The sequence below is a fragment of the Uloborus diversus genome, chromosome 7 (assembly GCF_026930045.1).
Source record: "Uloborus diversus isolate 005 chromosome 7, Udiv.v.3.1, whole genome shotgun sequence".
Taxonomy (NCBI): Eukaryota; Metazoa; Arthropoda; class Arachnida; order Araneae; family Uloboridae; genus Uloborus; species Uloborus diversus.
The window spans coordinates 43,823,317-43,895,405 of record NC_072737.1 but is presented as its reverse complement, the minus strand read 5'-3'; the positions used below and the strand labels follow the sequence as shown (position 1 = coordinate 43,895,405).

Here is a 72,089-nt window from a genome sequence, read left to right as displayed (position 1 = left end):
TTGTAGATGCTTCAGGACAAAAAGACCTAGCCAAGAAGGAACAATTTGGAAGTTTTATTAGGCATCAATCTTCAAGGGAAAGTGTCAATGGATTTCTGTGACAAGTTGTTGTCGATTTGGGTAATTTGCGCTTTCATAAGAGCCGAAAGCACTTCCGTGGCAGGGGCAAGGTCCGTATTGTGGTCTGGTGATTAGTACAATCTGTTTAGTATTGTCCAGCTCGAGGACAGAGTGCGGGTGGCGCAGACAATCTATCTGACAGATAACTGGGCAGTAAAACTCAGGGCTTCCGAATACAAGGGCTAGCTCGTTCCTTTGATCTTTTCATCCGCCGCCAAGTGGAGAGCGAGAGGAGAAAACTCGTTTTTGACGTCAGAGGGTACACTCCGCGGGACAATATCCACAGCGTATGCCCAAAGAACTGTGGTGTGCCTTAGCTAAAATAGAATTTAAGAATTTTTACTCTGTACAAGGATTGTTGAAGAGGCAGTTGAAGGGGCTGAGACCGCTCCCAGACAAGACTAAAAATCACTCATTATGAATAAGGATATGAATATTGTTTTCAAGGTTTGATTTTAATTTGGAAATGTCTCATAACATTTGACTAGGGCTTCTTCAGATCCTGCGCTAAATCTGTTGGCAGGTTATTTTCCCTTAACGTTATGCTAAAGTAGACATAAAGGTCACATTTTTTAGAATCGAAAATATTTGTGGGTAATCATATTTGAAAGTATTGAAAATGCCTTCACGTGCTAATGGCCTAGTTACTGAAAAAGTTCTGGAAACTTAAGCTTTCCTTCAAGATTTTCAAAAAGCCCAAAACACACCCAAAAATTAAGGAATACAACCTTTTTTTCTGTTTTGAAATGCTTTTTTTTTTTTATTGAATACTAACTTTGAAGCTACTTCGATAAATAATTGGGGGAAGAATTTTAAAAAGTTAAGATAAAGAGCAAGACAAATTTTATAAAATGTGATGTACGAAGTTATTTTTTAATGCAGGATTTGGTTCAACCCTGTCACAATGCAACTTTATGATATTTAATTAGTTTAGTAACGGCACTGTGAGACCGTAATAAATTTCCTTCAACCGTAAAATTACATTGCATTTTAATGAATAAAATAATTATGCAAGATAGTCACTCAAGTCTTCTGCCAAACTCTGGAGCCGCAGCCGGACAAACTCAATGCACTTGTATCTCTTCAAGACTCCAACGCTAATAACTTTCTTTTTCCTTCTTCAGGCAGAAAGTTCACACAGCAGGGGCCGAACAGACCGTCCTAAGCACACAACAACAGTTGATCTAACTCTTCTCTAATTTTCCCTCGAGCTCCAAGTTCCAGATTCCAGAGAAAGGTTTTTAACAGAAAAGACCCCTGAAGGTCTGACGTTTCTAATGTCACTCCTACACGCGATTATGCCACGCCGTCTCCACGACGGCATTTCTGAGTGTTACAATTGGCGGACAAATGTCTTGCTTTAGTTACACAATAAACTTGTGTGGTCGACAAATAGGCATAATCCCTGCGAGTAGAATACTATTTTGGTTTTTGCCCGTCAGCCTAGAAAAAGGGGAAATGGTGCTGAATGTGTGTATTCAGAAGTTCGTTTCAAAATCACTTAAAATACATACCAATGGATCTTTGTGCTGTAATAAAATCTTTCTCTCTATTTTAATTTTTTTATCATTTCGGCACCCTATGTATTTCTCCACTTTGCTGTGAATTTTTTATTGATGATTCAATTTTATAAATGTGTCCACTGTGCACTGTCCAAAGCCATCATGTTTATTAATGTAGTTGTGTTTTTAAACTGAGACTTTCCGTGGGTTTCCATATATTTTATTGAATAACTATTTTGAAAAAAATATTTGAATCTTACATCTCAGCTGCTCACAGGTAATCTTCATGTGTGATACAGCTTCCCAGATATTTCTAAATAATATTTTAAGATTGAATTTTCTTTTTAAAATTTACAGTATAAACACTTATTAGAACTCATGCTTTGCATTTTAAGTTTGCTAAAATGAGAAAATGTAAAAATGTGCACACTTCCATTTAACTTTTATCATATGGTGAACTTAGAATTCACTCTAAAAGTAAAAATTGCTGATTGTAGCTGAAATTGCCGACTGTGTACAGGAAGGCGGCGCCCATTGGGAGGTCCCAGTGGCCTCCATAAAATTCCTTATTTGGCCAAATTTGTCTGATGATTCAGCAAATTTTAAGACATTATTGTGTGCATTGCACATCCGTATTTTATCATTCGGAAAATTGAAAATTTTCCCCAAGAATTTAAGTTCGTTGTGTCCCTGAATACAGTGTCGGCAAAATAATACTTTGTTCAAGTAAATGTCGGTAAATTGAGAATACTGTGCAATTAGCAGTCGGCGAATTGATTCTGTCTTTCAGGGGGGCTTTCAGATGAATAGTCGTCAGTACGCAAAATATACATGTTTTTTTGTTTTTCCTTTTTCAATAAAAGGTGAAAACGCGCACATGGTCAAGCTACATACTACTTTACTCAAAGATTTAGAATACGGAATCAACTGAAAAAGCAAAAATGCCGACTCTAGCTGAATTTTCTGAGTGGACGCTTATTGTCTCGGCAAAATGAGCAGTCGCAAAATTAAGCAATCGGCATAGTGTGAGCAATGTAAAACTGAATGTAAACGGATATCCCATTCATGATTTTCTCTTGCGCAAAGTATGAAAAGGTTAGATGTATAACTTTGTATGAATATGCTAACTTTTTTTTAATTTCTGTCAATTAAAGCTTTGAAATTCCGAAACACTGAAAATGCCGAATTATGAACTGATTTTGCCGACTGGATGAAATCATTGGGAGGGTGAGACACCCCCCTCACCCCCCCCCCTATGGCGACGGTCCTGCTTTTAATACTGGCCACTCTTCCCGTCTCTACGGCAGCAGTAGAAAGGACATTTTCAACCCTTAAAAGAGTAAAAACCTATTTAAGGAGCACTACTGGCGAAGAACGTCTAAATGGACTTGCTCTGATGTCAATACACAGAGAACTCAAAATTTCAGATGAAGAAATAGCGGAAGAATTTAAAATAAGAGACGACTAAATTTTTAATGCAATATAATTTTTATGTACTTTTAAATAGCTAATTAACATTATGGTAAATACATTTCATTATTTTTGATTACAAATTAAAAAACATTTACATTTTTTAGCATATTACTGGTGCATTAATCTTGATGTTATTTATCATCGAAAATATCCAGCACCACAAATATGGGTGCAATTAATTTTTATTGATTTTTAATGAATTATTAGTAATAATCTATAATGCGCATAATGCATGAAGTCTATTTTTAATAACGTAATTCGCGATTTAATGAAAAATAGTTAATTTGGTAGTACATTGATAAAATCGCCTGCCCCCCCCCTCCCCCGAATCAGAATCCTGGCTACGCCACTGCATAAAAGTACCCAAACCTCTCCTCCTCCGAACATCACCAGAGATCGTGTAAACTGCAATTTTAGAAATACAATTTCTAACAATTTCCAGGAGAGGACTATCGCGAATGTTACACTTACGACCCTGTAGATTCAAATTCTTATTTTTTTTTTCTGTTTATGTAACGCAATTCTCTTAATTTGACTGCTCATATGTTAGTAGTGACACCTCCTCCTCCCTCCCACCCCCAAACACAAATCAGAACTTTTTGTCTCTATCTTGCTATATATACGTTTGAAAAAAAAAAAAAAAGAGGATCTTCCAAACACCCTCCTCCCAATTTTTTGACCTCGTGACGGCCTTGTTAAAAGAAAATACCTTCATTAACTTCATTGAAAGTTATAGAAAACCAAATCCTGCATTCGCCACTGCTAGGACGCAAGAATTTTGAAAGTGCCGAAATGTATGTTTAACATTATCGAGACTATAGTTTTTTTTTTTTTGATTTCTGCATTTATTGCAGAAAAAAAATCTATGAAGTTTGAATAAAATATTTCAAGCACCTTGAGTTATTATGTAAAATATGCGCAATGTCTGCGTATACACACACACACATTATATATATACATATATATGTGTATATATATATATATATATATATATATATATATATATATATATATATATATATATATATACACTCAGAAAAAGAAGAAAAAAGCATGCAAGAACTTAATGCATCTTAAAAATAGAAAAACAAAAAAAAGTCAAAAATAAATAAAATAATAAAATGAATATTGAAAAATTAAAAATTGGAAAGTAGGGTATTGAGATGGGGAAAAATGTCTGTCGGTCTGTCTGTCTGTCGGTCTGTCTGTCTGTCGGTCTGTCTGTCGGTCTGTCTGTCGGTCTGTCTGTCTGTCCCCCCCTAATAACTTTTGAATGAATAGTCCGATTCGACGAAAGATCTCGGCGAGGACACCTCATTCCCATATTTCACTTTTTGATTTGAACTATTTTTTGTTCAATTTTGAACAGTTCAAAAAAACTTAACATTAGCGCCTACGGGGAAATTCAAAGCAATTCCGAACTGTGAGGCGAATTTGCTTCAAACAAACTTTGTAGGAAAAAGCTTTTGATAAAAAACTTGTATATAAGATATCTTTTTGATTTGAACAATTTTCCCAATTTTGAACAGTTCAAATCCCTTAACATTAGCGCCTACACCTTGAAAAAAGTGTACACGGAGGACAAAGACGAAAGAATAAATACTTAAGTTGTGAACTTAGGGACCGGTCCTCCCCTTGAAAAAGTGTCGGTCCTTGGTTCACCTTTTTTCACTTTTAGCCTACTTTCCCAGAAAAGTCAGAAAAAGAAGAAAAAAGCATGAAAGAAGGCTTAATGCATCTTAAAAATATCGCGAAAAACAAAAAAAAAATCAAAAATAAGTAAAATAATTAAATAAATATTGAAAAATTAAAAATTGGAAAGTAGGGTATTGAGATGGGGAAAAATGTCTGTCGGTCTGTCTGTCTGTCGGCCTGTCTGTCTGTCGGTCTGTCTGTCGGTCTGTCTGTCTGTCCCCCCCTAATAACTTTTGAATGAATAGTCCGATTCGAACAAACTTTTTTTTGTTCGAAAGATCTCGGCGAGTACACCTCATTCCCATATTTCACTTTTTGATTTGAACTATTTTTTGTTCAACTTTGAACAGTTCAAAAAAATTTAACATTAGCGCCTACGGGGAAATTCAAGGCAATTCCGAACTGTGAGGCGAATTTGCTTCAAACAAACTTTGTAGGAAAAAGCTTTTGATGAAAAACTTGTATATAAAATATCTTTTTGATTTGAACAATTTTCCGTTCAATTTTGAACAGTTCAAATCCCTTAACATTAGCGCCTACGGGGAAACTGTAAGTCAATGTAGATTCCGTACTTGAAGGCGGATTTACTTCAAACAAATTTTGTTGGAAATAGCTCTTGACGCCAAACTCCAGACTCCGACTCCGAGAATTTAGGGGCACCTGACTCCGACTCGACTCCTGTGCCCGATAATTAATCGGACTCCGACTCCCCGACTTCGACTCTGACTTCGTAGCTTTGGCAAAAATTTATACACGGAGGACAGATGACTGACTCCGATTTTTGGATATTCGACTCCGACTCCTTTATCCCAAAATGAGATTGACTCCTCAGCTATGGTTTTAACTGTGAACTAATTATTGTTGATGTGACTTGTTTTTATTTTCACGCTAAAGTTTTAATTTAGGCATTCAGTTTTCGGCGAATAAACTCGAAGTCATTCATGTTTCTACATAAAGATATACGCAGACGATTTTTTTTTTTGACAATGAAAATTATTTTTTTAAGTTGACATTTTATTGTTTTTATTTATTTTGGTAATTGCATTAATTGATTAAAAAAATTATTTTTGGCAACAGGGGAAAAAGAAACGATTTTTTAATATGATGTATTTATTTCAATAAGGAGTCATTCCATTTCAAATCAGGCAGGCAGGTATGAAAAGTGTCATATGACCATCACCGATTTTTTTGAAAAAAATACAGTAGTTACAACTAAAGTACATATGAACTATCCCAAAAGGATTTTGTAAGAAAATTTTTTTTTCTTCAGTTACAGCCTATTAAAATTCTGCACAAAATCCGCCATTTTGGAAAAAACCGGCAAAACACTCCATTTGAAATGGACACTATTTCAAAAGTATTTAACCTATTCGAATAATTCTTTTTTCTAAAAATAAATAAGGACACATATATCCTCTAGACATCGTTTTTGAAAGTTTAGTTAGGTTTTTTGATAAAGAAAAAAATTCATTTTTGCCGCCAAAAAACTGCATTTTTACCAATTTTATGATTTTTTTTCTCCATGAAAAAAAAGTTTTTTTTACTAAACGGAGATGGCATTCTAAAGCCCTTATATGATAGTTTCATAACATATTTTATTAGAATCATTGAGTGCATACAGCTTCGTGAATAAAATTTGAAATTTTGAAAATTTTCAAAAATTAGCGATTTTCGAAGTGATTTTACTCAAAAAACCCATTTTTTAAAAATCTAAAAATTGGCTCATTTGTACCCCATATAATGCTTAACTAGTGGATAGACACCGCATCCGGTATTTTTTCCTATAAAATGTTTTATGATTTTTTGAAAGTGACCTTATCGTCCATGGCATGCATGTAAAATAAAAATGTCTAATAATTTCAGTCACTGAAAATCTGATTATATTAATACCTAATAGCTACAAAAACGGTGCACTTTATCAGGAATAACTAAAATCTTACTGACTTTTAATAATATATCAGTAACAAACTGCTTTGGATGATCCAGTCAATTCGTCTTTTTGTAAGACTCTGTGCGTAGTTTATAGGTAGAAGAGCCTTTGGTGATTATATTAATGACTAGCTATGATAATGATGTACTTTATCAGTAACAGTTAAAATCTTTCCTTTTTTTTTAATAAATATTAGTTGATTTCGTCTCCAAAGCTATGCATTCACCGTTACTTTCATATGCAGCAACAAATCATATTTTTTCTCTTTCAATAGTCATTCTCTTCAACTCAATTACACGACAGGGGAAATCATCAAAGGGAAGAACAATACAATGCATTTAAAACGATTAATTTTAATTTCGTGCTTTGGTTGTCATTGGCGAATGTTGTCACATAATTTTTGGATCGTACCTCTTATGATTACTTTTATACGTAAGAATATTTATACTAAATTCAAACCGTAAAACTCACTTGTAGTTTAAGAATTTAAAAAGCCCACCTGTTTTATGAGAGAAGTAATCAATTGAACATGGTTGTAAGTTGAGGTAACCAAACAGATCTCACTAAAGGTGACTATTACAGCCAGGGATCCAATTTCTAACAAAAGAAGTGCAGGATCCCTATAGTCTTCAGAACTTGTTTTAATGCTTAAGTGGCCTGAATTCGGTCAAAAATACAAAAATTCGAGTAAAACAAATAAGGAAGTATGGGAGCTCAGCTCCCATAACAATTAGGCGCTGATCAGCAGAAAAATATATTTATATAACGAAATAAAAAAAGGCGAATTGACTGGGTCATCAGATATTTTGAAAAAAAACTGCTGGCTTTTATTCAGAATGGCATAGGAATGATGTGAAAAAAAATTGGACTTCATATTCGAATTCAGTTTTGCGTTATTTTGGTTTTACTACAAAATTTCAAGGTGTACGAACGCTTTTGGGAGCCACTGAATTAGTCATTAATATATTCACCAAAGGCTCTTCTATCTAAAGGCTACACACAGAGTCTTACAAAAAGACGAATTGACTGGGTCATCAAAAGCGGCTTGATATTGCTATATTATTAAAAGTCAGTAAAATTTTATTTGTTGCTGATAAAGTGCACCATCATTGTAGCTATTAGGCATCAATCCATTAACATGATCAGATTTTCAGTGACTGAAATTATTGGAAATTTTTATTTTACATGCATGCCATGGGCGATAAGGTCACTTTCAAAAAATCATAAAACATTTTATGGGAAAAAATACTGGATGCGGTGTCTATCCACTTGTTAAGCATTATATGGGGTTCAAATGAGCCAATTTTTAGATTTTTAAAAAATGGGTTTTTTGAGTAAAATCACTTTAAAAATCGCTAATTTTTGAAAATTTTCAAAATTTTAAATTTTATTTCCGAGGCTGTATGCATCCAAGGATTCTAATAAAATATATTATGAAACTATCATATAAGGGCATCAGACTGCCATCTCCGTTTAGTAAAAAAAACTTTTTTTTCATGGAGAAAAAAAATCATGAATTCGGTAAAAATGCAGTTTTTTCGCGGCAAAAATGAATTTTTTTCTTTATCAAAAAATCTAACTAAACTTTCAAAAATGATGTCTAGAGGATATATGGGTCCTTATTTATTTTTAGAAAAAAGAATTATTCGAATAGGTTAAATACTTTTGAAATAGTGTCAATATCAAATGGAGTGTTTTGCCGGTTTTTTCCAAAATGGCGGATTTTGTGCAGAATTTTAATAGGCTGTAACTGAAGAAAAAAAATTTTTCTTGCAAAATCCTTTTGGGATATTTCATATGTCCCTTAGTTGTAACTACTGTAATTTTTTCAAAAAAATCGGTGATGGTCATGTGACAGACCCTGCCTGATCTGAAATGGAATGGCTCTAAGCTTATTAATTTTAATTATTATTTTTTCGTTTTTAAAACTGTTAAAGAATTTTTTTAATGGAAAAAAGTGTATTAGCTGCTTTGTTTGAAAGGTGCTTTTTTTTTTTTTTTTTTTTTTTTTTTTTTAAAGATGAGTGAGGAATATTTTATTCCTAGAAATCAGCTTATGATATTAAAAAAATATGTTTGAAACAATTTGCGATTTTAGCTATTTTTGAGAATATTGATCAGGTAGTAGAAAGTAGTATGGGTATATGGGAAAGTAGGCTCGTTTAGTTCTGGACAGAACTTCTTGTTACGTTCTTGCTTATTGCATTTTCAATTTTATTTAGATTGCTTATTCATGAATATATATATATATATATATATATATATATATATATATATAATATATATATATATACGGGGGACACTCTCAGTTATTGATAAACATTTGAAATCTATGACAATTGACTAAAGAACCCGCGGTTCTTTAGTTGGTGAAAAGGGGGTCGCGACGTGAAAAAGGTTGGGAACCACTGCTTTAAGTAAACATGAAGTAGTAACATAACTAACAAGCTTTGCCTTTTTTTCTCTAAGCACTAAGCAGTTATGCTTATTTTCCATTTTCCAATTATATAATATCCCCATTTCAAGACTGTTTTTCCCCAACAGATAAAGAACCTTTCGCGTTTGAATATTTAATGAATACTACCGGGTTACAGAGTAGATAGTTAAATATAATCCTAGTTCAAATCGGTTCACTCACACAAATGAGGAATACATTTCAAAACTGATTTTCTGGGAGAGAATGTTGTGTCTATCAAACATTTACGATTGTTGTATAAACCATGTTTCCTTGTCTGGCCGAAAGTTGTGTTGCAATCAGACGCCAACTGCAATTACAACAATTTTAATTGTTGTTATTTGAGTATGCCGTGTGCTTAAATTTGAAGTTTTCAAAAACCGATCGCCAATCAAGAAATTAATAGCTCAATGACATGCATTCCGTTTTTTAAAATACTTTGGTTGGCACTTGGCAATAAAAGTTTGGGAAGGAATGTTAAGTAATTATTTATTTTAAAAAGAATAAATACAGTCGAAGTATGTTATAGTGACACTTTTTGTCCAAACAAATTCAGTCGGTGTAATGAGAGGTCGCTATAACACAAGGGTACATGGTGCAATTTATTTTTAGGTGTATTTAAAAATAGTGGAATAACTTGAGCAACTTAATAGCGATAATTAGCGAAAATTTAAAAGAGAGGGTGAAGAAACTAACAAAATGACAAATAATTGCGGATGAGAAATAAATAATAATAAAATTAATGTAACATAACTTGAAAAAAAGATATAAAATACATATACTTACAAAATAAACCATTTAACTACAAAATAAACTGAAAATAACTGTCAGAAATCAGCTATTTTTTAATATAAAGATAATTATTTACTTCTGCTTTGCTTGAGATTTCTTTAAAAAATGTTAATTTTTATTCTTAGTATATTTAAATTCTGTTGAAGCTTTTCTTTCCTTCTTGAATTTTTTTTTTTTTTAAATAATTATTAATGTCTGTCGTTTATGCAAGGTTCTTATCAAGGTTCTTTGACTCTTTTATCATCAAAAAAAAAAAAAAAAAAACTCTTTTCAATTTAAATATTTACCTTCAGAAAAATGAAATTGTTAAATAATAGGGACTAATACTCGCATTTTATCACTCGGCAAAATTTTGAGTTCCTTCCGGTGATTTGAGAAAGTTTTTCAGTTGTAAGATGAAATTCAAGTTTTAAAAGAATAGCAATTTTTAAATACTATCAACAGCCAATTTTTCAGCACGGTTATTACAATTTTTTTTTTTTTTTTTTTATCGTTTAGGGTTGGAGTGGCCAACCTATTTGGGGAGAGTGCTACTATATATGGGGGAAAAACAAGATAGGACCACTTTCAATTTTTCCGCTATAACTGAACCGCCATGCTCTTTTTCTGGTCATTTCAAATTTACATATCGTCGTCTCAGAGCAACAGTAAGACATCTAATCCCAGGAATAACAGTAAGATATCCTACTGTTGCTCTGAGGCGACGATGTTACGGCTTACATAACAATTAACGGGATCTACTTTCTTGGCGGTATTCCAGATTTTTGTTGAAATCCCAATAATAATAAGATTAACATTAAAAGTCTCCATTAAACTTCCAAATAAAATTGCCTAATCTACCGTCTGTCTGCAGAAAAAGAAATAATGAAAAGAAATAATAATAATAATAAGTGCGTATTTAGTGCCGAAAATTAAATCGATCGGGACAATAAATAATTTTTTGATGCTGTAAAAACCTCAGAATGTGGACCATAAACAATTAAGAATATTGCTTGCTCGCAGTTAGGCAAAATATCAACAGGTAAAATCAAAGTGATTGAGCCTTTTATGATCGTTTGAGGAGGGGAAACAGGGAAGTGAATTAGTTCGAAGCAATAGAATTTGTGCTCGTAACGCATTTTGGTCTCAGAAAAAAAAAAGAGTTTATAAATTTTTCTTCTCCTTCCCCCCCCCCCTCCCCGAATTTTTAAACATTTTCAGTAAATCTTCGCCTGCCACTACTTTAAAACGCGCCACGTTGTAGCACGCAGGCAGGAGTGTCCCGAAGTTAAATTTTTGGGGAGGGAAGAAACTCTCCATCAACAGAATGGAACTCCAAAGTTCGTTGAATGATGATAATTTTGTGGAATTATCCGACAAAATTTGCCGAATGATGACAACTTTACCGAATGATGATAATTTTGCCGCATGGAACTCGAAATTTTGCCGAATGATGATAATTTTGTCGAATCGGCAGACAAAATTTTCCGAATGATGACAAATTTGCCGAACAAGGACATTTTTGGAAGGTCTCAGTGACCTCCCATGACCTCCCATGCGTGCCGCGGGCTCATCCTTCACACCATCCCTGGTTTCGTGTATTAGAGGAATGATATTCTAGCTTTCAATTAGCACAAAGTACTCAGTGTTTTGATTTCAAATGTTTATCAATAACTGAGACAATAGCGGTTCGGAAATGGCTGTTTAACAGCCAAGCAACCCATTTTATTCTAAAAGGAAAAATTTCCTTCTCATTTCCCGGGAACGCAGTTGTGACGTCACTCTTGCTTATCATTGGCTGTTGATGAAGATAAAAGGTAAGCATTACTCGGAGTAGGAGTTTGTTGTCATATCTTTCAACGCTCCTTCAAACTCGAGGGAAAATGGCTTTCCGTGTTATTTCAATCGTCTGCTTTGTTTTTATTTTCGTCTGCTGCGTAAAATGTCAAATGCCGGGAAGAATGCGAAGTGGACGAAACAGAGCAAGAAATGCGACGTGTATAATCAATGGAGATGTGCAAGGGATTATTTTTCTTCAACAAAAGGTAAGGATTGCTCTAAACATTTTTGTTTTTGATGGAATTTGTTAATCATTACTAAATTATTTTTTAATATTGCTCTTGAATTTTTTTTTGTTATTAAGCATTGAAAATAATTTGTTGTCTCTTAAAACTGGGAGCTAACTCATAGATATTAAAATAGCATTTCTCAGTTATTATTCTCCGAACATGCGATACTGGAAAATATTACTGAGTGTACTGTAAGAAACAGTAATAATAAATAAAAGTACGTAAAAATAATTTTTCTGTGGAGGGAAAAAAAAGCATTCGTCAATTAGTATGGGCATGACAGTTGATTGCCACCTGTGGTGAAATTATCAGGCAGAAATGAAACGACAAACTATAAAAAGTTCTTCCAGTAAAAATACCCTGCCTGTGATCAAGCCATGAGAACTCCCATTCCCCACAATTTGCTCAATATTGTTGGGAAATACCTTGACCAAACGAACATTCCCCTCCCCCCATATTTTTTTATTATTACTGCCCCGCCCCCCATCTGCAATGAAAACTGTATAATGATGGTGGTTTGGAGATACAGGGAAAAGAGTTTCCAGTGCAAGAAGGAGAGGAAGACATAAAGGGAAAAAAATCTATTTTCCTCGGAAAACTCTAAACTCTTGCAGCACAGATGAAGAGGTTCTTAGTGACTTCAAAACATGTGAATATCTTTGATATGGCAATCTTGGACCGTAAACGTCAAATTTGTCATGTCATTCTAGTCGGTCCCAAAGTAAAGTAAGCATTTTAGTTTGTTGGTAACTAATTTCAAGAGAAAAAGGTCTTCGATAGCAATTTTTTACATTTCAAAAGTTGTAAAGACGCAAATTCACCAAAATTCAGTGGGAATAATTACGGTGGAAAAATTATCGTATATTTATATTCATGGTTATATCAAATCATTTAACGTAATGAAATATTTTATGTTCGCTTTATTAAATATATGATTAAAAAATGATAATATTTCGCTCCCTTATCATTCATTTTAAATCACGAAACAAACTGTCGTGAAAAATATTAGAACATGGATGTTAAGGTTCCTTAAAAGTTGACGTTTTCCAAAAAGTTTCGAAAAAAAAAAAGTGAGTGAAAGTCCCTCCTGGACAGCTTTTATGTGTGGGTTCAAACCACCCATTAGGTTGCTTCAAAAAAAAAAAAAAAATCTTTCGCTAAAGACCAAAGATCTCATATATGATACTTTTTTACAATCATACATGTGATTGTAAAAAAGTATCCTAAAATTTAAAATTTCAATTTAAACAACAACTGTAGGAAAATGACCGATAGTAACAGTACCGAATCATCACAACAAAATTTGACACTCTAAACCTTGTTATTATACTAACAATATGGAAATATAAAAATTTTAAATTTCTACATTTGGCGGTAGTCATCCGAGTTCGATCCTTTAGGAGATAATCTTTGCCCTATTTGTGATAATACGGCAGCACCAAAATTAGATATAGTGTAAAAAGCTAATCATATTTCGGTGACAAATATAAAAGGTTTATAGGTAGTTTGAAGACTCAATTAGCAAACATTTTGCTCTAAGTCTTCAAATGTTATAATCTAAATGTTTAAAAGAAGACAAATCTCTTGTAAAAACTCTAAGAAAAGTTGTAAATTAAAAATCCAGATATGATTTAAATTGATATTTTGAAATTATATAACAACTAGAAAATCGCCCGTCAAGATGAAAATTGATTCCACATTTGAACGAAGAACTTGCCTGTTTGGTGACATTTTGATAGTTGATATTTTAAACCCTAACTCCAGTGGATTAGCCCTAAGCTTCAGTAGATAACGTTCATTGTTGACCACTTTTTCGCTTCTTAAGTGCCCTGAAATGACAGTCTCACCAGTAAAACAGTTTAGTAACTGGATCCAGTTCAGCCTTGTTACAATAAAGCCTTTCCCTGCATTTTAAACATTACCGAAACATGTTATCTAATTATCATGGCGTGTAGCGAGTTTCATTGTTGATGAGGTCAAGAGCATTACTCGATTATCGGCTATTACATATATGAGGATAAGAACAACAACTATTATTCTTGCATCTTGAAACATTTGTAGCACATTCCACCAACTTGTTTCGTTCATAATACAGGGTGAAGCACCATTTTGAATAAGGGTCGTTCACAAAATGATGTCACGTTTAGAAAGGAGAAGGGGGTGGAGGTCGTGAAATTGTGACAAGAGAGAAGGAGGGAAAACAAAGTGTTACATCACACATTTAGATTGAAATAAATTTTCGTATCTATGTTTGTGTTATAAAGCGTAGCATGTAAAAAGGGAAAGAAAGGGAGAAAAAGGTGAATTGGGACACTTTGTAGCCAAGGGGGGGGGGGGGGGGGGGGGGGGGGGAGGGGTCAAATATGTTGAAAAAAAGTGTGAAACTGTTTATATGAACTATCCTATACTACATAACCTATCGATCTGTATTTGTTCCTTTATTCCCAACAAGATATGCATGTCCACTTCAACAGATTCTGAAACTAGTTATGATAATATGGGTTGGTGAAAGTTTCTGAAAGTATTATTCGGAGACTGAACTTTTCTTCTTCGCTTAAAAACGTTTTCTTCCACCTTAATGACTTTACCGTGACTTTTATCCTAACACTAAGGAAAAAAGAAAAAGAAGAAAAAAAAAACGCCCTTGAAAATCCTGTTTTGGAAACAAAAGGACGTTCATAATGATTTCATCAATACGAGAAAAAAGAATCCTGATTTGAGTTTTGGCGGCACTTCCGCCATCCTGAACAAACACTGCTACCATATCAGCAAGTCCAGCTTTAGAGTCCAGCCACCACGTGCTTTGAAAGAAAAAAATACGTGACGGAAAGTGAATTTCAAAAAATAAATAAATGAATGAACGTGATTATTTTATCAACCCGTCCCCAGCCTCAGCTCGGCTATAAAGGCGAGAATCATCGTGAGGTCGCTAATCATTTTCAAGATGGCCTCTAACACTGGACTTGAGAAGCTCGTTCCGTATCTTTTGATCGGTCTTGCCGGCTGGGATATTGCAAATGCTGCGTTGCCCATGGTATCGACACGCCCCAATGGAGGTTGTGACATCCGCAAGGCAATTTGTTCCATAAACAATGGGACCGTTTCTGGCGTAATTCAGTTTAGGACTCAGGTACGTAATAAATATGCAATGTGTAGAGCTTATGACGCGTTATGACAAAGCTAGTAAATTATTACGTAAACAAATTACGACTGAAGCGTTTCGTTTCCCTTTCAAACGAAAATTATGCCGTGTTTTGTCGTCTCCTCTCTCCTTTGCTCTCTCTTTTTTGCAACAATCAGGGGCACCCCGATGGGAGGTCACTGTGACCTTCCAAAAAATTCCTCATTCGGCAAGTTTTGTCTGACGATTCGAAAAATTATCATTATTCTGAAAAATTTAGAGTTCTATTCGACAAAATTAACATCATTCGGCGAAATTTGAAGGTCCATCCGGCAAAATTATCGTCCTCCGGTGAAGTTTGGAGTTGCATTCGGCCAAATTATCGTCATCCGGCGAAATTTGGAGCGATATTCGGCAAAATTATCATCATTCGTTAAATTTTCGAGTTCCATTCGGCAAATTGAGTATTTCCACCCTCCCAAAAATTTATGCTCGGAGCGCCTCTGGCAACAATGTTACAAAAACAGGAAAAAGAGCAAGAAGGAAAGAAATTCACACTATGGTAATTTTAAATATTTTAAAATATTTGAAGAAAACATCACAGAATTGTGATGTCAGATTTCCATGCCTATAATTCTTACCACTTTAAGAACAGTAGGACACACAAAGGGTCTAATAAAAATTGAAATCTTACATGAGAGAGAAACATTTTCGACTCCAAATGAATTATTTCATAAAGTTTGTAGGAAAATTCAGTCTATCATAGATTTGGAAAGAACTAGTCCACAAGGTATTTTTTCCCCCTTGCTTTGTCGAACTCTAAATATATGCGTCCTCTAAGATGAAATACATCTACAATCATGCTTCCACTTTTGTTGAGGATTACTTTTTACCTAAGTCTAAATGTATTTAATGTCGGTAGTTATCCAAATATTTTGGACTTGACTAATAAATTAAATTTCGGAAAATTGCTGTCGTTTTGCAGCTCTAATGAGCCATATACACGCATTAGTCCCATTACTTGGCACAAAATCTAATGAACCAATTTTCACTGAACTTGACATACATTTACGTCACCATTTAATAGTTTTACTTATCTCCAAGGCGATTAAATTAGCCGTCTTCTCTGACACCCTTGTTCTCGTCGCCAAAGGCGGCTCGTCCCACCCACTTACGAAGGGCTGTTGTACACCCGTTCTCCCGAAATTGGCAAATATATTATATATATTAAATATATTAATCGATAAATATATCGATACATATTAATCGATATTTAAATATAAAACGATAAGATGAAAAAAATTATAGCATCAAAAAACGCGCCTTACGAAATCCAGTTACGCTTTACCCAGACATTATTAGCAAGCGCGTATTCAATCCACTTTCGTTCGAAGCAGAGGAAATAACTATTGGCAACATGCTAGCGTATGCCGCAACGTTCCAGTCTCTGAGAAGGGAGAAAAGCGGCCTAGATTCGACGTTTTAAATTAATATCTCCGCTCTATAAAGTCATACAAAGATAAAATCTGACGAAACATGATCCTCGTAAAATTTCGAATCTTTTGATACCTTGTTCGATCACCAATTCAATGGCGTTCTAGAAAAGTTCAAATGAGATGCATACGAAGTAAGATAAACACGAGATATAGTAGATGTGTAAAAAATATCCGCTCTCGACCACAAAGCATATGGTCCTTAAAAGATTAAGGAGGAAAGATCGCGGTTAAGAACAACTTTTAGCTATTCACTAAGCTGGAATTCTTTTACCAAAACATGTACTGATCTTTAAATATTTTAGAACTAACTGTTTTTAAAGATCATCGCCATGCATAGATGAAAATTAGTTTTCATGATATTTTTTATTACATTGTATGTATCATTTTAAGTTGCTGCAATATTTTAACTATCGTAATGTGGCCAACATTAACAAAAATATTTTCACCCTTTGTTTTATCTAACGAAGTCCTGGCACAGAGTTATAAGCAAAAATTAATTATCCCTGCCCTTTCGGTTCTTAAGGTTTTATAGAGCAACTGGACACCCCCCTTCCTTCATTTTACTTTTGCATGTTCTCTTTATGGCTCAGTAATGTTATGTATGAATTACAATTTCGTGCACCAGATTGTGATGGGTTACGGTCAAAGTAACAAAACGGTTAATGCATGGAATAAAAAGTAGAAACTGCGAGTATTAATATTCACTATTCATTAGTATGTATTATAAATAATGACTAGTAAACATGTTAGAATTAGATAATTATGAAAATTATCAGTTTGTATGTAACTCACAATTTCTTTACATTGACTGTAATTTCTAAATGAGAGAAAAGTTGAATCCATCTATAAAATAATTAGTGGAAAGAGTGAACTTTAAAGTAAATACTGCACTGGCTCAATGCTTTCTATGAAAAATACAAAGCGATATATAAAAGTGATATGAAATCAAGTTGTTGTTACAGAAGAGTGCCCGAACTCGTGCTTGTCAGGTTAAAATCATACATGTACTGTAATTAGATGCTCAGCTCTGCAGCGAAAGCCACTGGCCGCCACTGAATGCGTGAAACTTGAAGGAAACGGGCAAAATCATGCCTCCATCCGAACAGGCTACGGCAAAAGTTGTTTGTAATAGTCAAGCCGCTTTTGAGCGCATGCTTTTTTCGGGCGCTTGCCCGTCCAATAGAAGGGCTGGGTTGCCCATGAAACCGGTTTCTCGTTTGTGTATCCATTTAATGCTATATCTATGCTTGAAATACCTGCTGGTTATTGCTTTGGCAATTGAGAAAGTATACTGATTATCGCTTTCTAATTAAACTTTCATCAAACTACCTGGGATTTTTCTTTTTTTGAGCAATCACGATTGCTTATTGTTCTCATTTGACTGTTTTGATGTTCCTATGATTTTATTTTCCCGCCGCCTCCCTCTGCCAGCACCACCGTCGACCGGTCCCTCCCGATGCTGCTCCTCTAGCGAAAACCGTCTCCAGTTTGCATTCCATATCCTACACACACACACACACATACATACACACATCTACACACACATACATACACACCTACCCACACATACACACACCTACACATACATACATTCTTACCCACTCACACCTACACCCTACACACACATACCACCGCACACTCATACCTGCACGCAAACACAAACATACACACCTACATGCACATACACACACGAGATTGCGAAAAACATAATTTGAATTCCAGATGTCAAAATTCAAAAACAAATTTTTTCTTTTTTCTTTTATTTTAAATCCAATGCTTGAAGGCGAGTAGACATCCTGAGATGTTCTCCAGGAGTGTTAGTTTCTCTACAAGGTGTCCTACAGTCCTATACAGAAAACCATATCGTAAGAAATAAGACTGAGTATGCTGCAGTGTATAAATTACCAACGATCATCAATTTATTTATTCATCTGTTTCAGCAGGAAATGAAAAACTCTTGGAACACGGCAGTGTATTGCTTTGAAAAGATGTAAGCTGATCATGAAACACATAAGAAAGATTCACACATAATTAAATAAATTAAACATAAAAAGGGAAATGCTGTGGATTTCCTAATTACTCAAAGGTCATAAACATTTTTATAGTCTATTGCAGCGGTACTAAATCTACCTCCCACGGACTGCAAGCGACGCGCCGAGCACTCGTGAATGGATCTCTGTCAAGAAATTTGCCACGCCGCGATATAAACTTATTTTTTCACTAGTGCACTTGAAAAAAAACCTCTCTCTCTTTTTTTTTCTTTTTTCACTTTCGGAAGAAATTATAGTTTAGTTGGTTGGTTTTATTGAGTTTTATGGCGCAAGAGCTTTGATAGGCCATACTGCGCCGTTAGGTATTGAAAAGGATCAATTGTTCAGCCTCATTATCTAAAAATAAATTATTTAATTAATAAAATTAAGAAAATAATAGTTTGAAATTTGACACTTTAAATTCAAATTATGTTTCCGCTATCACAAGTTTGGATAGGACCCTTCTCGTTGGGTTTCTTGTTTTGACAAATGGCTCCTGACTCTCGGAATCGACTTTATTTATGTATGAGACATTGAGAAGCAAAGAGATGTAAGTGGCGAAATTAAAAATCTAGAGATAACCAGTACAAATGGAAGGGGAACCTCTGTCTTAGGGCAAGAGATAGTACTAGTAGTCCTGGCAGATTCTGTTGTACAGCATGATTTCGAAAAAAATTTCAGTGAAAGCCTTTCTAAGAAGTTACTTTTAAATACGTTTCACTCAAAACTTGAAAATGTCCACTTGCGTCCCTTTTCTTCTCACTGCTTCTTATGACCCTCTTGACTGACACAATCCTCATAAGAAAAAAAGAAAAAAAAAAAAAAACATACACAACACACAACAAACTTTTGCGACTTTATCCCTCCCCCTGGGCGGTGGCATGTGTGTGTGCTGAGCATGGACAGTGGACACTACCGCCCAGGAAAAGGTCTCGGCAGAGGCCAGTGAACAGTGGTGCTTGTGGAGGTCTAGATCCAAAAATCAAAGGAACGTCAATTGCGGTCAAGTGAGAATAGTTAGCAGTCCGAGAATTATTAACCAAAATAATAATAATAATTACAATAACTTTCTATCAGGGCAGAAGAGTTGGAGTCGGACTGATTTTTGAGACAATGGAGTCGGAATGGAAAGCTTTAAAATTTTAAGAGTCGTAGTCTGTCATTTTCTTTCCGAGTCCACAGCTCCGCCAAGGCTTTGGAGCTGAAATTGTCAAACTGATTTTGGTATAAAATAGTTGCAGTTCTGGGGCTTTTTAAAATCCCAGGAGGCGGAATCTGTCATTTCTCCCCTTACTCCGCAGTCCTGATTTTCATCTTTTTTATTTTCTTGTTAAACCCTTTGACCCCCTTGATAAATAATTGTCATGTGTTTGAAACCTGTGTGACGAAAACGCCGAGACCACTGGTCCAGTGTATCTAGTCTGAAATCTGTGAAAACATAAGCTTTCTGCAACAAGTTTTGAGACTTAAGAATAAATAAACAAATAAACAATGCAGTAACAGGACCCGAAACGAGATTTCTGGAACCAAGATATGCTTAATCTTTCCTCTTTCGACAAATTGTTTTGATTTATGATCCTCAATAATACTCGTATCATATTCATCAAACAGCATGAAGTTTTTTCTCTTTCCGCAGCATATAGCAAATTCAGACTCTTCCCCATACGTGGAAGTTTATCTGATTCAACCTTTAATTTAAACAATCGTTGTGAAATTGTGTACATATTCATGAAAATGATGGGTAAAAAATGCATCTAAGTGAATAAACTGATGCAGTTGAAATAAAAATAAAATAAAGACACATTGGTCTAAGTGGGTTTTCAAATTTTAAAAGAAAATGACACCCTACAGTGGTAACAGTTTTTAACCATACAAGCTGAATTTCAACATTTCTGAATAATTGTTATAAGTGTGCAACTTCAGAAAATGGAATTATCTTGTCTTCACATGCTTTCAATTAAATCAAAACATAAGAATTTTAGAGAACCGCATTTTTTGAAAAAGGGTCAAAACCTTCTAACTTAAACTGAAAAAGAAAGATTCCTTTGAGCCTTTGGGATTTCTATTTTAGTTCTCCTAAATTTTTAAACATTATGTTACATTTAATATCTATTTGAATGCCATTTTTGTAAGTCAAAAAGAAAATCTGTTTCTTTTGTTAGTACAATAAATTTTCCATTTAAAAAATACATATACTATAACGTACATAACGTTAAAATACATAATGTTAGCTGCAGCTGCATTCATTTCAACTATTCTATCTACGTTAAGATCTTCCAAGTCAGAAATGCATTAAATCTTGTGACATTTTAAAGCAAATAGTAATTCTGTTATTGTTGACCTTGTTTTATTAAGAAATTTAACAAATCACTTGCAAATAAAGCGAAAGAAAAAACATTCTCTTAAAATTACATAACTTTTGTTAGATAATGCCTGACTAACCATTTTCTTTTATTTCGGAATCTGATTCTTGTCACAATCTCAAATGCATTCATTCGTGAAAGGATATTTCAAAACAGATTTTCACGCCTAGTTGGATTGATTTTATAAAGGATTTTTTTTTAAATAAATTTTTGTTTTTAATAACGTTTGATTAATCTGAAGATGATTTTTGAAACCCTTCAATGTCAACTGTATTACAAAAAAAAAAAAAAATGTAATGACAAATTTTTAGGAGCACACCTGAAAACGGCGCTTGAGTAGTTTGTAATCCATTGTTACATTAATCAGCTGTCATTTGTCGTTACATAACTCCAACGCTACGTCAAAAAAAAAAAAAAAAAACTGAAACAAATAGAAAAAAAGGTTTGAAAATGAAAGCATTTTCTTGAAACGCAATGAACTTTTCACGGGTTGTTAAACAGAAGAGGCAGTGCCACGCAAAATAAAACAATTAGGCATTGTTGGAGCAACATTTAGTTTCTAACAATTAGTTAGAGCAGGGTGCAACAATTAATTTTAAACAGTTAGTTGGAGCAGGTAGCAACAATTCGTTTTCAAATAAAAGATAATGTTCTCAATTCGTGCTAAAAATGTTTATTTGCAGACATTTATCAGTTGCGTGTGTGATCAAATCTATTTTAAATGCAAGTTAATTTTTAGAAATTGGGAAATAAATGAAGAAATGAACACCAAACGCAGCATCCAACGCAATGAAAGAAATAACAACTGGGATATGGTGTCGCTTTTAATATATACTAGCCGTTCATCAACTATGAATTCGTTTTTAAACATAAGGGAAGCCTTGATATCTTTTACACATCTTTCGCTAATTGCAATAGTTGCGCTCCTCAAAAAGAAAAAAAAAAATTCTGAAAAATAAATAATTAAATAAATAAATAAAGATGTTAAGTAACAATACTGTTAACTGGTTTTCCCTCGTATACTAAAATGCAGGAAAAAAATTATAATGTTAAATGTTTACAGGTTTGTGTCTAAATTAATAGTGTACATTTAAAGTACGAAATGTTTTCTTAATATTGAAAGTTTATTAATATGCCACAACCAAAAAAATCGTTTATACACTAATAGGCACCAGTTATGTGAGCTACTTTTGTGCAATATTGTTTAAAAAAAGAGAACAATCCCCCCCCCCTTTTTTTTCACAATTTCGAAATGAGTCACTTTGGGCGCACTCACAAAAAAATGTGGGAGGAGGATTTGTTTAGTTCCTTTTCTGTGCTCAAAAATGAAACAAAATCTGTATTTTAGAGGGGTATATATTCTCAAATCCCTCACCCCCTTGCATACGCCCCCGTGTGCCACTAGTGGCGCCGGTGAGTGATGTAGACAGTGGTGCCCCGAACTGAAATTTTTGAGAAGATTGAAATTCTCAATCTATCGAATGGAACTCCAAAATTTGCCGAATGGAACTCCAAATTTCGTCGAATGATGATGATATAGCGGAATAGAACTCCAAATTTCGACTTATGATGATGATGGTAATATAGCAGCATGAAACTCCAAGTTTTGTTGAATATGATAAATTTGCCGAATCGTCAAACAAAATTTGCAGAATTAGGAAATTTCGGGGTGGTCAGAGTGATTTCCTATCTGGGAACCCCATGTTTAATTTGGGTACGACTTTATGTACATTTAAAATATGAGTTTAAACTTAAAAAACTAAAGAAACAAGCTATTTAGATGACTGATTGAAATTACAAGAAAGGGCTTTGTTGCCACTTCATCTGCATTTTCAAAAAAAAAAAAAAAAAAATCCTTTCAACTTAACCACAGCACAGCGGAAACTGAAATCCATCTTTCGCCCTTGAAATGTTGAAGAAGTTATTATACAGCTCTCACGGGGTGTCCTTAAGATCATTAGGTAGACAAGTTCTTCGAAAACAACTGTAGTTTCGTTCGCTACCTTCTGCCTTGATTCCATCCTGCTCGGCTGACACACATAAATAACGAGAAGCTTTCATAACCAACAGGTTCTCGCTACTTTCGCTTTCGGACGCATCAATAACCTAGAAATAGGATTGGGGTCGTGCGCAAAGTGAGTGAATCTTTGGGTTTTGATGGAAATTCTCAATTTCAAGAGAAAACAAATGATTGTTTGTTTTTGTTGTCTCGTTAGAATATCATGTTTTTACTTGTTGCACAGCAGGCCCGGTCTGGCTCCTGTGGTAGGCAACCTAGGCGGCAGATTTTAGAGGCGGCACATTTCGAAATTAAAACATTTTTTGTATGAATATCTGTTTCAACGCCATATGATTCACTGCTTCAATGCAAAAAAAAAAAAATAATAATAATTAAAATAAAATAGAATAATAATAATAATAATAGTTTAGATCGTACCAGTGCTTGGATGTGCAAAACATAGTTCGGAATTTAACTGGAAATTCAATTTAATTTTGGAGGCGGCAAATTGCATAAAAAAAAGTCATTTTAAAATATTAATATCTGCTTCAATGCACTACTTTAATGTTAAAAAATATAATTTAAAGTGTGTTCCAGTGCTTGGATATGCAAAACCTAGTTTGGAGTTCAACTAGAAACTTACTTTAATGTTAAGCACTTTACTATCATTTTTATTTTTTAATGCATTATTTTATGTTATTATTATTTTTATCATTCAATGGGGGGGGGGGGGGGGCTTGTCAATATCGTCTAGTGCGGCAGAACTACTAGAGCCGGCCCTGGTGGAGGTCGTGGTTACATAAGATGGATTTTTTTCAGTGATCTCAGTGGGAGCAGTGTAATCCCAAGCAGGGCCTAATTATTGAATCGATGCACTAGGCCGTGGCCCACGGACCCTTAAATGACTGAAACTGTTTTAGTCAATGGCTAAAGTTTTGAGGTTTTATTTCAAAGGGACTCCAAAAAGGCGTTTGGCCTAGAGCCCCTGATATCGTAATCGGTCCCTGGTCATTAGAAAAAAAAAGGCTGTTGCAGTGGTAACACGAAGTTTGTTGAAATTAAATAGACATTGAAATTTAAAAGTAAAAGGACGTTTGAATTAAATTTTAAAATCCCAAAAATGTGGGAATTTTTTTTCCCACACAAAAAAAGAAGAAATATACGTACATTAAAAAGTTATAGGTAGGGTGTCCCAAAGCGGGTAGGCTTTCGTATGAGCCCCCATGATGTGTAAGCGGCGATGCATACGTATGCCGCGTTTACATGAACACCCCCGAGTTTTAATGAGTCCCAGCGAAGCAGCATGGCGCAACCAGGCTTAAAATAAAAGAAAAAATGATGCATTTCTTTTTGAAAAAATGAAGTTTTGTAACTTGGGATTAGTCGAAGACCGGTTTATTTATTTATTTATTTTTATTATTATTATTTATTTATTTTTTTGATTGTGCATAATATTACGTTATTCTGACACCATCCACCTACAAAATACGATAGTCATTTTGTTTGTTCCTTTTTTAAATTTAAGGTTATAATTATTGAAATAAAAAACGTACCTTCATGCAAAGCGGGTCGGGCGAAGCGGGTATAGGATTTAATCATATATTTATTTATAATTTCTTGACTCGTGTGCTGACTTAGATTTTCTATTTTAATAGGATAAGTATAAATTTGAAAAGTATTTTTTAGGATGGCAATTAATTAGTCTGTTAGTTTAATCAGTTAGTTCTTTATGTTTTATAAACAAATGTGCTGACTTTAAATTGGATAAGTACAACTTTTTTATATATATATTTTTTCATAATGGCAGGTATCTAGTCAACTATTTTAATCATTTATAACTTCATATTTGATTGGCAAATGTACCGAATCACAATTAGTTAAGTTTACCCGCTTTGGGTACCCTCGTAGGGCAAAGCGGGTTTTCAAAATGTCTGTAATGTTTGATAATAAATGAATATTGGGTTTGAAATGATGCAAAAATCACTTTTTATTTTGAATTTCAAAAACCCTGCTAGGAAATAAAACCGAAATTGTTGCGAAAAAAAATCCAAAAACTACAGTTTTTGAGCGTTCTTCGAAAACCTACCTGCTTTGGGCCACCCTCCCCTATTATATCCATTAACTGAAGAACATTTTCTTGAAATGGCTTACTTCGTATACTTCATCGTTCCTGCTACTGTTTTTGATTTTTCAAATACATATTTTTTCTAATATTTAAAGGAAAAACATACTTTTTAACTAAAATCGTTTTTTATTTACAGCGTTCATCTGAGGGAGTCTCTGTTACTGGACAGATATCGGGACTGTCACCTGGATTGCATGGCTTCCACGTTCACGAATTCGGAGATTTATCGAACGGTAAGTTAAATCGAGATAAAATTTTAAACTGTTTGCGAATTTGAATAATTTCTGTAAAGATGTCTGCGAAAAAATGCTGTGCTCCTCCTGTTTCTTATAATGACGCCAACACAAAAATAGGAAGTTGAGAGCCAGTCGAGTACCCCTCTACTGGCCAGCATGGTTTTTGAACTATATTTACTGATTTTTCAGTATTATTACTTGGAGGCATTTCAAAACTAGTAACTGATTTTTCTCGCTGGAAAAAAAAATTAAATAAATAACAATAATAATAGTAAAAAGCGTTTAAAAATATCAAAGTGTGCTAATTACAAAATTTTACTAAGAAGGCCTATTCGAGTTCAAAGAAATCCTGTTGATGTTTTTTCCCCTCTTTTTCTTTAAAAAAAAAAAAAAAAAAAAAAAAAAAAACTGTCAGTATTAATAGTTTTCATACAGTGACCCTGATTAGCAACTCGTAAATTTTCAAAATAATCGTGCATTTTCTAATTCACTTTTTCTTGAATAAATTAAGTATCCTGCTTTTAACTATTAAGTGTCAGTGGTACAGTTTCTGCTCTTTGCGAAAGTTTACAACGGATAGGTTGTTGCGAAACGTTTTGTAATCCTAATCGAGATTATAGGAATTTTTCTAGGTTTCCCCTGTTCTATACTCTAGTTGTTCAAGTAGATTTTAGAAATAGGTATACTCTGAGCAACTATAAGGTTCAAACTGCTCTGCTCCGAAAAATCTCAAAACAGGGGAAATGCGTAGGAAGGATACAGCTACCTCAACATTCCACTCTGCCAGAAAAATATAAATAAATAAAAATGGTTTCGAAATAATGGAATAAAGTATCTTCTTACCTAATAATTGGCCCAGTAAAATGCAGATGTTCGTGCATACGGAGTGATTAAAAATTTTGTCTTAAAGCTCCTCTGCTTTCACACCAGTGCGATACGAACGTATGAACGTTACGAAAACAACTATTTTAACTTGCGAGCATAACTCGATCTCGGGGAGAAGGCGGATAAACTTTAAGTGGAAACGGACCACTCCATTTTATGATAGATAGAGGATCATCGAGATAGCGCTACCAGTGAAACCATTACTGCTTGCTCGTTCTCTGCAAGTGCGATCTCGCCGATCTCTACTTATTACAACATAAAGTGGTCCGTTTCCACTTAAAGTGTTCCGCTTCCAGTTCGTCCCCCATCTCTCAGTGGTCAAGCAAAATTTTGATTTTCCTTGGTTATGTTTTGAAACTACATTAATATGGGATTTTCCTCCTTAGGTTGTGCCAGCACTGGTGGCCATTACAATCCCACAAATATGGACCATGGAGCGCCGACTGATAGTCAAAAGTAAGTTATTTGTTGTTTTTCAAGTCTAACGTAGTTTAACTACTGTGTAGAAGTAACCATGTATTCGTGGATTTCAACAATGGTAGAAAAACCGTTGTTGAAACCCATAAGTTATAACATCGTCATATTAATAATTTAGTTTACAATAAAATCAAAACACATAGTGCTTCTCCCAACTTGAAACCTTACTTTTTGAGCTCTTACTTTTTAAAATTTTACTAACATGTTGTGAGGTAAACTAATTAATATGCTCTGAAGATGAACACTATCGTGGGCAGGTGAACGGCAGTATCTACAGAAATGAGTTTTCAAGAGATTTGGAAAAACGCTTTCTGGGTCAATACTGACAATCGGGAAATGGTGGATCGGATGTATTTTCGTGCTCTTTTTTCAGCGGAAAACAAAGAAACAAGTTTGTACTATTGAGCTAACGTACAACAGGCGACAAGAATGCAAAAAAATTAAAAATTAAAAATTTGCAATGGGGTTGTCTCCTTCAGTCAAAAGTACAGTGAAACCTGTGTAAGTTGACCACTTGCGGTGCGCTACCTTAGTGGTCAACTTACAGAGGTTGATTTATACGATAATGGCGTATTCAGTGTCTGATAAAAGCGGTCAACTTAGACAGGTGGTCAACTTACAAAGCTAGCCAACTTCACAGGTTTTACTGTACTACTTTTAGTCACTGACATTGATAGAATAAGCAAAAAAAAAAAAAATAATAATAATAATAATAACATGGGCCCAGAAAATACTTTCATTTTCACAAATTATTTTTTAATTAATTTTTTTAAAATGTCCGATTTTTCAAACAAGGCGTAGTCTTTATGACGTCACAAATGATGCACTTTGGCGCATATTTCTACCGCATTTCCACGTTATGATAATCAACAAGCGAATCAAATATTGCGCTCTATGCTTGCTATCTACCATATCGTTGCTAGTACACGTGAGTTAAGATGTGAATTAAATATTATGCTCGGTGAATGGCAACAGGGAATGGCATTTCATCATTTGATGTCATCGGCAGAAACGTAAACAATGAAAGCGCACCAAATAAAGTAATTTTTTAAAAATATTAAACATAGTCAAATAATTTTAAAAATGGTCAGATTTTATGTTTTTATAAGCATACTCATTCAGAAAAAAATACTTTTAAAATTTTGGAAACGACCTCATTACTGCTTTTTACCGGCTCACGGCAGAATTGTACTCGGTGCTGGTAAGATAAATGGCCTATCTACCAATTTTTCGTCTTTCTGTTTTCCGAACTTTTTTCATCTTTCTTACTTTAGCTTTAGCACAAAACAGATTTATTTGGTTTCTGCTGAAAATAAAACATTTTTTTATTATTATTACTGGAGACCTAACTTCAAGATTCAATATTTTAATGATGCTTGTGGAAAATTAAAAACGCGTTTCTTCAAACGCCCGTGAAACTCATTGTTGTAGATACTGCCTCTGACATGCTCACAGCAGAGCTGTTTCCTTTTTTAAGCACTTTTATTATACTTGGCTTGTTTGTCACATAGTAATCTGGAGCATCTGAGGCCTGGTTTTGCTTATATTTCAGCAGCTAGATCACTTAGTGACTTCTGGATTTCACTAAATGATTTGCTTAATCTTAAGGTACAACTTTACGCTGAAAAATAAAAATTCTGAAATAAAATTATTATTTCGGTTAGGATGAAAAAAAGCAAATTTCATGTAATTTCCCCGTTAAATGTTTAAATATAAAACCCATTGTTACAAATTTTGTTGCCTTGCAACAGTGATGTTGAAAACAATCATAATGAAAATTGTGAATCAAGGCTTCTCTGGAGCAAGGATGAAATTAGCAAGCATAAATCCTGGACAGGAACAAGGATTACATTTTAGTGCCAACTGCTTAAAGTTTGAAACACGTACATATATAGGTTTTTTCCCTTTTAGTACCGAGCGTTTATATGAAAAAATAAGGTGAAGTTTCATGAGGGTAAAATTATTCTATTTCTGAAACGCAGTTACACTAAAAAGAATAAAATAACAGATTTTTTTTAAAAATACCAAGCACTTTTCATAATGTACTCAAAAGGACAAAATAACTTTTCTATGTCAGAAAGGACAATTTAAGCATTCCTGTAGTTTTCGAAAATTCCAAAAAATGAGCCCACAAACGAAGAAAAGTGCGGTTCTAGTCATTTCAAACCAAACTTCCCCAATAAGAAAAATATGCATGTTTGAACACTCAAAGTTATGATTGAAAGCTAGATAATGAGAAGAAATTCTCTTTATGATTTGAGCCGCACTTTTCTTCGTTTGTGGTGTCATTTTCTTGGAATTTTCGGAAACTACAGGAATTCTTAAATTGTCCTTTCTGACCCAGAAAAGTTATTTTGTCCTTTTGAGTGCATTATGAAAAGTGCTTGGTATTTTTTAAAAAAATTATGTTATTTTATAACAAATTTGTATTTAAAACTAATGGTTTTCCTCAAAATTTAGTAAATGTTTCTCAAAAATATTCAATTTCCTTAAGTCGACAAATTTAGCTCGAAAGTCTTAAAAATAAAATAAGTAGTACTCATTTGTTGAGAATAATCAGCGAATGGAATGAAATTCCGTGATACGGAAAAAAGTAATCGTCTTGCACGACATCCCTGCTATTCATCTATCCTTGTGTAACAGTCAGCATGAGCATTGTCAAAAATTCAGTACATCTACATTGGTTAGGGCAAGGATTCTGAACCGTGGGTCCGGCGGACTGACAGCTGTCAGTGGAAAAATTTTAATTGGATGGAGATTCTTACCTGTCCGAGTTAAAAGGAAGAAAATCAGTATCAAAAAGCAAATAAATAGGTTAGTTTTTTCAAAAATAAATAAGTAAGAAATGAAAAAGAAATCAAATAAATGAATTAAAAAACAAAAAATATTTTTTCGTTATTTTTTGTGATCGCTTTCCATAATTTTGTGCGATTTTCTTGCAAATGTTCATTTGCTTAAGTTAAATAATTTTTAATATTTATTTACTTCTACATTTAAGTTTTACTATAAGTAAATCATAATAAAAAAATCTTACACTGCTAACGGTTCTTTGGCATCTGATCAAGTTTTTCTTTCTTTCTTTTTTTGCCTTTAAATTTTTACCTGTCTGTAAGTCAAAAGAGATGAAAAACGCGGGTTTTATGTTAACAATTAATGACACCAACTTCGTTCAAAACTAAAGAAAACCAGTTTTCTGTATAGCAAAACATCTATTCGTAATATTAATTATCACTTTGCTATGGCTCCAAGTCTTTTCTTTTTTTTTTTTAAAATCATTTATCAAAAAATGTTTTGAAAAGAAAATGTATCTCTATGAAGTAAAAAGAACGCTGTTATAGATATATGAAAATGACAATGGAATTCATTCTTAATTGTTATGGTTATAGAAATTTCCAACTACTATCAAAATTTTTAAAAAAGATATTTCTAAATTACAACTTATTTCCTAATGCAGGTGCATAAACGTAAGAAAAATAGCATAACTAAATTATGGAGAAAATAACTATAACATAAAATGTTAATCTGAATTGGTGAAAATAAATAAAGGAATAAATTTCCTACAAAAGCACTTGGATGAATAAAACTTCATTTCTTATGCATGATCGTAAAATGTTTTATAAATTTTCAGAATTCGTATGCAGAATGAAATCGTTTGATCAATTAATCAAATTTAGTTTTAAATATAAGGCGGTTATTTAAGAAACTTTCTATTTATGGAGAAAAAATACTATTTCTTAACTTACTTTCTCTGTCATAACGCATTTTACTTCCGCTTTTTTTATCGTTGTAAAAACCAATTAAGGCGATAAGGGGGTTTCAGATGAGTAAAAATTGGTCAAACAAACGTTTTTTCATTCATTATATTCCTAAAAACTAAACCTTTAGCTGAACGTTTAAAAAAAAACTGAATCGGTGGAAAACTGGCGAAGTTATGACACTTTTTGTGGGAGCCACGCCCCTTTTTTTACTAAAAAATGCATGTAAAATGCATGAGTAAAAAAAGCACATATTTAAATTTTTAATACTAATACCATTTCAAATGAATCATAAGACCTTATTTGTGGTGAATTTGTATTAAAAACTAAATTGTTTATTCAATAATGAAATTTGCAATAGTAAAACAGAAAATGTTGATTTCCACAAAACCTAACTTTCGACAAAGTTACGAAATTCAAACTGCTCCTTGCAAACGAATTATTATTTAAATTTGCTGAAAATTTTATGCCAAGTATTTAAGTGGTTTGTTAACATTTTGTTGTGAGAGATTTTTCTGTTTGATTAGTTTTGTGGAGTATATTTGCCATATTTTATTGAAATATGAACATATTTTATCGAAAACGTTTAGTTTTTGGCTTTTTTTCTCGATATTTTTCTTACCACGAAATTTTTAAAAAATACTTCCAACATCCTAGTTTCCGTTGTTTTACGTATCACATTTAGCTAGTCTATATATATAAAAATGGAGTTTGGTAAATTTGTTCCCTAAGATCTCAGCAACTACCCGGCAGATTTAGCTGAAACTTTCACCGTTTGTTCAGTTTGGTACTGAGAAGGTTTATAGACCAGTTCGAAAAAAATCCGATTGATAGTTTCCTTTTTATTCCAATTTTAGTTCCAATTTTCGCATAAATGCCCCAATATGGGGGTGGAAAAAAACGTGCACATATTAACATTATATGTCTATCGAAAGCGACAATTTTTCTGCTGAAGATATCATCTGTTCGAAGTTTCTAAGTTGTATAAAAAACGAGTTCAGAGCTTTTTTGTTCCCTGTTCGAAGGCTTTCATCAACCCAAGTCATTATTTAGTGTGTCATCTCAACTCCCAAGAATTGTTGTATTGTTGAATATTTTTGCGTTTCGTCTGATTTTTTGAGGCTTTTCTCAAGTCAAATCTTAAAGTAACGTTTTTCCATAAGATTGTCTAAAAATAAATGGATTTGGCTGATCATTTTACTTTTAAACGTAACTTATGTAATTAATGGTTTATTATTATTATTTATGCTGATTGGACACTTGCTCACCATATCCAACCAACTAGCAGAAATATCGACAGAATTTTTTCAGAAAGATTTCAGTAGCTGATGCATTTGGCAGTTTTTTCCACTGTCGCTGTTTTTGAGCCCAAAGAGTACGTAATAATGTTTCTCAGCTTTCACCATGTAAACAAAATATCGCCAATCAAAGATACTTAAAAAAAATACCGTGTAAAATAATTCAACAACTAAATTAGGCAAATCCATAAAACGCACAAAAACTTCCATTAATTTTTCTTTTTGCACGATTTCAAACAATCGCCAAATTTTACTACTTATTTTGGAAACATTTCTGATGAAACCGTTTAGGGTTTAGCGCCATTTTTTTTGACCAAAAGTATCTCAGCATCTGGCAACAATATTTCTATAATAAAAATTAGTAAGGAGGAGGAGTATTATCGAAAGTGTCCCAAAATGATTCTCGCAAATTTGATATGATTTTAAACCACACCAAGTGCCCACAAAAATTGAAATTTCCCAAAATAACTAAAGCAAGTGTAAGGGGAACACGGGCGACTACATTTTTTAAAACAGTTCGTACATCAATAGCCATACAGAGAAGGTTTTAGATTTAAAAAAAAAGTACTAACAGAGATAAATCTTTTTAAACATATAAAGTTTAATTTCATATTTCGGAAATTCTTCAAATTTGTATATGCTTAAATGTCGTGCTTTTGTTTCTAATTGAATACTACTTTGTTCTTTATACTTATTGCTATTTTAGTTTAATGAGTAAGGAAGAAGCTCGATTTTTAATCACGTCAAAAAGGTTTGTTTTAAATTCTTTCGCTTTAACTAGAAAACAAGGGCAAGTAACGATTGTTTCTCATAATTATTACTGACCCAGGCAACGCCGGATATTTTTGCTAGTATTTTATAAATTTGATGAATTTTCATTTGCAAGGAGTAATATGAAAAAAGCGTTATAAAATCTAAATTTAAATAATAAAAAAATTTTTTTGAAATAATTTAATGAAATTTTATATTTGTGTTGGTATTACCATCATGTGACTATGCTGAAAATTTCAAAGAAATTCATTGAAAATTACTTTAAAAAAAAAATTGAAACCCCCGTATCGCCTTAAAAATAAATAGCAATCATAATAGAGCAAGAGCCCGTGAGCGCCAGACCTACGTCATAGTATTGTTACGCGTTCGGGGCAACTTCAAACTTTCTTCGAAATGACGACACAGTTCTTGAGAAAACACAGGAGATTTATTTACAACTTTGTACAAGAAATATCGTTAACAACTGCAAAATTAACCACAGCAATGAGGCAAATATCGATTAACACCGTAAGCTCAACGGTCACACGCTTATTTACATCAAAATATGCAAAGCCACAGCACAAAGGCTAATACACGCTTTCCAAGCGTGACTCATTTTTGACTCATTAGTCTGGAATGATGAAACTGCAGTCTCTGGATATGATAACGGAGCTGTTGGTATATTGTATGTATACCCACCAAGTACCCAACTTTTTCGCAAGGCATAAAATCAAAAAGGTTTTTACGCTCCGTCCAAGTGTTCAGTCTGTGTTATTATTAATGCAATTGTTTTTTTTTTTCTGTTACTTTAGACATGTAGGGGATTTAGGAAACATTGAAGCAGATAGAAGTGGAGTTGCAGATTTGAACATGGTTGGAGATCAAATGAGATTGTGCGGTCCCATGTCAATAATGGGAAGAGCAATAGTGGTAAGTAAACTCCTTTTGTTCAACTTCGTTTCATATTTTTGAGCAATCATGAATATTGCTTATTGATCTCGCTTCGACTTAACCTGATATATTTAGCTCATATTTCGTGACGCCTCGATTTCTGTTGCCTTTGTGATTGCTTAGACCAGTCACGCAAACCATTTTTAATTTCGTCGATTAACTAATATAAGCACACCACCTTGATTTGGTATGATTAATCTGTGTACAAAATGCTATTTTTTTTAATTACAAATTTCATAGAACTAAGAGATATGATTACAAATCAGTTCAGATGAGAGTTTTATATAGTGGCATAAATCAATTCCTCTTAAATTTTCAAGAAATTTTACGGTCTTTTTTTTTTAACCATACCCTATTGTAGATTTTTTTCTTTTTTTTTTATTTTTAGAGATAAATAGCGTAATTTTTTTATATTTTGTTGATAAACTAATACTGCCATAGAAGGATTAGTGTCGCCATTTTTCTCTTTATTTACGCAATTTAAGGTGTAGTATTTCCAACACCTTCTCTTTCTCTTTTGGAATCAGAGGCGTAGCTAGACCCGACTTTCGGGGGGGGGGGGGTTACTTCTTTTATACATATATATATATATAATGTAAACTTTTTTAGTATTAAAAAAAATAATAATAAGAGGGAGGTGAATCTTGCATACTTTGGAATGGGGTGCCCCAAGTTCAATACCTTGTGTCAAACAAAACAAAGCAAAGATTTTTTATTATTATTATTATTTTTTTATTAATGTTTTGGAAAATTTAACTTTTTTTCTTTTTCCTCCATTTAATTTAAAGTGAAACTTTCTAGCAACGGGTCTAGTCAAACCCAGTCTATCCAAATCAGGGGGAAAATCAAATATCTGATGAGCGTGTTCCGTTCATTTTAGTGTGACTGCTTAATTTAGAGGCTAACACACATCTACAAAAGCTGGCCTCCCTGAAAGCTAATAGATGCATCCATTTCCGCCTGTAAACTAGATGTTTGGTTAGACTATTTTTACTAACTTGGTTCGCACTAAAAGGATGAAATAAAATATAAAAAACAAAAAGACTTCTTGATTATAAACTGCAAAAAAATGAAATGGCTTTCATATCGTTACATTTATATGTTGCTTTTTATATGTATTTACATTTATGCTAATTCTAAAGCAGTTAATAATAAAATTTGAATAAAAAAAGGGAAGAAATGTAGGCGGTAGAAAGTTATTTGCACAAAGCTGCATACCATCTGTTCTCCTCTCAAGTTTTTATTTTTAATTTTATTAGCTGCTTTAGAATTTACATAAATATCTATTTGAGAGAGCAACAGCAATTTTCGAGTGTTATTAACAGAAGTCTTGTTTATTTTCTACTTTTTAATGCGAACCAAGCTAACAAAAATAGTACAGAACAGTCTAGATTCATTTCGTTTTTAAACATTTTATTCCTGTAATGCTATGCAGTTTTTCTTTTAAATTAAAATAAAATTTTCTTCAGAGGGTTCGATGCGATTAATGCTGCTTCAGCAGACTGTACTCTTGACTTCCTTAAGAGGTTTTCCATCTCCAGCTCAGTCACTTTCCTATGCCGGGCTGATGAATGCTAATAAGCACGAAACTGCAGTCCTCGGCTGGAAATGACTGAGCTGGCGGGGTATTTCTTGTATTTCTGCTTTAGCCCTGGCTAAAGGGCGGTGATTTACTGAAAAACTTTGTCTCGAATTCCGGCTATGCTATCATTTTCGGATTCGAAGCCCAATGATCTTTAAAGCAGCTAGCAAAAGCATTTTCTTCAACTCGAAACAAAGGGCTGAGGGGGCAAAAAAGGGAGAAATGCGTTCCACGAATAGGTTTTCTAGAAAGATTAACAAAAGGACAGACGTTTCTAGCACTTTCTTGGAACAAGAGTAAAGGGGTGAAATTCACAGGTTGAGTATTAGTTGCATTATGGATGAGTATTTCAAGTTAATGGTTAAAGGTCATTTAAATTAAAAGCCATTTTGCTCTGTTATCTGGTTAAGTACTGTTCTTTGGTTGCTCTCTTTCTTAAAGTTATGATTCCTTATAGAAAACCGAGATGATAGGAATGAAAAGAAAGATTAAGATTTTTCAAGTAAAGAAAAAAGGAAAATCCTAGAATATTGGCCAGGTTAGATTTGCAGCAATTGCTAACCTCAAGAGGATAAATAATTTAAAAAAAAAAAAAAAAAAAAAAAATCAGGCACCAAAAAAGCAATAAAAGACTTTTTCTTGAAAAAGATATGCTTAAAGTTTCTTTTACTGTCAAAATGATTCCTTAAACTCGCAATGAAACACTTAATAATGTAATAATAGAATAAAGACCTAACAAAACTAATAAAGAAGAATTTTGATCAAAAGCCCATATTTTCTTTAGTATTGATTCCAAATTTTCACCATCATATTCCAAATTTCTATAAAGTTTCTTAAAGCCCCCGTATCTTAAAACCTCTTTATCTCGATTTTTTTCCTTCCTGTGAAATTCGAAAAATACAGATTCAACTGTATGTAACATTCCCACTGCGCCGCTCATAAAATTAAATATGTTTAACAATTTGCAGAATCTATGACAAAAAAGGCTACATATGCGTGGATTTAACAAATCAATCTCATTTCTAAAGCGAAGTGTGAAATTTCACTCAATTATCAAAAAAATGTCGCAGCAGAGTGAGGAGTAAGGCGTCTTTACGCTTGAGGGTCACTCAAGGTTTTCAATGGCACTGGGAGGGGGTGGGGGGGGGGGGGGAGCGAAGTGAATTTTTGACCATAGTTATTCAGAAAGAAAGCTGTTTTGATTTCTTTTCTTTTTCTTCTCTTTTTCTTTTCTCTTCTTTTTTTTCTCGTATCTTTTTTTTTCTTCTCTTTTCTTTCTCTTCTCTTTTCTTTCTTTCTCTCTCTCCCTCTCCCTTTTTTGAGACAAACATTTCGGGGGGGGGTTGTCCCCAAAACCCCCCCTTAGCTACGCCCCTGTTTGGAATAGCTGTTAAATTTGTTAAATAGCACAATTATGAACTTTCATTAATGTATGGAGATAATACAAAGTCTACGTAACACGTTAAAGAATATTAAAAGTACTCTGATTTCTTTTTTGTTACAGTGTCCTGAACGTTTTCAAAGCCTTTACGAGATCTGCCTTTATGCAACAAAGTAACAATAGTAAACAACGTAAGAGCAAGCACAAATTAACAAACTGATTGCTGACACGTGTTTCGGGGTTTCAAAGAACCCCTTTTTCAATGCAGCGAATTGTAAGCTTTAGGATGAAAAGCATCTGAGAAAAGAAACAAAGGTGGGACAGAAAATAGTTTAAAGAGTAAAATTTGGAGATAAACAAAGCAAGCAAAATAAAATTTCGTTGTTGTTTCCTATAACATGCAACCCCCTCCCCCCCCCGGAAATTTCTAAAACAGTCATCCTCAGGGAGATATTTTTTTAGCCTTTAACTTTTTCATGGTGTATGTGGAGGGGATCGTGTGTAACAACACTTGATCTTTTTTTTTTTTTTTTTTTTTTTTTTTTTTTTGTGGGGAGTTTGGAAAAACGGAATATTTTTGGCGCTGTATTATCTTGCGTTACCTTCATAACCGTATTGTGACGGTAAAACCCAAATAAACCCTTATAAATATGTACCCCCTTTTTTCCAACGAGCTCTCAAAGAAAAAATATTTACTTTAAAAATCATAAAGTTACTAGAGTCGAAATCATCGATAAGTTTAGAAAATGGAAACAAACGTCAGTTGATCATTTATTTATTTATTTTTTAATTCCACATTTTAAATATTTTCTATTTTAGTTGGGGGTTAACCTCAGTCTGGATGCGCCCAAGCCTGGACTAACCAAAAAGTTGCTGATGAGCGTATCTATCTAGTCTGGTGTCAGGCGTTATATTTTGACATTATCAGGGGTGCCCGCCCCTAAGAGAAAGGGTGCACCACCCTAAATATCTCAAAGACCCCCCCAAAACAAGAGGCCCCCTCCAAAAAAAGTGAAAAATACACCTCAAAACACCCCCCCTCCCTAAAAATTTCAGTGGCGCAGTCTGCGCCATGATCCCCCTAGGTGGGTACCCCTGATATTATTAGCATTTGTTGTAGGTACAGACGTTAGTATCCCGATCGATCAGCGTTAATAGGAATCAGAAACAGGCTCACAGAATTTTGAATTTATTTGATATAAAACATATTGTGCAGTAGGTCAAAAGATACTTATTTATGCTTACCAATTTTTCACGCGGTACGTGCTCAGACCGAACCACACTATCGTCTTTACCGAAATATTAGGAAACATGTGACCAATAAATAAAAATTAAAATTGTTAGCTTTCCAATTTTCTGTTAGTTTGGCCCTCTTTGATGTTAAAATTTATCATCATCAAATAACTGCCTCAATGCATCAATAAAATAAATTGCATTTATCGTCATCAAAATTCGAAGTCGTAAAAGTCAAATTTGGAATTATGTGAATCTAGTTTTCAACGCTTAAATTAGTTTGTTATACAAATTAGTAACTATGAAATTTTCATCATCTGCGTAACGAATGTTTACTGCAGACTGAATAAATTAATATGCAGATAAAGTAGGTTTTACACTTCACCTGTATCAACATTTATATTGTACGTAATATCATCATTTAAATTTTATGCAAGAAACACCTGCACACTGGATACACTCATCAACATTGTGATTTTAGGAACAAATCGGTTGTGATACGCGTTATCTATGGAGAAACTTTAAAATATTTTCACTCTACGTTTATGGTTGAAATAATGGTTTCCGCTATTGGTGAAGAATTGAAATTGGGAGTCGTTCTCTCTCTCTCTCTCTCTCTCTCTAAAGCACTGTTCCGTAATGAAAATTGAAACTTTACAATGAAATCTAAAATCAAAAACTTTTTGTAAGCAGTAATCCAATATTCATGGCTCTCAATACAATCCAAACCGTAACTTACTGCAGTGCTGAATGACACAGATTTATACTGCAATCACGGAAAAGTAAGGCTAGAGCAGGGGTTCCCCCAAAGTGAGTGTTGCACCCTTGGGTACCGCAGAAAGAGAGAAGGAGAATTGACCGTTTTTTACGAGAAGTCACTTCGCCACGCCTCCTCGAACGCAGAGTTCCATTTTACGCAGAGGTTATCGGTAAGCAATCCACGCGCTTCTGAAGGAGACAAAACTGGACATCCTTAACTTGGGCGTGCATTTCAATGTGCAAAAAAGTCTTAGTGCCCTTTACACATCATTTGCTTCACTTGTCTGATGGCATTTTAGTTATTCTTCCATTTTAAAAACTGCTGCTTTTACAACAAAATGCTATGATCCGAATATGCCTTCTGCCGAAAACAGCGGAATAGAATCATCGGATACCACGTGACGAGGGAGGAGTCAAGTGCCTTCTCCTGAAAAACGAACAATACCGCGAACTGTCCATGGTACATGGTATCAATATTTATATAATAGAGATAGGCTGTGGTGCGGTGTAAAAATTCTAATTCTTCATAGGGAACTGGAAAAGTTTGAGAACCCCTGAACTAGAGCAAATTAAAAAAAAAAAAAAAAAAAGAAATGCTTCATTTGATGACGTCAACCACGTACTTGGCTCAGACAAGGACGAATTAGGGCCAAGCAGACTGCGAATGCGAATACTATTTGGTTCCTTTTTTTTTAATTCCAGAAAAAATAAATTTCCAAAAGTGGACATATTGACAAACCTTTTTGCAACCTGCTTGTTTACTTCTGGTCCATCTTCTTCGTGAAAGTCGAATAGAACTAAAAGGAAGTCTTTCTTTTTATTTTTGCTCCACGTGATAAGTTTATTGTATACTCAGTAACATAGAAAAATATGAAACTTCGAATGAAATTCACCTACAGTGAACAGTTTTATTAAAATGACTTAAGAAAACCATTTTTCCTAGTCCTTGTGCATTCCCGACTTGGAACCGTAGTAGTATAAGTTTTATAAGGAGAGGGGGCTACCAAACTTACGAGGGCCTCGTCTTGGTTCTCAGCTTTCCTGTCTCTAAGTTATACGTTCACGTATTGTACTTACGTTAGAAATGCTATTTTGTGCAAAATATGTACGTATAGTAATATATATGGGTTTTTTTTCTGTATAGGTTCACGGTGGGGAAGACGATCTGGGAAGAGGTGGCAACCAAGCTAGCAGAAATAACGGAAATGCCGGACCCAGAGTTGGATGCTGCATTATCGGAGTCGCAAATAATTCATAAAAGACGATTCATTTTAAAAAATCTTCTTAAATGCATCGAATATGTGATTCATCTTTCTGTTCACTGATTAAAAAATATCATATTTGATGAGGTGTCTATTGTCATTTTGTAATGTTTTGTATACTCTTTAGTAAAAAAAAAAAATCATGTATTTATACAGCGGGTACTGTCTTAGTTCTATTTTTGACAAATGAAATGTAGATCTCATAAACAGTTTTTAATTTTAAGACTTGACATTGCGTGAAAAGGGCAGTAGTGTAGCGTAGCGAGTTTTTAATTGCGTTGGGTTTATACAGACTTAAGAGCGTGTTAAGATGCTGAAATAATTGTTAAATAAAAACAAAAACTCGACTGTGTAAGAACCAAAAGAAAAACTAAAAAGAAAAAAAATAAAAAGACCACTATTTTAGAATGTTATTAAGTACTACTGAATAACTACACCATTGAAATATAGTTTTATAATCGATACACACATAAGACAAATCATGAATTCAAAAGCAGAATAGAAAGATCAACAGTCGGGGCCCATTTTTTTTTGACCAATCAAGGAACCCCGTAAAATTTGAATGGGCCCCCGACGTGTTGCACGCAGGTAGCGTGCGACACGATCCCGAACTAAAAATATGGTGACAGGTTGTTGATATTTTGAATTTTGATTACTGTCATGTGTTTAGTGACACTCCCAAGGGTAAGACAAATCGATTGACGTAAGAATCATTAAAATTTGCCAAGGCGTTTAGCCTCTACAACGTCACATAGGAACAAACATAGGTATATAGACTCATAAACACATTGCCCTCCTTTGCGTAGCGCACGCGCAGTCGGATAAAAATGAAGAATATGGTTCAAAACTTGTCGTAAACGAAGTCTTCGTTACAAGCAAAATGCACTTCTGCGAAGACTATTTTGATATACTTAACCGCTGAGCATTACATAGAAGGTGCGTTTCATAAGTAATGCGACCAAATTCATATAAAAAAAAAGCATTTATTGAATATATTGGTACAATGAATCAAAAATTTTCACACTAGTATCCTCTTGTGTCGATACACTTCTGGAGGCAGTGTTTCCATGCCTGGAAGGTATCCTTGCACATGGATTCAAGTGAAACACGGCCGATCGCAATGCACCGATGCGATTGTGTAACATTGCGATTGTCTTCAGTCCCGATTCCCTCGCAAAATTTGCAATTGCTCTCGAGCTGTCATAAGTGGAAAATCCCTCGCAAGTGCAGAAAAACATCAATGGCGTCTGTTTTGAATGCAAAGTTTATTTTATAAAATAAGTAGCTTTCAGGGCCGTGGTAGCCCGATCGGTAGAGTGTCGGATTCGGGACTGGAGGGTCTTGAGTTCGAACCTCGATGGTCGAAGACCCATCGTCGTTATTAAAGGGGACTGGGCGACGTTAAATATGCTCGTGGTCTCAATGTCCTCTAAGTGAAACGATAACACTGGGGGGTGCTAGCACCAGGTAACTATTAGCTCCTGGTCTAGTTCTAAATTCTCATTAACTGTTCGATCCGGTGATGGTGCTGCCATCTATTGGTGTAAAAAAATAATGGAGGCAAGGCAGTATGCAGTCCTCGACATAAATACAGTTGTAGTCAGTTGTGACTCGGAATCGAAGTAGCTTTCAAATAGTTTTTCACTATCACCAGTAGATGGTAGCGGAATCACTAATTTTTCTTCATCCTCCATGATACTTGAAAATCCCTCTTAATTTCTTTCCACTCTGGTTTCTTGAAATATAAACTTTCAATATATCATTATTATTTTCTTTTTTTTTAATTATCCATTTAGTTTAGTGTTCATTTAATTTGGTTGCGCATTTCTTTGGTTGCTTTCGACGAGCTCGACCGAGAGCGACCGGTTAGGTAATCACGTGACAGCTAATGATCACATGCTCCAATCAACCAATCAACTGCTTAAAATGGTAACCGCTATGGTAACCGGTTGATCATAGAACGCTTCGGTTAGTAACCAGTTACTTACCGGTCGACCGGTGAGTTTCGTCGAACGCAACCATTGATGAGAAGAATCTTAATCGATAAAACCTTTTTCAATCGTTTAATCGATATTTATTTACCTACGTTCATCGTGTTTGTTGTCTGTTGGCAAGACAGGCTTAAACAATTTCTCATCCCATTATTTAACTGAATTGTGATAAATTTACTGATTAAGAATAATGCCGAAGAATAAAGGTAAAAACTTCTCCAATCACTGGTCTTTTTTTTGTTGCATACTTATCATGAAATCGTACTTTTATGTAATGAGAATGTGAAGCAATATGGTTTGACATCCGTTGCTAGGTTTCTTTAGTCTGAAGTCTTTATTAAATGTCTAATATTATGTATATATTAAAAATACTTTCGTATACTTCAGACTATTTTTTATTCTATTTCAAAATATAATTTTCATTATTTTCCTTTTGAACTGGGTTTTTATTTGTTTTATGTACATTTAAAATTTTCTTCCTATAATTGTATCCGAAAGAGAACATGAAAAATTCGCCTTCATTCTATTAGAATTGTAGTTTAATGTTTCTGGATGTCACTGTTTAGAGTTGCCCATTGTACTCAGTTGAAATAGTCCTTTGTATGCGTATCTGACCTAGAAAAGCTTATCCGTCTTTACGTTGTCTTGGGCAAAAGAGTTCTGTCTTTTTTTTCCTTTACAGTCGACGCTCGTGATAACGACCCCGTGTCGTCCAAACAAATCTTTCGCTATAACGAAAGGTGGTTATAACATGTTGCATGTTATTTAGTCATTTTTTAAAATTCACGAATCATTTCTCATAGTTATGCTTTGTTTAAAAAAAAAAAAAATGTAGAAACGAACAAAATGAATTTAGCAATTTTTTTTGGCAGTTTCTTTGTCTTTTTAAAAATTATATGCTGCAATTGTGGAAGCTTGCCGCTTTTTAGACTTTTTCAAAAAAATATGTGTAATGTCTACCTCTTGTGTGCGGTTTTCATCACTTCTTTGACCCTACACCAACAAATCGTATCAATTTAAATATTTAACCTGCAGAAACATAAAATGTTCAAATATTAGTTTTCGAATAGTTGGTCCTGAGGATAATACATAATTTGAAACTTAATTCTGGACGTTATACTGGAACAAACAGCTCAGTTCGGACGCTCTAATAGACGGTAAAGTACCATTGCATCTATGGAATGGAAAATGGGACTTCATGCATAAGTCGCTATAACGGAAGGATCATAGTAATAGGAGGTCATTCTATTGAGCCGAGTTTCCCAAGTTATGGTCTGTGGACTCCTGGGATTCCGCGGGTCTATGCGAGGGGGTCCGTGGTGCTATCCAGCTAAAACGTTAAACATAATTAAGATTGAAGGACAAGTAACGGTATTTTAATTCAAGAAGGAAGCACATTCCTCATCACAGCATTAGGACGCTGCCAAGGTAGGTTTGCCCAAACCATGGTTAATAATTAAACCCCTAATATGGCATAAAAATACAACTCATATGATAAATTAACACACTTAAACTAGGCTAACGGTGCACTAACTTCAAAAGTTCATTTTTAATAGAAAACTTGTTGTAGAAACTTAGTGATAACATTTTTATTCCTAATTGAATTTGAAATAGAATTTTACTTCCATAACTCAGGATAATAATGTAAGAAATAAAAACCAGACAAGAACTCTGAAAAATATACAGAACAATGAATAAATAAATTTAAAGGAAAAAAGCATAAAAATATATTAGAAAAAAATAGATTTAACTGTGTCAAATCAATTTTTTTTGTGCGGGGTTCATCAACGAAGTTCATAATTTTTCCGGAGGGGGTCTACAAAGGTCTGAAGTTTGGGAACCTCTGCTATGGAGTGTTGACTGTATTATTATTATTGACAACATACATTTCGAGTTCGTGTACTTGGTCATACAGGATTCGTTTATGAGCTCACATCCAATATGACAGATAGCACAATATAGGCACATAGTGTAGGACGAATTAACAGCACAGAGAAGGAAGTTACAACGCCAACCAACTGCGCTACCAAGGCCCCTATTATTATTTTTTTTTAAAAATTTTATTTTGATACACGAATACAGTTTGGAATTACTTTTCTGCCAAATACTTATTGACAAATTATCGAAGAACAATTCTCAAATAGCTTCGAATTGTGTCAACATACTACGTTTACAAATTTGCAGTTATTTAAAAACGAAAACATTTGTTGCTTAGAAGACAGAATAATCATTGCATTTTTTTTTCTTCTCATTGAAGCTTTCCCCCCCCCCCCTTTATATATATATATATTCGCAATGCTGAAGTGCTTTTTTAATTGGATATATCCCACACTTAACATGTTGGTCAGAAGTGCTTCTGGTCATTATTTCAATTTAATTTGAGCATTTTTTGAACAAAAAATAGGCTATAGTATACTACTCTTCTAGTAAGCAATTTTATCATCTTCTATATTCTGTACCAATTTGATAATAACAAAAAAATTAATATTTCAGAATATTCAATACTCTAATTCTAAACTTGAGAAACTGAACTCAGTTTTGCCTGATCTTGAACTTATATTGCCAATTTATGCAACCTAACGGTTTCACCTGTCAGTAAATGTATCCCATAAAAATAATAGCCAATGATTGAGAAACCTGCGTACTTCAACAATGAAACTCACGCCACAGCATGATAATTTGATAATATGTTCTGGTAATGTTTAACATGCTGGGAAAGGCTTTATTGTGAATGGGCTGTACTCGATCGGGTTACTTAACTGATTTACTGGTATGAAAGTCATTTTAGGAGAATGAAGAATCAAAAAAGTGGTCAAAAATGAACACTATCCACTGGAGTTTAGAGTTAATCCACTGGAGTTAGGGTTAAGATTTCAAATATTAAAATATCCACCAAACAGGCAATTCCTTCGTTCAAATGTAGAACAGTAGAAGCAATTTTCACCCATCATACCTTGACAGGCAACTTTCTAGTTATGTATAAATGCAGGGGCGGATCTAGAGGGGGGCCATGGGGGCCATGGCCCCTCCCAAAGCCTTGTGATTGTAGGAATTTTTTTAAGAAAAAAAAATATTATGAGAAGATATCAAAATTTAACACATGTGTTTTTGCTGAAAAAGAAGTATAGGCCTTAATTGGGAGATAAATTATATCCCTATCCTGAAAACAAAACATTTATTTCCAAAATTTTTCTCCATATTTTACATCATTCCTTGATTTCAACTACAGACACTTGGACGATCTCTAAATGCTGCTGTTCTCAGAGTATATTGTTCACAAGAGAGCCTAAAGTTTCGTTTTTATGGCTTTAATTTCGAAACTAGGGGGAGAACCCCCCTTTTCCCATGCTCTTTCACAAATGCCTTGATATGTAGCAAAAAATTGGGAACAAATCTGATATACCCCCCTCTTGGCGACTTTTTCCTGTTGGCGCCAAAAAAGCGTCGCCAAGAAAACTATGTATGACGTCATATGTCATACATCGTTCTTAGCGATGCTTTTTTAGCGCCAACAGGAAAAATTCAAATTATGTCATTAATTATTTAATGAAATTAATGCATTAATTTTTTTCCGTTGTTTCTCCGGGATACGAGCCCTCGGTCTCATAGTACTTTCGTAATGAGACCCCTGCCTCGGTCTCATTACGAAAGTACGGCTCTCCTCTGATATGCCCCCCTCTTGGCGAGATTTTAATTTTTCGCTCGATACGAAAATCGCCAATAAGGCGATAACTTGGCAACCCTGGTTTTGCAACTTGAACGCTGGAAAGTAGTTTCTCGAAGTCTGTCTTTTTGCACGTGTCTGTGTGGTAGGAGGTAGGTGCTCATATGTTCCGCTCTTAGGGAGATTTTAAGTTGAATACTCTAAAATAAAGTTTCAATTCAAACTTTATTTTAGAGTATTCTTTTTCTTGTTGTTTTTTAATGTTAATTTAGTTGAATTTTCTATTTTAATTATGAGTTCGGTTTGTGATGTTGTCCAAATGTATCAATTGAAATTTTTGAATGAATCTTCTTTTTCTTTTTCGTCAGGTCGTCCAACGTTTGGACGTACCGGAGTCCTAAATAGATTTTTTAGATTTAAACTAATTGAAAATAAAGAGGTTTTTTTAGAATTTTTAAGGGAAATTGGTTTACTTAAGAATGAAATGTTATGTTCTAGATGTAATTCTGTTATGAAAATTAAAAAAACTAAAAAATGTTCAGATGGGTTAATTTTTTTTTGTAGAAAGGTTATTGGGGGTGTTGTTTGTGGAAAAGAAGCAACGATCAGGAGTGGGTCATGGTTTAGTTCTAGCAAGTTGAAAATAGAGGACATTTTTTTGATAACATATGAGATTTTAATTGGGACCAAAACTGCTGATATTGAAAGTCAATATTTTTTTTCATCACAAACTTTAGCCGATTGGCGAAATTATATTAATGAAGAAATATTAAATTACATTGAATTAAAATCCGAACAAAATAGGGGGGGTTGGGAAAGTTATTGAAGTTGATGAATTTAAATTTGGGAAAAGAAAATATAATCGGGGACATGCAGTTGAGGGACAATGGGTTTTTGGGGGGGTTGAACGGGGTTCGGGGAAAACTTTTTTGGTTGCTGTTGGGGATAGGGGTAGGGAAACTCTATTTTTGGCAATTAAGCAGTGGATACTACCAGGCACGACGGTGCACTCCGATTGTTGGAGGGCATATGATACATTGGGGGAGGAGGGGTATGAGCATTTAACAGTCAACCATAAACTTAATTTTGTAGATCCAGAAACTAAATGTCACACTAACACAATTGAATCCACATGGAGACACGTTAAAAGTACTCTACCAACATATAATAGATTAGGGGATTTTAAATTTTATTTAGCTTATTATTTATACAAAAAAAATTGTGAATACAAAAATGAGGATATGTTTGTAAAGTTTTTGGAAATAATTCGCGAAATTAATTGGGTGGAGTACAAAATACAAGTAAAATAAGGTTGTTTTTTTTTGGAATATTTTTTGTCAAAACAAACATAATTTAAATATTTTTGTAAAGTAATGATAATAAAAAATGGGATAATTTCCCTAAGAGCGGAACATATGTGCACTGCCTCACGTGAGGAAGTAAAAGAAAAGTAAAAAAGGTAAGTGAACATATTTTGAATTATTGTGTTTTTAGTGTGTTTCTGGTAGTTTGTATTTTGGTCTGGTTGGCATTTTTGTAGCACAAAAATGGTGTTAATTTCACATAAAATCTGTGACTTTATTGTATACTGAACGGAGGAGATCTGTGACTTATATCCGACTGTGATGTATATTAAAAGTCGGAGGGATAACGGACCGAGCGGCAGCGAGGTCCTGGCGAGCCCGAGGTCTCATAGTACTTTCGTAATGAGACCGAGGCAGGGGTCTCATTACGAAAGTACTATGAGACCGAGGGCTCGTATCCCGGAGAAACAACGGAAAAAAATTAATGCATTAATTTCATTAAATAATTAATGACATAATTTGAATTTTTCCTGTTGGCGCTAAAAAAGCATCGTTAAGAACGATGTATGACATATGACGTCATACATAGTTTTCTTGGCGACGCTTTTTTGGCGCCAACAGGAAAAAGTCGCCAAGAGGGGGGTATATCAGATTTGTTCCGAAAGTACTATGAGACCGAGGGCTCGCCAGGACCTCGGTCCGTTATCCCTCCGACTTTTAATATACATCACAGTCGGATATAAGTCACAGATCTCCTCCGTTCAGTATACAATAAAGTCACAGATTTTATGTGAAATTAACACCATTTTTGTGCTACAAAAATGCCAACCAGACCAAAATACAAACTACCAGAAACACACTAAAAACACAATAATTCAAAATATGTTCACTTACCTTTTTTACTTTTCTTTTACTTCCTCACGTGAGGCAGTGCACATATGTTCCGCTCTTAGGGAAATTATCCCATTTTTTATTATCATTACTTTACAAAAATATTTAAATTATGTTTGTTTTGACAAAAAAAATTCCAAAAAAACCTCTTTATTTTCAATTAGTTTAAATATAAAAAATCTATTTAGGACTCCGGTACGTCCAAACGTTGGACGACCTGACGAAAAAGAAAAAGAAGATTCATTCAAAAATTTCAATTGATACATTTGGACAACATCACAAACCGAACTCATAATTAAAATAGAAAATTCAACTAAATTAACATTAAAAAACAACAAGAAAAGGAATACTCTAAAATAAAGTTTGAATTGAAACTTTATTTTAGAGTATTCAACTTAAAATCTCCCTAAGAGCGGAACATATGAGCACCTACCTCCTACCACACAGACACGTGCAAAAAGACAGACTTCGAGAAACTACTTTCCAGCGTTCAAGTTGCAAAACCAGGGTTGCCAAGTTATCGCCTTATTGGCGATTTTCGTATCGAGCGAAAAATTAAAATCTCGCCAAGAGGGGGGCATATCAGAGGAGAGCCAAAAATTGCATTTTAAGTCTTGTATTTGGAAAAAATGTCAAAGGAAACTAGCTTATCCAGCCCTTATCAGTTAACTTGCTTAAAAGCAACTTAAATGAATTTTTTGGGACTTCAATTACAAACAATCTTTGATAGGACCCCCTCCCTCCCTAGTTTATATCGTGATGATAGCTTTAAAAGGAGGTTTTTGGAGGAGCTCATGAATTTTCCATCTCTTTCTAAAATATGTATAAAAATAGTTAAAAATGGAATTTTTAGAGCCTCAAATGCAAAATATTTCCAGGAAGGAAGGATTCTAAGCACCTTCACACTTGCTTTAATGTAAGCAAACATTATAGCTAATGGTGCAGTTTTAGGCTGGACAGCTGAAGAGCACCCCTCCTCTTCTAACTTTTCAATATATAATGACAGAATATTTTGGTTTTTAAGCTTTATTTTCAAAAAGTATTTTTGGGTCAGCGCCCGAAACCTGACCTTTCTCTGAACATCATCAAAAATAGATAAAATACCTTTTTAGTTTCCTAATTTTCAAAAATTACTCGAAAATTTAAATTTTGAAACATTTTTGAAGGAGATTCCTAAATCCACCCCCTCACCTAATGTCTCGATATCCCGAAAGTTGAGTTTTTAAAACTTCATTTTAATAAAATTTCTGGGAGTTCGGAGTTAGTTCAAAAATTTCGGATGGCCCCTCCCAAAACAATCAGCTGGATCCACCACTGTATAAATGTACCCTCGAATGTATACTTTTACACATTTTCTAATTTAAAAACTGTTTCTCAACCAGTTAAATTTTCTTTTATAAAAAAATGGACATTTCTAAGTAATACATAATTTTTAACCCTGATTTTCTGAGCTATGTTTATTAATTTATAATGTTTACTTTAAAAAATATTTCTTTTCTATGCCTTTTAATTAGCAATCGACCATTAAAAAAAACCTGATTATTTTTTTTTTATTAAACCATCTTTTATACCAGGGCTTCGCAACTGGTGTGCCGCGGTATTTTCGTAGTTATACAAAAAGAAAAAGGCTTGACGTATTTTATTTTAAAGTCACGACTGAATAGCGTTTGTATCGTTTTGTAACTTCTCAATTCACCCTGTCGATCATGAGCAATAAGACATACCCGACAAGGGGAGAGGTGGGATTTGCTGCCCCACCTTTTTTAAACTTGTGATCCTATTACTTTCAGTTTTTGAAAACGGATTTTAATTTCCACGAAATCAACTAATTATACAGATTTTTTTCTAAATCTTTCGCAAACGGGAGTATCGTCTTCTCCCCCAAGAACTTCAGCCCCCGCTTTAGCTTTTGTTTTCCTCTTTTCCAGTTCCGATACTAATTTCCTTTTATCAGAGTTTCTCAATGCTCGGTTCTGAGACTTAGTAAACTAGAAATTAAAACCATACACTGTTAACTCCATCGTGAAACTCTCATGGCTGAACTTACCAGATGAGCTAAAATCATGAATTTCATAAAATCGAGGCCGCGAAATTCTCGCCTTTTCTCCGTACTTTGTGAAGAAATGGGGGCAGATCACCACTCCCTACTCCTTCATATAGAGATTCGCTGACTTTCGCGTGGTGAGGTACTATCAAGAGTTTTTGAATTGAAAGACGCGGTATGACAGTTTTTGATTTTAAAAAACGAAGTGCAGTGCGCCAGTTTGTTGCAAGACAAATATTGGCTGGCAAAACTTGCGTACATAGCTGACATTTTTGAAAACCTTAAAGAATTGTAATGGAAAGAGCAAGGACAAGGAGATGTTACATTATGGACAACCAAGCGGGTTTAAATAAAAAATTCAGCTGTGAAGAGAAGAAGTAGTTTGTGACTCCTTGGACATGTTCAAACGGACCGTCAACATGGTCCGTAATGGTATGTCTGCCATGGTACGTCCGTACATGGTATGTGAAGAAAATGGCATCGAAGAAAAGCTGCTGAATGTGGTGGCAGAACATTTAATCATACTTCAGGACAAGTTTAAGCCGTATTTCAAGAATAGTAACATGGAACAGTATGACTGGATTCGCGATCCATTCTTTTCATCTGCGGATGCATCAGTTAAAGACCTTTCTCTGAAGGCGCGAGAAGAATTTATGGACCTCAAAAGTGACCGTACTCTTAAACTTAAGTTGAGCGAAGTGCCTCTGGACGAATTTTGGTTGCTGGTTAAAAATGAGTATCACACTATCTCTTGTCTTGCTTTTGATGTGCTGCTACCATTTTCAAACACGTGTATTTGCGAGCTCAGCCTCTCAGCCCTCGCGCTTATAAAAAAAACCAGTAAGAGATCATCTATAAGAGCCTGGATCAAGAACTTCGTGTAGCTCTTTCCGGCATAGAGCCGAACATCAAACATCAAAAATTAGTGTCAAACGGAAGTTAGATGCTTGGTTTTGATTTCTTGCTTGCTTCTTTCTTAAAACATTATTTGATAAATCGTTTAACTGCAGTGTGCACTTTAATGACATGTTTGACAGAAATGCCTTGAAACATATAAATTATAATTTTCTGTAAATAGCTATAGTTTTGTTGTTCATTTTCAACCTCAATACATTCGAAATAGTTCTGCTTTCTAAACAAATTTAAATACACTACGTTTGTTATAATTGTTTTATTCATATGAAAAAAATCCATCTCCCCTCCTTCCCCATCTTTTTACCAGTGAATGATAAAAACATTTCTATATTACCATTGTGAAATTAAGTTCAGTATGCCCTGTTGATCTAGAAATTTCTTAAGTGTGCCGCAAAGTAAAAAAGGTTGAGAAGCACTGTCTTATACAACTATATCTTTGATCTAACTAGTTTTTTTTTTTTTTTAAACCAGAAAAAGTGTTCAAAAATATCTTAAAGTAACATAGAGTCAAAAATATTATTGAAAAATGAGCTTATGTTGCAAAATATATGTGACATGTCTGTCATAAAAAATACTTGCTGAATTGGAGTGTTAAGACTTGTAAGGTTACTACAAGTTTTTAAAAATTATTTCAACTTTATAGGAAAGGGAGGTAAAAATAGGAGAAGAGGTAAGAATGAAAATGAAGCTGAAAAGAGAGAACTGGTGTTTAAAGAAGATGGACAAGGTATGTATTTTTTTCTATCAAAGGTTTTCTAATGCTGTGATATGTATTTAAAAAAACAACATTAAGTAAAAGAAATTTTTAAATCGTTTTAAACTTGCTTATTCCGCATGTTTGGAACATTCAGTGATGTCGTTCTTTAGCATTCTTTCCACATAAATATGTCCAAATGTTACTACCAAATGGTGGTGCTGAAAATTTTCTGAGATTAAAATTTTCCACAATCCATAAATTTTTTTACCAAAATGTCATTTACTGTATTTGTATCATATTTAAAGAGTTAGTACCTGGACGACAGAGCCTCACTCAGCTTTAAAAGAATTATTTTTTGTCAACTCATGTTTTTTTAAGGTTCAATACTTTTCCAAATATACTTGAAAAGCTTCACGTTAACCAAATATTAAGCACTCGACCTTCTTATAACACTAAAGTACCAAACAAAGAAGATTCTGAATGTAATTAAATCAACATTTTGCATTAAACTATCTGTTACATTTGTTTCCACTATACAATTTTCTTGTCAGTAATTAAAATATTTTGACCTTGGAGCCACTTTTGCTATGGTGAAATCGGTTTTTAACCGAATACTTCCTTTCATGCTATGATGCGTTTCACTATTTTATTCCAATCGAGATTTTCTTTTTGAATAAGTACTTTTAGTGTAGTTGGTCACTTTACGCCAGAAAATGCTACATACAGCATGATATCCATCAAAACTGATGATCCACAAATCATTCCAACAAATTTTAACAACTGTCTTAACAAAACATAAACAGTCTCAAGACATACGTTTCTTCGAAATAAAATTTAGATGCGTGATTTAAAAAACATGTTAATCTATTTGAAGTGTAAAAAGAAAATAAATAAATAAAATAATATAGGACGGTCAAGCAATAGTATCACTTAAAAAAGAAAAAAAGCCTTACATCGACTTACATAATGCTTTTGAATTTGTTTTCAGCCAAGTGTGTTTGAAATAAGCCAAAGTGGCCAATATCAGCCAAGCCTGGCAACCCTAAGCAAGTTTAAAATTTTAAAGCGAGAAGAGACAAATTTTCATTGTTATGGTTGCAAATCGTCTGCCTGATGCATCAATTCACAGTTTACTTCAAGGCTTAACTTAATTAGATTTTATATTAAAAAACTTTTTTGTAAAAATTCGCGTTTTTACAGAAAAGACACTGATGTAGATGAACTTAAAATGCAAAACTACAATTAAATCCAAAATTTCATCCAAATTGTTAGAGCCGTTTCCGAGATACGAAATATAAATATATATACATACCCACAAGAATTGCTCGTTTAAAGACATAAGATTATGTGGGAAAATTGAATCTGAAAGACTCAGCTGATCTTGAGTAAAAAGTATCAGTAAAAAAAAGTGCTTTTATGAAAGGCATGAATTACAATAATAAACCATACAGACTGAAACCAAATGTTGGATTTCCTTGTTAATTTCCTCATGCCACCAAGAGTTCCTGGGTATTATTCAGTTTTAGTTTTTGTAAAAATTTTTTAAAACCTGTTATGCATAACATTGTTCCTCAGATTCACAATTTTCCTCAATTTCCTCTTTTTTTTTCTTAAAATTTTTTTGTCCAATTTCCCCCCCCCCCCACACATATATATATATATACTAGCAAAAATACCCGGCGTTGCCTGGGTAAGTAATAATTATGAGAAACAATCGTTACTTGCCCTTGTTTTCTGTTTTAAGCGAAAGAATTTAAAACAAACCTTTTTGACGTGATTAAAAATCGAGCTTCTTCCTTACTCATTAAACTAAAATAGCAATAAGTATAAAGAACAAAATAGTATTCAATTAGAAACGAAAGCACGACATTTAAGCATATACAAATTTGAAGAATTTCCGAAATATGAAATTAAATTTTACATTTTTAAAAAGATTTATCTGTTAGTACTTTTTTTTTTAATATAAAACCTTCTCTGTTTGGCTATTGATGTACGAACTGCTTTAAAAAATGTAGCCGCCCGTGTTCCCCTTACACTTGCTTTAGTTTTTTTGGGAAATTTAAATTTTTGTGGGCACTTGGTGCGGTTTAAAATCTTACCAAATTTGCGAGAATCATTTTGGGACACTTTCGATAATACTCCCCCTCCTTACTAATTTTTATTATAGAAATATTGTTGCCAGATGCTGAGATACTTTTGGTCAAAATAAAATGGCGCTAAACGGTTTCATCCGAAATGTTTCCAAAAATAAGTAGTAAAATTTGGCGATTGTTTGAAATCGTGCAAAAAGAAAAATTAATGGAAATTTTTGTGCGGTTTATGGATTTGCCTAATTTATTTGTTGAATTATTTTACACAGTATTTTTTTTTTTTAAAGTATCTTTGATTGGCGATATTTTGTTTATATGGTGAAAGCTGAGAAACATTATTACGTAGTCTTTGGGCTCAAAAACAGCGACAGTGGAAAAAACTGCCAAATGCATCAGCTACTGAAATCTTTCTGAAAAAATTCTGGCGATATTTCTGCTGGTTGGTTGGATATAGTGACCAAGTGTCCAATCAGCATAAATAATAATAATAAACCATTAATTACATAAGTTTCGTTTAAAAGTAAAATGATCAGCCAAATCCATTTATTTTTAGCCAATCTTGTGGAAAAACGTTACTTTAAGATTTGACTTGAGAAAAGTCTCAAAAAGTCAGACGAAACGCAAAAATATTCAACAATACAACAATTCTTGGGAGTTGAGATGACACACTAAATAATGACTTGGGTTGATGAAAGCCTTCGAACAGGGAACAAAAAAGCTCATAACTCGTTTTTTATACAACTTAGAAACTTCGAACAGATGCTATCTTCAGCAGAAAAATTGGTGCTTTCGATGAACATATAATGTTAATATGTGCACGTTTTTTTCCACCCCCATATTGGGGCATTTATGTGAAAATTGGGACTAAAATTGGAATAAAAAGGGAACTATCAATCGGATTTTTTTCGAACTGGTCTATAAACCTTCCCAGTACCAAAATGAACAAACGGTGAAAGTTTCAGCCAAATCTGCCGGGTAGTTTCTGAGATCTTAGGGAACAAATTTACCAAACTCCATTTTTATATATATAGATATACATACACACACACAGTTGGCTCTGTTTAACGACTTTCAAGGGACCACAAAAAATCGTCGTTAAATAGAGCATAGTTAAACAGAGTCAACTGTACACACATACACACACACACACACATATATATAATATAATATACAAAACCAAATGCCAAATACCAAATATTAAACAAATTATAAAAAAAATAATGATGAGAAAAAGGGAAATTGCAAACAGCTATTTAATAGAAGAGAAAGTATGAATCCAGAGCTCATCAGCCATGGAGGATTCAATAAATATGGTCAAAAGACCAAAAAAATTTAACTATGAACTAAAAAAGTGTTTAAGCTGCTGTCTAGAGTAACATTGGGCAAATGCACCACATGTTAAACTATAAATAATAAACAAGAGCTCAAACCTAAAACTAAAAGCATGGGGTTTTGCCTTGACTAATTAGGAAAGCAAGTTCCGAAATAATTAGCCATCCACGGACAGTACCTGCCAATAACCAAAATTATCTTACCTTGAGATGCATTTATGATAAAACCAATCTGATGTTCAACTTGACAGAATTCATTCTAGTTATCAACGTAAAAGTAAAAAATAAGTCCATATCCAAAGAGATTAATTCAAAAACATGCCAGTGGTCCGTTTCCCACATGTAAAATCCTTCCACCCCGGCAATCCAAAAAAAAATGGTTTGTCACGGTTGTATCATACGTTTACACAGTTAAACGGTTCAAAAAAATCGAAATGTTCATCAAAGGCTATACTTAAGCAAATGTTTTCAACCAGATTTTTAGGGAAGTTATTATTAAAAAGTATATTTTTGAGTACAGAAATTTCTTGATTAAATGCGGAAATGATATTGCAAATTCTTTTTATTCTGATAGTTTGCGAAACAATGATGCCAAACATCAATAGAACAAAAAACAGACAAGGTTAAAATATAGATAAATGTCAGCCATGAAGCCAGTACTCTTGAGCAGTGGAAACTTCATCCTATGGTCGAAAGACCAAACATTTTATACCAAAACTAACTAGTATGTTGTGGCCATCACGAAACTTTCTTCTATATTTTTCCTTTTTCTGATCCCTCCCCATGCTTGACGAGGAAGCAATATTCCTAACAAAAACAAAATTACACATGCAAAAACTTGACGACCATCCCAATGTCTGAATTATTGTAAAAGCAAAGCAAAGAGCGAAAATTGAAAGTTATTTTAAAAGCCTTGCTTGAAATAATTGTAAATATTTCATTTATTAACAAACATAAGATGGCAACAGTTAAAAATTTTAAATCATTGAGATAATATTTCCGATCATTTCCATACAATTAAAATCATGAGAAATACGCAGATGACAATCTATTACGATTTATCTATCTTATTGTTGCATTAATAAAGCTATTTTTATTCGCAAAAAAAAAAAAAAAAAATCAACACCTCTTGAAGCGATTATAGTCAAAATTGAACCAAAGCCTGTTTACGTATGGGTTCACATATATTCCAAATTTCAGCCAGAACGTAGCATTACTTCTTGAGATAGGGCACTCACAATGGAAAAAAAGAACGGGCGATTGCGCTACCCCCCTTTTTAGCTGTTGACACCAAAATAAAATCATCTCTTATACCCACTAAGGGCTACTTGTCAAAAAATTTTTGTTTGATTCCGTTCGTTATTTCTTGAGATACAGCAGTCACAATTGACGACAAAAAACATTCTATAACTCAACCTTCGTTTGAGCTATTGACACCAAAATTGAACCAGCACCTGCTCCTGTTAGGGGCAACATGTGGACCAAATTTTGTTTGATTCCGCCAGTTACTTCCTGAGGAATAGCAAGCATGCGTAACTCCAAAAACGTCCCATTGCTCCACACCCCTTGGAGGAATTCGCGCCAAAAACCAATGGGCATAAGTTCACATAAGGGCACATATGTGTACCAAATTTCGTTCAATTTCATGCGGTAGTTTTTGCTGTAGAGCGGCCACAAAAAACTGGTCACACACAGACGTGACACACACACAGAGAGACATTTTCCAAAAATAGTCGAAATGGACTCGGCACACCTCAAAACGTTCGAATCTGACGAAATTCGAAAATTTGCACGAATCCAATACTTTCTTCTATATATTAGATATAGAAGAAAGTAAAAATAGGATGTCCAGTTCTGAAAAAATCAACATTCAAGATTGCATTGAGCAAAACGCACCATATATGAAAAATGAATGCAGATTTCTGGAACTAAGACCTAAAACTAAGTACTGGGGTTTCATCTCGGACATTAGAAGCCAAACTAACATTGTTTGTCTTACTTTATTCTTACCAATGTGTCCGGGTGTAAATTTGAATCTGTGTCCATCAGTTCTATTTCCCTGCCAGTCGATAAAAATAAAATTAAAACAAAACCAATCCAATGAATAAAAAATAAATAAATAAAAGCGTCATCCATAAAACAGTTCCTAGGACATTCCCGGTTGACTGAAAAACTTAATTAAAAAAACATCATCAACTGGAGTTCAAACATGTGACTTACTCCATGCAGGATTTTTCTGGAGTAAAAACTCTTTGTATTTTACACTTTAAACTAACACTAAACTCTTTTATAAAACACTTTATATTTTATTACAGAATATGCACAAGTGGTAAAAATGCTCGGTAATGGAAGGTTAGAAGCGATTTGCTTTGATGGTATAAAAAGGTTGTGTCACATCAGAGGAAAACTCAGGAAAAAGGTAATTCTGAATTAACACTTATAACATACTTACCTTTGTACAATTTTGTTGTTTTTATTTGTTTACACACAGTTTGAATTTTTCACAAGTTTTGAAATCGGGGATGGGTCCAATGGGAGGGTTTTAGGGGTTAAACCCTTCCCATTAGGGCAAAAATAATAATCCAAAAGAAGAAAATGTATGTTTTTGTTTTATTAATTTTTATGTGAAAGTTTGTGTGCAGCGCTTTTTTATTAAAAAGAAAAAAATCTCTGAATTTTTTCTGTAATTTACAACTGTTAGTTTTATTAACTGGAATAATAACTTGGAAAAACTATGGAGGAAAAATAGCTCTATAATTTGTCAATACAAAGCCTTAACTGCGTTAATATGGCTTAAAGGAGTTTATGATGTATTTGGCATCTGTTGCAGCTATGAAGATGCATTAGTGATTGTATTGGGTAATGTAATTTGCATCTGATGCAATAAGCTCTTTCTTGTTTAGTTTATTAAGTATCATTTCAGAAAATAAAACCTGATATACATCCTGCATTATCAAAGAACTAGGGGACAGTTTTAAATACTTATTGCATTATACCGCCTAGCAAACAAATTTGATTTAAAAAGAAAGAAAAAAGAAAAGTTTTTTAAAGAGACAAACAAGGTTTGATAAAAAGAAGCTGCAAAATGAAGGAATACTGCGGTAACTTGTGCAGTCGAAATTATCCTTGAAGTGTAGAGGGAGGGGGCAGCAGTCCTTCGTGGCGTCGAAATGCCGTACTGGGATCGGCAATTTTACGTGAAACTAATGTTTATGAGAGATTGAACTCCCCCCCCCCCTCAGGTAAAGATTTAGAAACTTGAAAACCATTCCCTTTATGAAAATCTGAACACGAGACTGTTTGAAATGCAATAGCATCTGCGTCAGTTTTCGTTCATTTTGGTTTGCTATCTAACTTTGTCAGTTGGACTTCAATAATTTTGTGTTCTTCATTTATTTTTACTATTATGTTTTATCTTCTGTAGTAGTAATAGTGCTACGATACTTGTTCCCTTGTTATTTTGCCACTCTCATTTGAAAATTTCAACCAAATTTCATTGAATTTAATTCTACATTTATATGAAATTTATTTTTTAATAATATGCATTGTGAAAGTTTTTCAATGAAGTTATTCTTGAAGTATTGCTTTTAAAAAGTTTTAATAATATGAATTTCAAGTTTAGTCAGGTTTATTAATGGAAATTAAATATATTTAGTTGATAATTTGAAGGTATCTTAAAAAAATCCAATATAAATTTTGTAACAACTCTTATTTTTAGTAATTTTTTTTGTAAAAAACATGATTTTTTTCACTTTGATTAGAATAGCATCAAAATCTAGAACTTGTAATGTTGTGGAAAAATCAGGAAAAGTTGGTGAAATGTTATTGGCTCAAATTCAATGATTCACTTCATTATTTTTTGTCATTGTTAAAACTTTGACAATCATATCAGTCATTCTAACTACAGCGCATGCCGGTTAATTGTATCAGTAGTTAATTGAATCAAGTGAATCGAAAATGAATCGAATTGTCGAAAACAATAAAATCCAGCCTTATTGAATGAGCCGCTTTATTGAACCAACTACTTTATGGAATCAAAACTGTTTAGAACGAAATGTGATTCAGATGAGCAACGGCCACTGTATTATGTATTGTTGCATTTTTATTAATATAGCATATTTTGCTTTTTTTTTGGTACCATTTTTCATATTTTTCTTCCTTTAAAATATACCGTCTCTTTACATCTACATTAGGATTCATTTAAAAAAGAATCATTATGTATTATAAATTAAATAAAACTTCTTTTTATTTTCTTGAAATTTGGAATGATAAAAATGTTAAACAAACTGCTTATATTGTTTATTAGCTGCTTATTAATTTAATTCTCATAATATTATGGAATTCATGAATGCGTAATTTTTATAAAGGGTTTTAACCTGAATCTTTTTTAATTGCAATCAAAGGAGGATACAAATTAAGAATCTAAATTTTGTATTCAGTTGTTGTGTTATTTTTTTTTCTTATTTCCAAATCGTATCAAAATTAAAATGCCTTATTCAGTTATAACATTTTGCATTTTGTAAGTTTCAAGAAAATTATACTAATTAAAGCATTAAATCAAAAGTTTTAGTATTGGAAACATACGTCTCAGTTTGTGTTGTAATATATCTCAGGTGGTCCATCGATTAGGGCAGTTTTTCGTTTTCATTTATTTTTTATTTCAGAAAAAAAATCTTTGCTCAATCTGTAACAAGTATATAAAATATTAATTATGAAACTCTCATATAAATGTCATAGGTTTGGATTAACCAAGGTGACATTATTCTTGTTGGATTAAGAGATTATCAAGATGCAAAAGCTGATGTCATACTTAAATATAATCCTGATGAAGCCAGAAATCTCAAAACATATGGTGAACTACCTGAACATGGTAAGTTCAGTTTTTGGGGCATGGTTCTTTCTGTAAAAGCAGTATTTTCATTTCTTTCTCATATGCTGATATCTATTGAAAAATCATACAGATGTTACTTGAATATTTGAATATAAAACTACTGTATGTTTTACTGTTATGTATACAAAATTAAAAAAAAATTTCTGATTCTTGATTCAAGTGAAAACTATAATAAGTAATAATTGATTGATAAGTAATAATCAACCCATAATATTTTTGCTTTGTCGCTGTTGATGAGTTATATACAGGGATGAAAATCCACGATTTTCCGCCTTTTGTATTTTTTTCATTTCCCGGACGCATAGCATTTTCCAGCGATCGATCGCGATCGCGTTCTTCCGGTCAAGATTTTTGCTGACTCACGTGTTCTTTCTAAGGTAGAAAGAAGGAAGGAGCTTCGTTTTGTAAGTGGGGAGGGAAAAAGGCTCGAGAATGACATAGAAAGCGTCGGCGTTTATGCATTTCGAAATCCGATTGCATCCGCTTCCATAACACTCGCTCATTTTTGTCTACTATGCCATCCTATCACTTAAACCTTTATAACTTTTTGTGGACTATTATTTTCAACCCTTCTTGTATGTATTTTGTTTTTTGCTGAAGACTTGTACGCTCATTGTTTTGCCACGCCCATTTCACAGTCACTTTCTAGCGATCGCGCAAATACCCCCTCACCTCCTTTCTGCCCCGACCTTCCCATCAGGATTCTTGCTGAGGCATACATTCTTTCTTGAGTAGAAAGAAGCTAGGAACTTTTTGCTGTGTTGGTGAAGAGGGTGAAATAGGAATGGAGGGAAAAATGCTGGAGAGTGATGGTGGGTGCAATCGTTAGATGTATCTTTTGAAATCCGATTGCATCCGCTTCTGTTACACTCTCTCATTTTTATCTGCTATGCAATTCTACTGTTTAGGCATTAATACCTTTTTGTTGACTAATATTTTCAACCCTTCTTATACTTTATTTATTAAAAAGTCAAAAGCACGTTTAGTTCGTGATGAAGTAGACGTCATAAATGTATTGCAATGTATTATGATATATAACTAACGGTACATTGTACAACATATAATTTTTTTTCTTCTCCATTTTACTTATTCACGATTGTCACGAATAACGGCTAATATGAACAAATTCATGAATTTTCAGATTTTACTATTAACCGAGTTGAACTGTAATGTTTCACAAAAAATAGTTTAAGATAACATATATATATATATATATTACAAAGAAAGTGAAGATTATTTGAATTATTTGTAGTGTCTTTTTCACACCTAAGGAAGAGAGCACTTAGAGTTACATTTTTGCTTGAATATATTATTTTTCATGAATTACCACTTCATGAAGCAAATTGTTTTCTTAACAAATCTGCAACACTTTAATCTAAAAATGTTTAATTCCTAAAGAAATTGAGATGGAAAAACAACCTGTTCAAAAAAAGTAGCTAAGTTATTTGAAAAAGTCTATCTGAATATACTCGGTCTTATTGCTGTTTTAACTTTTCAAAAAAAAAAAAAAAAACTTTTAGCCCCCCAGTTAATCAAATAATAGACAAGCAAACACCCGGCTTATCAAAATGCAATTTTCTGGATACGAAAATTTCTCCACATATGAAATAATAAAGAACCCTGCTTAATCAAATAATTTCCTGTATGATCTAGCCAGCGTTTGCAAAAATTTTCGTTAAGACAGATTATGATTAAGTCTCATCTGCAACAAAGTAGTGGCTTCTCCCCTATGTGAAGTTCAGCAAATGTAAGTTGTTGTTCAATGAAATTTTGAGAACTGAGGTGAGGATTATAGTTTGGAAAAATTAATGCAAAAGTGTTTGTACTTTTGGAAAGGTTCAACTTTTGAGCAAGCAAAGTAATAAAGTGAAAAGTAATGCCAAAACAAAGATTTTGTAATTCAAGTTGTAGGTGCACATTTTTTTAAATAATATTTATAAGCAGTGATGTTCCCATCAACTTTTCTGAGGGTATACTCCCAGTAATCCATTATGCACAATATGTGTATGCGATCATATGCATAACATGTTATAATTTTTAAGATTTTGAAGCTTGAGGGTATATGTTATGTGTCTGAAAAATATTTGAGAGTATATGTGAGAGTATATGAAGCATACCCTATGGGAACACCACTGTTTATGAGTACTTACAGCAAATATATTTGTTGATTATATTTTGTTTGTTTAGCATGTATCAAAAACTTTGCACGCCTGGGCCTGGCATACATTACTTCTTTTAAATAGCTACTGATTTTTTATTACATATTGAGATGAGTATTATCAATACAATGTATCACTCATGTCCTCTAAGGTGAAAAAACGTTTTCTTGTATAATCAAATAATTTTTGATGAGCGTAACATATAATGGGAAGGTACAGCATTTGTTTCAGCAGGACCTATAGTATTATAAACTATTTTGAGAAAACTTTGACTTTAGGTGCTGGTTCACTTCCAGGAATGTTGAGAGCATTTTACCTATTTGTTTTATTAACAGTTATTATTATTTATGCATTTAATGAGCAAATTTGGTATTTTCAGGTCATATTTTGTGACCTGATAATAAAGTTCTATTTAAATGTGAATAATAGTTTTAAAGACTTTTTTTTGAAATTACTGTATACATTTGAAAATGCTTTGGATTTTATGTTTCAATTGAGTTTTTTCGATATTTATGTATACTTCGCTATTCTTTTCCAGCTAAAATCAATGATACTGTTAACTTTGGTGAAGAAGAAGAAGATGATAACATTATTGAGTTCGATGAAGTTAGTGGAGACGAAGATATTGAAAATGTAATTATTACTACATTTTGAAGTTTTCCTTTTAAAATGTTCATGTGACATTAGCTATGGTTATGCTTAGCAATTAAACAGGATGACTGGTCAACCTGGAAACCATGAAAAGTCTTTAGAATTCTCTGAAACATGGGAAAGTGTGCGAAATCTGGAATTTGCGAAAAACATATTTTTTTCTTTTTTGCCATTGGTGTAGACATTAAAGTAAAAATATCAACTAGCATTGAAGCAGGTTTTTGGTAGTTACTTTTGTTATTTCTACCACCTGCTGCTATATCATTATGAAAGGATTCATTTTTAGATGATAAGATGGTTGGAGGAAATAGCGCCAGCTCATATGTCCTTCCTGCCTTTCACTCGTATCCAGATAGTTAGCGTGAATTTGGGCAGACAGATTGCTCTGAACAGAACTCATTTCTATTGAACAATAAGTGGATCTTAAGATCGAAAAGTTCTGTAATTGATGTAATTAGTATGTTTATGATAAAAATTTTTGATTTCTTCTTTAATGAAAAAAATTCGTTTCTAAGATTTCAAATTTTCCTGTTTCGTTAGTTGTCTTTGCGATTACTATTTATACCAACTATATTGCATTTATTCTAAATTATTATCAATGAAATTTTAACATTGACTTTCTTGTAACCTTGTTGCAAGCATTATTTGATGAATGAACCCTAAATTTCGTGTGTTGAACTACATTGAAAATTTGAATCTGGCATTCTTCTCATTTTTGTGTCGCCAATGTTTCACTTAAAAAGGCAGACAGGTTAAAATTACGTCAGAATGTTTTATTGCTTATATTATATAATTAAAAACTGACCGTATGTATCTATGTATGTATGTCCAAGTTACTTCTCCCGAACGACAGTGAACTGATCATTGAACCAGGTATTGATGGATCCGTAATCTTCCTATCTTTATGTTTGGCTATTCCTATGATAATAATTAGCAGAGATATCAGTTAAAAACTTTAAGTATGACGCTTAAATTTCGACATAAAATCCCTATTTTTCGAAGGCTAACTCATTAAATGAAAGATCTGTTGCCATTCTTTGTTTCTCGAATATGAACAAATAAAATTCTTGTTTTTGTTTTGATTCTTTCCCAGCAATTGGGATTTAAAATGTTTCCTTTTTGGATATTTTTCTGCAATCTGCTGCAAAATTTTACAGATTTTTTTTTCCCCGTTCAAGCCTGATTGTTGAACACATGTCACTTGACATAACTTTTATTTTTGAGGTAGACCGTGCAAATCCGGACGACGCAGCTAGTTCGTTTATTTAAAAGGCATTGGACCAAAATAGGGAAAATGTCCAGCTTTTTCAAGATACTATTGTTTGTTTTTGGATAATTTGGCGAAATATTTGTCCTATATAGAAGCTGACCTTTCAACTTAGAATATCGTTTTTTTAAATTCCTTTACTTATGCATATTTTTTCCAATAAGTTGAATAATCATCAAGGGCTCATACAGGAGAACATTTCAATTCACAGTCTTAGAAAGGCATTTTGGACTATCAACTATCTTCGGTCCTTAGAATGTCGGGATTGAAGAGGTTTAGAGGCAGAAACCTGGGAATTTTTGAAACTGAACTCTTTTTAATTCATATTTGTAGGCCATCTTAAGAAAGGTTTAGAAGACTGACAATTTTTCAAAATAGAAGCTCTAAAGACTTAATTGAAACAACTTTTTAAAAAGCCACGACAAAAAGATGATTTACCCAATAACGATTAATCTGTGAATCTCAATTTACAGTTTTAAAGAAAATGGTCAATTTTTCTGTAATTCTTAAATGCATTTTGGAAGTAAAACCCAAAAAGAATGTCAGCTGGTGCGATACCCCCCCCCCTTGTAGTTATGCTAGTCTGCTTGATAGATTAAATATAATTAGGTTGGAGAAGAAATTCAGAACTGTGAATAATTGATATTTTTCGTAAACTCTTAAATCCAATTTGGCACCAGCCATCCTCCAGCGAGTGGGTCCTAGCACAAGCTCCCCCCCCTCCTGTGTGGTAATGCAACTGCTGCATTTGATAGAGTAAATAATAAAAATATTGGGAGACTTTTCTGAATTGAGGTATTTGTGTTTTCAAAAACTTGCAATTCCAATTTGAGTGTCACCCCCCCCCCCCAGGCATGTGACCCCGGGCCGGACCGCCCCCTCCTCCCCTCTGCAGAGCGATGCCGTTTCCTTCATTATTTCAGACGTATCTTAAGCATAGGAAAAGATAATGAGTTTCAGTTTTTTGGTATAAGAGGACGTCACTACTAGGTTTAAGTTTTGAAATGATGAACATAACCCTGGATATAGTATTCACTCCATGATGTGGGGTGAAAAAGAGGAGGGTTCGGGTATCTCCCTGGAAAATTGTAAAATTTATAGCCTTAAAAATGCATTTTAGCTTCATATTTTTCAAAAACTTGCAATTCCACTTTGGGTGTCATCCCCTAGATGGGTAACACCCAAGTCGAACGCCCCCCCCCCATAGCAACGACATTGTAAAATACATATTGAAAGCAATGCAAATAACAAACCAAAGTCAAAAGGTGTGCAAAAGCAGCTAAAGTAATAAGTCAAATAAATAGTGCGATAGAGAAACAAAAGTGCATATTGTTGTAATAAATTGTGACTTATTTAAAATTTTTGTGTTTTTCTTTTTTAGATATGAGAAGAGGATATACACAGTTGAATTACACGAAGGAGAAGTTTTTAAACTATTTTAAAGCATTTTAAGCCGTGCTTCAAAATGCTTTTATATTTCTGTTAATTTAACAATCTCAAATCCCAAACAATTTGAATTAATTTTTCTATTGAGATTACAGTATTTATTGTCAGTAATTATTTTTTCCCCTTGAAAAATCAAGAAAAGTATTATATTTATGTCCAAAAATATGTAATTTTAAATTATGAACAGTGTTTTTAATGTAAAAATGACTATTTGTAAATACTGAGTTATCTTTTATACTTATATGACGTCAATTAAAATTACGTTCTCCTAATGCTGCTATTTATTTTTCAAATTAGCTCTATAAGTAGCAGGTAATTAGAATTATTTATTGACATAATAAATGTACAAATAAAAAACGAAGATTTGTATGAGACTTTTACATCATTCCATTGTGAGAGTTGAATGGAAAATATGTGCTGCATTTTACGTTATTGTACATACATGTATGGTTGTTAGTTTTATGTTTGTACTCGTTTACTGTCAGTATTGTAATTTAATGTGAAATAAAAGTTGACTCACTGTAGTTTCTTTGAGTTATTGAGCAATCACATTGCTTATTGTTCTCATTTGACTGTTTTGGCGTCCTTTGATTTTATTCCCCCTCCCTCCCTTTGCAGCACCACCATCGACCGGCCTCCTTTTGCAGCACCACCATCGACCGGCCTCCCTTTGCAGCACCACCATCGACTGGCCTAACGATGCTTCTCCTCTAGCGAAAACCATCCCCAGGTTGCGTCCATATCCTAGACACACACGCATACATGCACACCTACCTATGCACATACACACACATACCCACACACTCATGCCTGCACACAAACACAAACGCCTGCATACACATGCACACGTGATTGTGAAAAACATAATTTGAATTCAAGATGTCAAAATTCGAATTAATTATTTTTTTTGTTATCGTCATCAATACTGATTAGTTGAAACTTACTTAAAGTTTCAAATCAATGCTGTTGTGCAAAGAACTTTTCCTAAAAATAATTCTTCCCTTTAACTTTCTTTGTTTCCAGCACCTTTGGAGTGAAATGTGTTATATTTTTGCTTCTTTTATGGGAGTTACAGAAATGCCAGCCCTTGAGGGGTCACACTACCTTTCAGACATTTTTTTTAAATTTAAGTAAATTTTATATTTTTTTGAAACCATAACATGCATACTTATTTCATAATCAATAATTTATTTTCAAAATTTAAAAATATTGCCTACTTTTTTAAAAATTCAAAAAATTGAGGAAAATTTTAATTTTTAAAAATCTAAGGCTTTTTTATTTTTGCACTAATTTAAAAAAAGTTTTTTGCTAAACGATCACTATAGTCATCTGGAAAAATCTGCATTTATTTGCTTATGAGTTTATTAGAAAATTTTCTGTGATTAATTATGTAAAAAATCAAAGTTTTAAAAAAAAAATTTGGTTTTTAGCCTACTTTCCCAGTCAGAGAAAGAAGAAAAAAGCATGAAAGAAGGCTTAATGCATCTTAAAAATATCCCGAAAAACAAAAAAAAAAGTCAAAAATAAATAAAATAGTTAGATAAATATTGAAAAATTAAAAATTGGAAAGTAGGGTATTGAGATGGGAAAAAATGTCTGTCCCCCCCCCCAATAACTTTTGAATGAATAGTCCGATTCGAACAATTTTTTTTTGTTAGATTCCCATAATTCATTCTTTGATTTGAACAATGTTTTGCTCAATTTTGAACAGTTCAAAAAAACTTAACATTATCGCCTACAGGGAAATTCAAAGCAAAAATAAATCTTGAACTTAAAGGCGAAATGGCTCCAAACAAACTTTGTAGGGAAAAGCTTTTGATGAAAAACATGTATCGTAAACATCTTTTTGAATTGAACAAGTTTTTGTTCAATTTTGAACAGTTCAAATCTCTTAACATTAGCGCCTACGGGGAAACTGAAAGTAAATATAGATTCTGAACTTAAAGGTGGATTTACTTCAAACAAACTTTGTTGAAAATAGCTCTTGAGGACCTACTCCCGACTCCGACAATTTTGGTGCTCCTGACTCCGACTCCTGTGCCTGAAAATTACTCGGACTCTGACTTCCCGACTTTGAATCTGACTTTGTAGCTTTGGCAAAAATTTCTGCATGGATAAAAAATAGCTGACTCAAACTCTTGGAAATTCGCCTCTGACTCCGACTCCTGTATCAAATAATAAGTCCTACTCCGTCTCTGCAAATATTGGCAGACTTGCGGACTTTTTGGGGAAATGACCCAAGTTGACTGAAATGACCAATTCGAACTCCGAGTCTTTGAATTGAAAACTTTCGGCTCTCGAATCTAACTCTTTTGTCCCAAAATCATATGGACTCTGACTCTGACTCCAAAGCCATGGTTTTTATTGTGAAATAATTGTTTTAAATATATTTTGATTTTATTTTCAAGCTAAAGTTTTAATTTATGTATTCATTTTTTGGCAGAGAAATCCTTTATGTTTCTTCATAAAGATATGCGCAGGCGATTTTTTTTTCGACAATGAAAATTATTTCTTTAAGTTGACATTTTGTTTTTATTTATTTTTGAAAGTACATTAATTCATTCTTAAATTTTTTTTTCGCAACAGGAGAAAAACGAACCTTTTTTTTGATGTGATTATTTTAATGAGCTTTTAATTTGAATTTTTTTTTCCTTTTTGAAAGCGATTGAAAGTTTTTTTTTTTTTTTTAATGGAAAAAATGTATTTAGCTGCTTTGTTTAAAAGGTGCTGCTATTTTATTTGTACTTTTATTTATTTTTTATGTATTAATTCTTTAGATGAGCGAGGCGTACTTTATTTCTCGAAATGAGCTTAAAATATTAAAAAATATGTTTGAAATAATTTACGATTTTAGCTAATTTTGAGAATACTGATCAGATACTAGAAAGTCGATATTGGTATATGAGAAAGTAGGCTCGTTTAGTTCTAGACAGAACTTCTTATTAAAGGTTTAACATGCTCTAAACATTTGAGTAATTTATAAAATGTTATCAATGCACGGTTTTGTCAAATATGTTATCCCAATTGCAAAAAGTATTACTTTAAAGCTGTATCTTTAATAGAAAAATACCCTTAGGGATTCTAATGACATGAAAACACAAAAATACCATCATTGAGAAAAAACAAAAGTTTTTCTTTTGCATAAGAACAAATAGCGAGCATGGCCTAAAACCACTCATAATTTTTTAAATATTTGAACTAAAGAAATGAACTTTTCCCCTGCGTTCGGAATAGTTTTTAGTTTTGAAATAAGCAAAAAAAAAGTTTTTTGATTGTTTCATCAGTAACCCCTTAAGAATTCTGTGGATGATTTATGCATTTAGTCCCTGTTTTAAACTTTTCTTGATTGGATGAAACGCATTTTTATATAGTTGATGCATTTGTGCCTCACAGTCATGTTGCCAGAATAAAATTAAATTTAGAAATTTTTAAAAAAATCTCCCAGCTTTTCTTTCTATTCCATATAGCAAGGTAGAGTGTGCAAGGGTGTTTTCACTCATCAAACGGAACCAAACATTTTTTCATTCATCTATGTCTGATGAAAGTGGACAAATTACTGATTATCAAGTAAGCAGTAAGAAAAAAAAGTCAAAGTCTTATCAGGTAAGAAAAAAAATTTAGAAAATAGAAGTGCAACTATTAATTCTAAGGAGCAAGAAATAACTGTGAAATATATTTTATTGACAAAAATTTGCTTTTTATTTGGCTTGCATACAATTATAGTAAGTAGTTCAATATGTTTCCTAAATAAGAAACAAGACTAAAAACGAAAATATCTAAAAATTACCATGGAAAGAAATTATAATCTACAGAGACTTTACATAAAAAAAATATACACTCAAATGTTTTATCGATTGAAGTGATGCTTAAAGCTTTGGATATGGTTTTACAAAAGCTATTGTTGATTAAATTTGTTGCATAAAGAGCGATCGGGCGTCATACACTTCTTTGTTACATTTCATTATACATGCTCCTGAACACGGCGCCACCGACTGTCTCAAGAAAAGCTATTTTTACTGTCTTCATATTTTAAATACATATGCTATAAGTAGAAAAGTGATAGTTAATACCCAAAGAAGTCGAAAAATATTTACTGTTTCTTATGATTTTGGTCCAGCTTTACTTTCTTTTTTTTTTTCAAGCAGTAATTTTCACTACTCAAATGCAATGAATATTGAAACAGATTACAAAGTATTGTCGCATATTTTGATGGGGGGGGGGGAGTCGTGATCCCCATGAGCCCCCCCTTCTTGTATCCAGATCTTACAGTTTCGATGAAGTTTTTTATTTTTTTGAGCAAACATTCAAATACTGTTGGGGGGGAGGGGGTCATGACCGCCCCCCCCCCCTTTGTATCTGCCACTGGTCATACCAGTAAAACAGTTAAGTTACCGGATCAAGTTCAGCCTTGTCACAATAGAGCCGTTCCCTGCATGTTATTAAAACATATTATCAAATTATCATGCCATAACACAAGTTTCATTGTTGAAACATGCAGGTTACTCGATCATCAGCTATTATACACTCAGGAACATTGAAAATAGCGCTCCAAGAAAGAAGAAGGTTACAATCGCGAAATTTTGCGTATAAGAAGAGTGACATCTGATATGCAAATGATTCAAGTTTGGTGTCAATGCGCATGATCTTTTACCCTATAGGGGGTGCAATCAGGAAGAAGGTGCTATATAAATCAGTGCATAATTTAAAATTTATGAATGTTACCATTACATCCAGATTGGTGGAGAGCCTTAATTAGTGAAGGATGCCAGGTAGATGAGTTAGAAAACATTTCTTACAGTTAATCGAGTTTCAGAGAGGTTTAATCATCGGCGTAAAAATTGCAGGCTGGTCGACGAGATGTGCTGCTGCCCAGGTGGATCGTTCGGAGTGTTCCGTTAGAAACTGTAGGCAGTGGACACGACATGGTACCCACGTGCAAAAAAATGAGTCTGGAGTGACCAGGAAGACGACAAAGGAGAGAGGATTGAAGGATTGTGCGGCAAGCGTTTGTAGATCCCACAGTGGCTCGTTCCACCAGACAAGTAGGTGTGAGGGTAGCAGTTATTTCCCGAACATTTTCCAGACCTCTTGTGGCAGTCAATTTGCAGTCCAAGCGCCCTTTTTGCGTACTCTTTTTAACACCAAAACATAGGCAACTCCGTCTACAATAGTGCGAAGCCAGAGCGATGTGGAATGTCACTGACTGGCAAAAGGTAGTGTTCAGTGATGAATCCCGGTTTGTTTTGGGCTCAGATGATAACCGCGCACGGGTATAGAAGCGCCCTGGAGAAAGGTACCATTCTACCCATTTTATCGCGCGACACACAACAGTGAGCATAATGGTCTGGGGAGCCATAGTCTACGATAGCTGGTCCATTCTAGCTGCAGTACATGGAACCTTAACGGGCCAGTGTTATGTTAATGATTCCGCAATCACATGTAGAACCACTCCTAAATGGTCTCCCATGGGCCATTTTCCAGCAAGATAATGCTCGCACGCATACAGCTGTAGTTGTTCAAGACTTACGTCCTTTTGAGACTCTTTTATGGCCATCTGCTCCGCTGACTTCTCTCGTATAGAGCATGTATGGGAGTCAGCTGAAACGCCAGATGCCACTGTGCTTCTCTGTGCAAGATTTGGAAATGGCTGTTCAAAATTTGGGGGTCCATCTGTCTCAGGACAACATCGGACGTTTAATTAGCTGAATGCCGGTTCGTGTTGCGGCATTTATTGCAGCAAAAGGGGTCCAACACGCTATTGAAGTAGTACTATATTTATCTCATTTCTTAGCCTGTATTCGTTTAATTGACTGGATTTGCCGATCAAATGTATCTCTCACTTGTAGTATTTTGTATATTGAATTTCACTTCAATCCAATGCTTCCTTCTTGGGGCGCTATTTTCAATGTTCCTGAATGTATATAAGAGGATGTGTAAGTAAGAAACAATAAAACAAGGTATCTAAAACGAGTGTTTTCCCCCATTTTATTATTTTTTAAGTTTCCACTAATATATAGATATTGATTATAAGCCAGAGTTTCTCAAAAGGGTCCTCAGTACTATCTAGCTTAAGTGTAAAATATTATTGAAATTGAAGGATGAGTAACTATAGTTTAGTTCAGAAAGAAAGCACATTTATAAGGAATAAAAAGTTCTTACTTAAGTACTTGCAGAACGCAGCAGTCCCCCTCCCCCCGGTACTCTCGGAAGTAAACACACTCCACATTATTTAATCTTGTGTAAATGACGAAGTTCATACTGTAACAAAACTATATTAGGTAGAATGCAAACTTTGAGGCACATTTTTACAGCTAGGATTATCTTTACTAATGATAAAGCTGAAAGTCTCTCTGTCTGTCAGGATCTCTGTCCGTCAGGATCTCTGGCCGATTTTCATGAAATTTAGCACAAAGTTAGTTTGTAGCATGGGGGTGTGCACCTCGAAGCGATTTTTCGAAAATTCGATGTGTTTCTTTTTCTGTTCCAATTTTAAGAACAAAATTATCATAAGATGGACGAGTAAATTACGAAATTATCATAACGTGGAACCGTAACATGGGCACAAGCCAATTGGCGAGATACGAAATTATCATAACGTGGATCTGTAACATGGGTACAAGCCAATTGGCGAGAAAATTCACCATACATTATTTGTAAATATACAGGCGTACCAAAAAACCTTTTAATTTTTCTATTACGGGCAAAGCCGTGCGGGTACCACTAGTTTTAAATAAAACTTTTGCTCTCTAAAAATTTCTAGACTATATTCAATAGTCAACATTCAAAATTTCAAGTGTGTCAAATCATTTTTTTTTGAGCATCGAAGGGGGGGAGGGGGGGGGGGGAGAAGTTCGTAATTTTTTTGGAGGGGGGTCCGAGGAGGTCTGAAGTTCAGGAACCTCTGAAGCTATAGTTTTTCTCACTGAATTCTACAGCTATTCATGCGAGCATTTGTAAGGCATTTTTTTTTCTTCCTTTATTTCTCACTGCTCATAACTTGTCACTCTGCATAAGTGGTCAAAAATTTTTG

The 72,089-nt window shown here is 33.7% G+C and overlaps 2 protein-coding genes across 3 annotated transcripts; both read left to right on the top strand.

Moving 5' to 3' along the window:
* Window positions 1–11,780: 11,780 nt before the first annotated feature.
* Window positions 11,781–39,801, top strand: LOC129225704 (superoxide dismutase [Cu-Zn]-like). 2 transcript variants are annotated; one of them, XM_054860182.1, is made up of 5 exons: window positions 11,781–11,991; window positions 25,286–25,382; window positions 26,657–26,726; window positions 33,363–33,480; window positions 39,601–39,801. In XM_054860182.1, the coding sequence occupies exons 1-5, from the start codon at window positions 11,830–11,832 to the stop codon at window positions 39,712–39,714; spliced, it is 561 nt and encodes a 186-aa protein (XP_054716157.1). In that variant the 5' UTR covers window positions 11,781–11,829; the 3' UTR covers window positions 39,715–39,801. The 2 variants fall into 2 exon arrangements, with proteins under 2 accessions (XP_054716157.1, XP_054716156.1); XM_054860181.1 differs by lacking the exon at window positions 11,781–11,991 and adding an exon at window positions 14,919–15,145.
* Window positions 39,802–41,781: 1,980 nt separating this feature from the next.
* On the top strand, window positions 41,782–65,610 carry LOC129227050 (eukaryotic translation initiation factor 1A, Y-chromosomal-like). Its single transcript, XM_054861689.1, has 6 exons — window positions 41,782–41,915; window positions 51,171–51,254; window positions 56,961–57,064; window positions 59,383–59,515; window positions 62,234–62,328; window positions 64,995–65,610. The coding sequence occupies exons 1-6, from the start codon at window positions 41,900–41,902 to the stop codon at window positions 64,998–65,000; spliced, it is 438 nt and encodes a 145-aa protein (XP_054717664.1). The 5' UTR covers window positions 41,782–41,899; the 3' UTR covers window positions 65,001–65,610.
* Window positions 65,611–72,089: the final 6,479 nt, after the last annotated feature.

Excerpts from the sequence above, each read along its gene's own strand:
- LOC129225704 (XM_054860181.1), top strand. The coding sequence starts at position 14,960 with ATGGCCTCTAACACTGGACTTGAGAAGCTCGTTCCGTATCTTTTGATC. Across the intron at positions 25,383-26,656 it reads ATTCGGAGATTTATCGAACG|GTTGTGCCAGCACTGGTGGC; the intron begins GTAAGTTAAATC and ends TTTCCTCCTTAG. Across the intron at positions 26,727-33,362 it reads GCGCCGACTGATAGTCAAAA|ACATGTAGGGGATTTAGGAA; the intron begins GTAAGTTATTTG and ends CTGTTACTTTAG.
- LOC129227050 (XM_054861689.1), top strand. Across the intron at positions 51,255-56,960 it reads GTTTAAAGAAGATGGACAAG|AATATGCACAAGTGGTAAAA; the intron begins GTATGTATTTTT and ends ATTTTATTACAG. Across the intron at positions 57,065-59,382 it reads GAGGAAAACTCAGGAAAAAG|GTTTGGATTAACCAAGGTGA; the intron begins GTAATTCTGAAT and ends TAAATGTCATAG.